This window comes from Clarias gariepinus, chromosome 21, assembly GCF_024256425.1.
Source record: "Clarias gariepinus isolate MV-2021 ecotype Netherlands chromosome 21, CGAR_prim_01v2, whole genome shotgun sequence".
Lineage (NCBI taxonomy): Eukaryota > Metazoa > Chordata > Actinopteri > Siluriformes > Clariidae > Clarias > Clarias gariepinus.
The window spans coordinates 27,229,208-27,301,296 of NC_071120.1; the positions used below are offsets into that span (position 1 = coordinate 27,229,208).

The window sequence follows — 72,089 nt, forward strand, 5'->3', positions numbered from 1 at the left end:
ACATTTAATTATTCTTAAAGAAAAACTGACTTTCACATCCAGCGAATGTTTTGTAATGAAACTGGAATCGTTATACTGTATAACCAACATTAAATCTAAAAAACACAGAACATATGGATTTCATCACAATGTGTCATTTCCAAATGTACACACACTAACAATAAGAATTCATGCTAATGTATGTATATACTCAACTTAACTCAACTTTATTTGTATAGCACTTATAACAACAGGAATGCCCCAAAGTGCATCACATAAATAATAAAATAATATAAATACACACCCTATGAGGCAGTGGAGGCTTAAAGGGCTAAGGCTGTGGGTTAAGACTGATTGGAAGGTCGGGGGTTCAAGCTTCACCACCGAAAGGCTTCCACTGTTGAGCCCTTGAGCAAGGCTCTTAACCCTTTCAGCTCCAGGGGTGCTGTATCCTGGCTGACCCTGCGCTCTGACCCCAGCTTCCTAACTGGGATATGTGGAAAAATTATTTCACTGTGCTGCAAGGGACATTAAACGTTAAATTATTTTTATTATCATATTTATTTAATGCTACTGAGTAGTTGTTATTGTTTTTGTGATTATAAATACTTAATTTAGCTGTAGTTGGGTGAATTTAATGAAGGTATTTTCCTTATTATGGTGTTTTACACTGGACTTGTGTGCAAGTTTAAATGATTAGAAATAGAGACATCTATTAAAATCAAATGCATTAAATCTGCCAACCAAACTCTTATAGTTTCTTGAGTTTATCATTATTTAAATATTTCTAACATTAAACCATTACACAACTGCACATTAACTTCTTACGGAAGGATTCGGGTGGATTTTTGTGACCGTATACAAGCTAGAAATTGAAACGTACCTTTGAGAAACACTACTAGTTTGGTAGCTCAAGCCTCCAGCGTGTGCAAATTTAGTAAGTGTAAAGTTGTCCTGCTGGTGTTTAAGGTTGTTGCTTTCTAATTCAGGTTAGTAGTAGCCCAGGTATTTGTGGCATGTCAATGGTCTGACTAATTTTAAACAGCCACTTCACCACAAACTGAAACACGACTCCAGGTTTCCAAGGAGCACCAGGATGCAGGATGTTGCCTATTATTAGACAAGAAAGAGTCCATGCAGAAGTATTTTAAAAACTAACAATTTGCACAAATGTCTCATTTTAATAATCATAATCGTGATAATATTTTTAATACTCACATGCAAGTTTTTTTTTTAGCTGTGATTTAAAAAAAAAATTATTAATTAAAAACCCTTAAAACTCGAGTGGCACAGATCCGTGCCGGCAACACAGCATAAGTTAATGATGTGTTTATATGGAAGCCTTGCTGATGTGTGTGTGTGAACGGTGAGGCTTCAGACATCAAACTATGTATTTGGGTTTTCAGATATGTCAGGTAGAACAAAAGTTATCATTAGTTTTATAAAGGGTAAGTTAAACCTCTACTGGAATATGGGAATGAATTAATGAATTAATTTTTCATAGATGAAGTGCACATGCACACACTCAAATACTATTTTCCTATTGCACATTACCATATATGAAATGCATGAGAATTAAATGGTGCTATTACATTGCAATTTTTTTTTTACTTTTAAAAATAGTACACCTGTTTATTTATGTATTAAAAATGGTAAGATTAAAAAAATATATTTAAAGCTATTGGGATTTAACATTTATTTGATTCATATGGGATACATTTCTAGTTTCTTTTTCTGATGCTCCTCTACAGTCCCCCCCCCTCCTGTTTTTTATTTTGTTTTTTATCTAATGCCCGTTTTATCCTTCTGGCTTTGTTGTTTAGGTTGTATGTTGTTGTTTTTAACAAAATAATATTAAAAATATGTAGATGTAGAAATATGTACATGCACTAGGATATGAAATAATAGGGGCAGGATATGTAGTGCACTAAGTGTCCAGTAGGGAGGCGTGTGAATTACTGCACACTAGTGCAGAGGGAATAATTTGATACCCTTTGTAGTGCACTGTACGTCCAATTAGAACCGAACCTCGGGTTTTCTTCCTTCATCTTTTTTTAATAACATTTATTTTTTTTTATATATACATATTTCATCATCGAGATTAAATAGGTTCGTGTGAGACGCGCGTGGTTTTATTGCGCGCGGGGTGCGCGGTCTGCGTGACTGCAGACAAAGGAGCGCGCGCGCGGGCAGAGAGCGCGCCATTACGAGCGCGCGGTTTGTCACACGTCTCACGGACGAGTGTGTGTGTGTGTGTGTGTGTGTGCATCGGGTTGGGTGTGGTGTGTGAGCATATATATGTGTGTGTGTGTGTGTGTGTGCACTCGTTACAGAAGCTGTTGAGTTGTTGCCGATGCTGATTAATCACGAGCCCCCGCCCTCCCTCGAGTTCCGTTATTTAGCCTTGCGCACGCGCGCACGTACGCACGCCGCCTCCACCAGCACCCGTGCGCGCGCCTGAACGCGCGCAAAGCCATGGTGTGTGTGTGTGCTCATGCGTTCAATGCTCACGCGCTGCACACACCTCGACCCCGGTTCTTCAGTCTGCTGTAATGTGCATAAATCAGCTGCAACAATAATCACTCGGAGGGAGGAGCGTCTGAACATCAGCCTGTTAGGGCTGAGACAAGTGTAATTACTTATTAATAATAATAATAATAATAACTAACCACTAGCAGTGCTCTGTGCAAATAAACATTAACAATAATCTCAGTGCTCCAGGTATGTCTGCAGTAGCTCTTCTACTTGTTTCAGGGTTCTTTCTTATTAATTAACCTATTAATTAATTTGTTTCTTAATTAATTTCAATTTTTTACACAGTGAACCCTCGCCATAGAAATTGAATCCACTCCCAAGGCGCATTTGTAACTCCACATTTACGCATAGCGTATCACATTTTCACATACATAAATAATGTAAATGCGGGCGATGCGTTCCAGCCACCCAAAAATATTACTGGAAAGTCCAAATTTCCAACGCTTTAATCGCTTTTTTGCAATCAAAACAAGACATATTAATTAAGTTAAATAAAAAATAAACGTTACTTAAACCTATTATTATGATTATGATTCTTTCTTGCCATATGGAAACAGTACCATTAAAATCATGACACGTTTCAGACATTGTACAGAACACTGAAGGTGGCTCCGGTTTTTTTTTTTTTTTTTTTTTCCTTGGTACCATCCTTGTTAATTTTCTTTGGACTTGTGGTGTTATATCCTCAATAAATCTTCCACAAAAACACTTATCTCCACTCACGCAAACTACCACAGATGCAGAAACGCAAAATGTAGAAAATATTACAAATAAAAGAAAAAAACATTTAATAAGTTTGGGTATCCAAACTTATTGACCAATCTGTAAGTAATTTAGAGTGCACAAAATGTAGTACTTTAGAGGAACTGCAACATGGCACTATTTCAAATGCAATCATATATTAATAAAAAAAAAAAATCGATTTCAGAGTCAGCGTGGTGATAGAAACTGTCACACAAAATAATTTTTCCCTATTTTTGAAACCTTTCATGGGTGCCATTACAGTACTGAACATGAACATGTTATTCAGTGTTATATCACTGAATGCACTGAGCAGTTATTATGATATTATAGAATTAATAATGAGCCTTGATTACAATTCCATGATTACAGATGCTTTAGTATGTTTCTTAAATTGAATGGGCTTCCAGCTACTAGGGTGAGAAACAGGATTAACCAATCAGGATGTAGTTTTAGATTGGATGAAGAAAAAAGAAAAGAGGGACTTTTATTTAACAGCGGTTCTATAAAATCCTGTCATATATGAACTCACATTAAATGCACATAGGCATTTAGGACATGAATAAAGTTTGGAAGGAAGTAGAAGAGATTGTGTAGCGAGAAAGTGCTGCACATTCACAGGAGACAACTACAAGTGTAATGTGTGTGCCTTGACACTTTTTTTGTATGAACACTGGGTTATCTATTAAGCATAATTTGATTAATGTTTCTTTTAATATTTCTATTTATTCTTTTCTGCAGTCAATTGCTGGCTGGAGGAACTCTGAACAGAAATGGCTCCTGTAAAGCTGCGGAGGTTGGACCAGACCTTCACTCGATCGTATGGAGAAATGATCTCCATGTCCTGCATTCATTCAACCCCTGGACATACAACCGGAGAATAAGAATGAGCATCACATTTCTCTCACAGTAGCAACATCTGTCCCAGTGCTGTTGCTTTCTCAGCCGCTCTGACTTGCACCCTCACCACTGACTGTATGGACTGCTCTGTGCTGTGGTGACCTTCCTGTATTATTTAAAAAATCCTTATACACCACCGACCGCAAGTCCTAGGCTGGAGAACAGAAGATTTCCCAGCATGCACAAGGCTCAGAATGGGCTTGCTGCCTCTCCGGCAGCGGAAATATATGACTTCTCCGTGGATGAAGAGGACGCCAAAGTGTTCCTCAGACCCGGGCAAGTGAGCATGGTGTCTCCTTTGAGCCACTACATCCAAAGCGAACACCAGCATGCAGGACTCTTCTCCATGCCCCAAGATCCTGTGAGGAAGAAGAGGAAAAGGTGCGGCGTATGCGGGCCCTGCATGCGTACAGAGAACTGCGGCGCCTGCAACAGCTGCATCAACAGGAAGGTCGCACATCAGATCTGCAAGCTCAGGAAGTGTGAGGAACTCAAGAAGAGGAGAGTCACCTTGCAGGTAAGAGGCTGAAATGAAAAGCTGGGAGGCAACACTAACAAGCGTCACGTGTCCCTTACAACTTTCATTAACCTTATGAAGTGTCACAATCCAGAGATTTAACCAATTGTAATCTGACATGCAGATTATTCCAGATCAACAACATATTTTTGCTATCTATATGCTAAATGTTAGCTAACCTAGACATGGTTCTCGGAGCCTGTTATGTGGAGTCAGGTTTAACAACTTTTACATAAATAGTGAAGTATTAAAGACTCCAAGCTAGTGATGATGATGCTTTAACTGTAGTTCTTAAATCCCTAAATTCATTCATCAAATTTTAAGCTAAAATTTAAATAACGTGTTGCACTGAAACTTATGTCCTCAATAAATTAATAATTGTTGTAGTGTGTTAAAAAGCTAATTAATTATTAATTATGCGTCAGGACAAAGTCACTCATGTCTTTCTGAACTGGTTTGTTTTCAGCCTTGGAAAATGATACAAAGAGTCTTTTAAATAAATTGTGTGTGTAACGATACAAGCCATATTGAAATTAGAATTCAATAACTGATCCCGTAGTTTCGAATTTCACTACTGTCAGAACATTTCTGAGTGAAAACACATGTGAGCTACATGTTTCCTTTCGCACTTCAGGAAGCCAGATTTCACCCAGGTGTTATAACGTTTTTAGTATGTGCGAGAGCTTCTTTTGGAATTTATATGAGTGAAAGTTGCAAGCCGCAAACGTAAATCTCTGCCCTCACACTAACCTTAATCATTCATAACTTTAAACGATAGCTGGGTCATGTGGGGTTTTAAGACTACGTCACTTCGGGTCTTTTTAATTTTTTTTTCTCTTCTCTTTAATGACTTTAAGTTTCACAAGGCTACAGGAAGGAAGCCCTCTTAAACCGAGACCACAACTTGTCATAGATCCTCCTTGCTTTTGATCTTTTTTGGAGACATTCCTCATCTGTCCCGTCCGTCCTCCACACGTCCTGTCTGTCTTGACCTACTTTACATACTGAGACCCTGCTCACTTCACAGCTTCGGTCTGGATCAGTCACACCACCATATCTACCACTATGACTAACTGCTTTGTCAATTTATGATAAGGTTACATGTTTTGTTCCTATTTTCCTTTTATTGTCTCTGCACTCATGTTTCAAAGCCTGGGCTTTTAGCTATAGACTGAACTGAGTTTGCTGCAGGGGGAAAACCGTAAAACAGTGCAGTTGAGAGTCAGCCTGTTTAACTGACCAGGTTGACGTTGTTGAAGAGTTTTGCTAAACTTAGGTTTAGGCTCTGTTTAAACCTGATAACACACAGAGTAAACCTGTGAACCGTACAAATTGACCTCAACAGTTCATCCTGTAAATAAACTACAGATACATTTTCTCTCATTTGTGTCACTGTATGGCGTTATATTTGGGCCCATTCCTGGGTGAAAAACTCAATTTTGTGCAAGTGCACAAATTATATTTTTACTTGCTCAAGCACTTTTGTTTTCTCGCTAACTAAATATGACCTCAAACTCTCTCTCTTTTTCATGGCAGGGTTGCCAGAACACACTGGCAACATCCTCCTTGGCAGTGCTGAAAACCGCACTCACTCTTTTTATAAACCGCTTATCCTGTATAGCAGGTATGTCTAACTGGATGCAGAAAGGGCTGGTGTGTGTGTATGCAGGCTTTCATTCCAACCAAGCAAAAGCCACACCTGATTCCACCTGTTTAATTAGTCATTCTTGGCTTTCAGTTGGATATCAGGTGTGGCATCTACTTGTTTGGAATGAAAGCCTAAACCCACATCTGCCTTTTCTGGATCCAGTTTGATGTACAGGGTTGTGGGATGGTGGTAGCTTATGACTGTGGGATCAAGGTACTCGGCAGGGCACACCCTGGACAAGGTGCCAAGCCATCGGAGGGCACAAACATGCGCTCACTCACCCACTATAGGCAATTTGGAAACACCAATTAGCCTACAGGGCATGTCTTTGAACTGTAGGTAGGACCCGGAAAAAAAAAAACAAGCACAGAGTGAACGTGCACAGAGTCAAAGACGAGTACAGAAAGACTGCCCACTTCAATAAAAACAAGTCTAAATTACTTGTATTACTATAAATTACTTGACTTACTATCTTATAATACAGCCCAATTATACATACACAAAGCTTTTTCCACTAAAATTAACCTAGTTTTTTATTACCAAAGTTGATTTTTTTAACAAACAATTGTTGAAAGGAATAAAGCACTGCTCATGCTCATTTGAAATACTAAATAATAAAAAGGCCTGTTTTCTACATCGTGAAATAAAGACTAATATACTGAGTTTATTTTTTAAAGATTTTATTTAAACATTGAACATCTGGATAATGGAAAATAGTTCTCTGTTCATTAACTCTATAAAATGTTTGATCTAAAATATGTTTTGATTTGTGACTAAACACTGTGACATGATCTGAACCATGAGCTTCGTGATCTATTTCACTTCTAATACTTATCCTGTCATGCTCTCAGCGCTCCGCGCTGATCTAAGACCACTCTTGTCAATTGACATTTCCTTTCCCACGCTGTCAAGCTCCTCATCACGCGCCCTTGTTTTCCCACGCTGTCATGTCACTTCCACGCCCCCGCTCCGCCCCGCCTGCACACCGGTTTCTCATTCAGCGCTGATTTATCTGTGCTTATAAGGAAGCGCAGCGCACTGGATCGTCGCCAGATTATTGTGTCCCATTGTACCAGTGTTCTCGCGTTTAATTTGATAGCCCTCACGTTGCCAAGTTTGTTTCCGATTCTCGTTTTCCCCTCCTCCGCCTTTCGATTCTGATTTGATTGCTACGCTGACGGATTACACGGCTCCCGACTCTACGCACGCTCTCTTGACTACGGCTTATCTTCGCGTCTCGGCACAGACACCACGCTGACGGACTTCACGGCTCCCGACCCAACGCGCGCCTTCACGACCACGGCTTATCTTCACGTCTCGGCACAGACACCACGCTGACGGATTACACGGCTTCCGACTCAACGCGCGCTCTCTTGACTACGGCTTATCTTCACGTCTCGGCACAGGCACCACGCTGACAGATTTCTCTGCTCTGCTCGCTTTCACTCAGTCTCGCCCATACAACGCCTCGCTCCTGCACCTGCGTTTGGATCCGCCTCTACGCACCGACGGACATCACGCCTTTCCGTGATCAGCGTCCTGACAGAATAATCTGGCCATACGATGGATCCAGCAGGATTAGACAGGATGAGGCAGGCGCTGGAGAGTCAAGGCACTCTCCTTGGTAAACATCAGGAGGAACTGGTCACTACCAGACAGACGCTCGCTGACGTCACCGCTCAAATGCAACGTCTCCAGATGCCCGTAGCACGGTCCACGGACCCTCCACGAGAGCCACGCCTGCCAGCCCCTCCCACTTATGGCGGAGAGCCAGGTACATGCAGATCCTTCCTGTCACAATGTTCTCTAATTTTTGAACTGCAGTCCTCCACCTTCTCTTCAGAGAGATCCAGGGTCGCCTACGTGATCACTCTTCTCACAGGTAGGGCCCGGGAATGGAGCACCGCCCTCTGGGACGCGCACGACCCATGCTGTGACACTTTTGCTGACTTTTCCGCAGAGATGAAAAGGGTTTTTGACCGATCTCACTTCGGCAGAGAGGCCGGCACCAAGCTACTACGCCTCCGCCAGGGGTCGCGTTCCGCTTATGACTATGCCATCGAGTTTCGGACCTTAGCTGCCTCAAGCGGATGGAACGCCAGAGCACTCTCCGACGTCTTTCTGGAAGGTCTGTCGGAGGCACTCAAGGATGAGTTAGTTTCTCGTGAACTTCCTTCTGACCTCCACGAGCTCATGGATCTCGCTGGGAGGATTGACTCGCGTCTTCGCTCAAGGCAGCCAACCCGGAGGTCGCCACCAACCAGAAGACCTTCGCCCCCCAGGGCGCCCCGCCCCTCCTCTCCTCGCGCGCAGATTGATCAGGAGGAACCTATGCAGCTGGGCAGAACCCACATCTCCGATGAGGAGAGACGCCGCCGCCGCCTAGAAAGAGCCTGCTTTTACTGCGGGGGCTCAGGTCACATGCTGAGGGACTGTCCGTTAAAAGGAGGCGCCCTCTAGTCAGACTGGGAGCCCTAGAGGGCGCTCCTCCCGATAAACTCCCAGAACCACGCCCACTGCTCTCGGTAACCCTAGTCATCAGCGGCCAGACTCATCCCATTCAGGCGCTCATCGACTCCGGCTCTGATCGGAACCTGATCAGCTCTGCGACGACCAGGGCGTTACGGATCCCCTGCACGCCGCTGGATCATCCCCTGTCCGTCCAAGCTCTAGATGGAAGCCCCCTTCCAGCCATCACTCACAGAACCCTTCCACTCACCCTAAGAACATCTGGGAACCACTCTGAGGAGATCTCCTTCTTTGTTATTAACAAATCCCACGCCGCCTTAGTTCTCGGTCTCCCGTGGCTAGCTCTTCACAGCCCCCAGATTGACTGGATCAAGCATGTGATCACGGGTTGGAGCCCCTCTTGCGCCACGTCATGTCTTCACTCTGCACTCCCTACACTTCCAACCACCGCCAGGGCCGAGTACACCCCAGATATCACCAACGTCCCTGCTCATTATCACGACCTCCAGCAGGTCTTCAGCAAGACCCGAGCCATGTCGCTTCCTCCTCATCGCCCGTACGACTGCCCCATCGACCTTCTCCCCGGCACCTCTCCGCCCAAAGGCCGACTATACTCCTTGTCTCGCCAAGAGAGAGAATCCATGAACACCTACATCACAGAGTCCCTGGCTGCCGGTATCATCCGCCCATCCTCCTCTCCTGCGGGGGCAGGCTTTTTCTTCGTAAAAAAAAAAGACGGGTCCCTTCGTCCATGCATAGATTACAGGGGCCTCAACGAAATTACCGTCAGGAACCGCTATCCACTCCCACTCATGGCAACTGCCTTCGAACTGCTCCAGGGGGCCGACACGTTTACGAAGCTCGACCTAAGAAATGCTTACCACCTTGTCCGTATCCGTGAGGGAGACGAGTGGAGGACAGCCTTTAACACCCCTACGGGACATTATGAATATCTGGTGGTCCCCTTCGGCCTCACTAACGCTCCCGCCGTCTTCCAATCTCTCATTAATGATGTTCTCCGCGACTTCCTCAACTCCTTTGTATTTGTCTACCTGGATGACATTTTAATTTTCTCCCAGGGATTGGAGAAACATCGTCACCACGTTCGCCAGGTCCTCCAGAGACTCTTAGAGAATAACCTCTATGTCAAAGCGGAGAAGTGTGAGTTCCACACATCCTCCACTACCTTCCTGGGGTTCGTCATCTCCCCGTCCATGTTGGAGATGGAGCCAGCCAAGGTCCAGGCTGTCACTAGCTGGCCCACACCAACCTCACGGCGAGACCTCCTACGGTTCCTGGGGTTTGCCAACTTCTACCGCCGTTTCATACGAGGTTTCAGCACCATCGCCGCTCCCCTGACATCGCTCACTTCCACAAAGACCCGGTTCTGCTGGGATAAGGAAGCTGATCAAGCCTTTGCTAGGCTCAAGCAAAGATTCACCTCTGCCCCCATCCTCACCATCCCTGACCCTTCTCTTCAGTTTGTGGTGGAGGTTGACGCCTCCAATACTGGGGTTGGTGGGATTCTCTCCCAAAGGTCCACCCAGGATAACAAGATGCACCCATGCGCATTCTACTCCCGTCGGCTAACCCCAGCTGAGAAGAACTACGACGTGGGAGACCGAGAACTCTTGGCCATCAAGCTAGCCCTGGAGGAGTGGAGACACTGGCTAGAGGGGACTGAGCTCCCATTTCTAGTGTGGACCGACCATAAAAACCTGGAGTATCTACGTACGGCCAAGAGACTCAATGCACGCCAAGCCAGATGGTCACTATTTTTCTCCAGGTTTAATTTCACCCTGTCCTACCGGCCAGGCTCAAGGAATTCCAAGCCAGACGCCCTCTCACGCCAGTTTTCACCCTCTCCGGAACCCACATCCGAGGATACCATCCTCCCGTCCCACTGCCTCGTCGCCGCCATGGAACTGGACATAGAAAGCAAGGTTCGGCAGGCCCTGACCCAGGAGCCCGGACCTAGTGATGTCCCACCCAACCGTCTCTTCGTTCCCTCTAGCCTGCGCTCACAGGTTCTGGAGTGGGCCCATGGATCCAAGCTATCGTGTCACCCAGGTGCTGCTCGAACTCTCTACATCGTCCAGCAACGATTCTGGTGGTCCACGTTGAGGAGGGACGTGCCCAGATTCGTGGCAGCCTGTGACATCTGCGCCCGCTGTAAGAAAGAGAACCGGCCGACTGCTGGCCTTCTCAGACCTCTACCGGCCCCCCGGCGCCCTTGGTCCCACATTGCGGTGGATTTTGTCACCGGCTTACCCTCTTCCGATGGGCACAACTGCATCATGACCATCGTGGATCGCTTCTCCAAATCGGTGCACCTCGTGCCCCTTCCGAAGTTGCCATCCGCAAAGGAGACCGCAGAACTACTCGTCCTCCATGTATTTCGGCTTCATGGCCTTCCCACAGACATCGTGTCAGACCGGGGTCCTCAGTTCACCTCGCGGTTTTGGGGTGCGTTCTGCAGGCTCGTCGGAGCTACTCCCAGCCTCTCGTCAGGTTTCCATCCCCAGTCCAACGGACAGACTGAGCGCATGAACCAAGCGTTAGAGGTCTCCCTCCGCTGCATGACAACCAGGGACTCTACCACCTGGAGCAAGTTTCTCCCTTGGGTCGAATACGCCCACAACTCTCTGCCTTCCGCTTCGACAGGCTTGTCCCCGTTCCAGTGCTGCTTAGGCTACCAACCCCCACTCTTCCCAGTCCAAGAAATAGAGGTGGAGACCCCGTCTGCCCAACACTTCGTCCGCCGCTGCAGGCAGACGTGGCTACGCGCCAGACGAACCTTACTACGTGCCATCTCCTCTTACAAGAAACAGGCGGACCGCCACCGCATCAAGGCCCCCAAGTACCGTGTGGGAGACCGAGTCATGCTCGCCACAAGGGACATCCCCTTGAAGACTCTCTCACGCAAACTCTCCCCCCGTTTCGTCGGTCCTTTCACGATAACCAGGATAATCAACCCATGCGCGGTCCGACTTCTTCTCCCCTCGTCCATGCGACGGATTCACCCCACTTTCCACGTATCCCAGCTGCGACGCGTCATCAATTGTCCATTAAGTCCACCCACCCACCCTCATCCTCCTCCCCGGATCATTGATGGCAGCGAGGCCTACACCGTTCGAAGACTTCTGAAAGCCCGCCGACGGGGCAGAGGAGTCCAGTTTCTGGTGGATTGGGAGGGCTATGGCCCTGAGGAGAGAAGCTGGATCCCGGCTAGACTCATCCTCGACCGAACCCTGATCACAGACTTCTACAGACGCTGTCCCGACGCACCCCGCGCAACGCCCAGAGGCGTTCGTTAGGGGGGGGGTACTGTCATGCTCTCAGCGCTCCGCGCTGATCTAAGACCACTCTTGTCAATTGACATTTCCTTTCCCACGCTGTCAAGCTCCTCATCACGCGCCCTTGTTTTCCCACGCTGTCATGTCACTTCCACGCCCCCGCTCCGCCCCGCCTGCACACCGGTTTCTCATTCAGCGCTGATTTATCTGTGCTTATAAGGAGGCGCAGCGCACTGGATCGTCGCCAGATTATTGTGTCCCATTGTACCAGTTTTCTCGCGTTTAATTTGATAGCCCTCACGTTGCCAAGTTTGTTTCCGATTCTCGTTTTCCCCTCCTCCGCCTTTCGATTCTGATTTGATTGCTACGCTGACGGATTACACGGCTCCCGACTCTACGCACGCTCTCTTGACTACGGCTTATCTTCGCGTCTCGGCACAGACACCACGCTGACGGACTTCACGGCTCCCGACCCAACGCGCGCCTTCACGACCACGGCTTATCTTCACGTCTCGGCACAGACACCACGCTGACGGATTACACGGCTTCCGACTCAACGCGCGCTCTCTTGACTACGGCTTATCTTCACGTCTCGGCACAGGCACCACGCTGACAGATTTCTCTGCTCTGCTCGCTTTCACTCAGTCTCGCCCATACAACGCCTCGCTCCTGCACCTGCGTTTGGATCCGCCTCTACGCACCGACGGACATCACGCCTTTCCGTGATCAGCGTCCTGACATATCCACTCCTACAAAGTCGGGAATTTAGGCTTTCAAAGCGACATGATGTTTTGATTGAAGTAAAGTTAAAAGAATTGCTTACTCATATTACATCACAGGACAGCTTTAAACTTTGGTGGGAACTGCACTTTTTTGCGGTTCTGCACATCACTTGCAGATAGGGTTGGTTCTTGTTTTTTTTTTTTTTGATACCGGTGCCAAAGTGATACTTTTAAAACGGTAACAGTGCCAAAACGGTGCCTGAACCGATACTTTACAAAAGCCACAAAATAATGGTGAATACCTCAAGAATACATTTTTATTGAACAAAAAATTGAATGCTTAAAATTTAAAGTTTAAAGTATATATGAATATAAAAGTACTGTTGTAGTACTACTAGTACTAGCTGGAAAGCCATAATTATAAACAGAATCCATGTTACATTAGTATTTTACAAATCGTTTGACCGTTTGTTAGCATGAATGCAAGATTTGCGATTTGCAATTAACATGACATTAGCTTACTACTAACCTGCGGAAAGGCTGCTGTCTTCATCATAATCTGCGGACTCCTTGTTGCTACGGTTGGTAAGACTGGGGCTGGGGTCATCCACACCGCTAGTGCCAGCTGTTGTCCGCAAGCTGTCAAACACGGTCGCATCCCTCTGCTTTTAAGCTTATTTCGTGTGCCCTCAAATGTTTCGTTGAATTTGACTTGTTTCCCCCTTTACACGCCAACTGCTGTAAAACATTTGCTGCACGTCGCGGTGTCGGAATCCTTTCTTGTGAAATAAAGCCACACTTTCGACCGCTTAGTTTTAGGCATTTTAACGAAAGTTGTTTAATTTAGCAAGCTAAGATAGCGGTAGACCACCTGCTCGGATGATCCTGATGATTTGTGCTTTAATTTTTTTTATCTAATCTAATAAACTTTTAATCTAAAAAAATGAAATGGACAGTAACATTACTGCAACAATGTTTCGGACTTGTATTATCAAAGCGTTCCGAAGTTCTCAAGACATTTCTGACACCCCATGAATGCAGTATTAAAATTTTACTAGCGATCATGTGTGTTGATGAATCTGATGCTTATTACAACTGTGTCATTGAATCGACAGTTCAGGCATTTATGTGGCACCGAAATGAGGCACCGAAATTCGCGTTCTGTTTCGGTCCGGTAAATACCGGTTATATAGGTACTGGTGCCGTATTGGCACCGGTTTTCGGTACTCAACCCTACTTGCAGATGGATGTGATTAGCTAAATTTGCCCTGATTGACAGGGGTGAAGTCCTCTCCAGGTTATCTTCCATGGTTTTCAAAGTTAAAATCTGCGATTCTGCTTTTCCTCTGGAATACTTTTATGGAGTTCAGCAGCAATAAAAGAAAATCATCTACTAAAGTTGATTCTAAGAAATGACAATAAACTTCATTCAGCTGAACAAAGCTTTGGATGTTTAGTATGAAATGCCAGAGTTGAAGCTTTTGAAAACTATGTACACATCATTAAAAAGCTTTTAGTCAGTATGTAAAATTAAAAGTAAAATTTGAGTAACGTTATAAGACTGTCTTCCTGGTAAGGACATGAGCGAAATGAGTTGATTCAGATTTTAAATAAACAACGGTTCACAAAGCCAGCAACACATAGCAAGGTGACAGTGGAAACGAGACAAAAATCAAACTTCGATCACTGTTTCCACTTTCCAAAGTCAAACTACTTATTGAAGTTTTGTTTTCACTGTCTCTGTGCTTCGAAAAATTGCATGTTATCAAGAAGTCTATGGCAGTTGTGTTGGTTTGACTTATTCTTGTGCTTCCTTGAAACTCCTCTTCTCTCAAAGCCACCAAACCAGATGGTGCAGCCTTTGTTTATCTGTTTGCTTTAACCTGTTTGTTGAGTGTCGGTTGTTAGCAGTGTCTGGACCAAGCGGTTACTGTGTTAGAATCAGGTAACACAAAGTACCCACATAAAGACAAGTGATCTTAACACAATTTTCCAAACCTTGAGTGAGAAACTCCTGCAGGATTAGCTCAGTTTGCTAACACACAGTGTGCTTTTAGATGGCCGTTCTTATTTTTGTTTCCGCATCGCTTAGCACGTGCATGCTAACTGTTGATTCTTGGCTTTAAAGGTCGTGTTTATTAAACACAGATTAAGTCCTGTTTTGGAGAATTCAGTCCAGGGTTTAGTTCTGCGTTTGAGAAACAAACCAGATGTGATTTCGTGTTTTGAAAGCAAAGCCAGCAGCGGAGTTCCTCCTGTTTATGTGTTTGAGAGTTGAATTTAAAAAAAGAACTTCTAAAGAGTTTAAAAGTAACAATCCCCAGGGTGAACTAAAGTACCACAGTTACACTCTGCACAGTCACACACAGTTCAATGACGTCACTCTTACTGTAACACTGACAATCTGGCAACCCTGACTCAAATCATATGGTGAAATATTCTCCATTTTGGAAAAGTTTTTAAAAACACAAAAGAGAAACAAATCTGGACGATAAATGATGATACATTTCTTCTGTCTTTTGTTCACATTCTTATTCTTATTCGTTTAGACTCATCTTTCTTTCTTTCATTCTTTTCTTCTTGTTTCTAGCTTTTTTCTATTTTCTTTTTTGTTCTTTATTCTTTCAGTCTCTTATGCACGTTCTATGAATTTCTTTTCCTCTTGCATTTGTCCACCTTTAAAAACAAACCTTTTCTTGATTTTGTTAGATTTTTTTTTTTTACCTTGTTACTTTTTTATTCTCTTGATTGCTTTTTTTTAATCTGCCTTTCTTAATCTTTTACATTCTTTCTTTTGCTCAGTCTCTTCCTCTCATATTGTTCCTATCTGTCGTTTCAACTTTTATCTTATCGTTTTTTTTTCTTTTAGTCTTTTACCTTTAGATTTTTTTTTTTGTGTTTAGTCTCTACTCAACTTTCTTTTTCCTTGTCTTGTTTTCATTCTTTCTTTCCTTCAGTAATTTAGCTTGTTTCTTTTTTACTCACATTTTGTCTTGTTTTCCTATGATCTTAGAATCTTTTTATTTTGTTTAGACTTTGTTCTTTCTCCTTCTTGTTTATTTCATTGTTATATATTTTTTACTTTCTGCCCCCCCCCCCATTCTCCCTCTGCAATCACTGCTGTAACTTAACACTAAGATTTGGAGTTACATTTCCACATGAGCTACTGGAAACCAATTTCCTTTTGTTTTACTGCTTTCATTTTCCAGGTGGATTTGGATTAAATTGCTGATATGACTTTTTAAAACATTTTATTTACTAGCTACTGGAAGATTAGAAATAATTAATAAAACTTAAGTTACTATTTTTAATTCATTCAGACGTTTGCTATTATTCTTTGCCTTTCTCAGGGCAGATTAGCTGTTTTTAAGGTATTTCTTTCTGTTTGTTTCCAGAGATGTTGTTTATCTCTGAGCTGAGCTTTAGCTCTAATTAGCTTCATCTTGAACAGCTTAGTGTCGAAGGTCTGTGCTCAGCAGTGCCGAATTCCTCCCACCTGCTCTGTGTGCACTGCTGCCTGACCTCTGACCTCTGGAGGCGCTCCCGTGACTCGTATGGGAGTCGACCTGAGACAAAGAGCTCTCCTCTTTGTCTCTTCCCTTTATTGTAAAGCTTCTCAGTTCTCCATTCATTCATCTGCTCAGTTATTTATTCATCGATTTACACCAGCGCTTCTCTATGCTTTACAGTCCTGGAGCTTTCTCTTTTTAATTTTTATTCCTTCCGTTCTATTTTTCCATGGACCACTTTCTACTTCCTCCTGTTTATTCTTATTCTTTCTATTTTAACATTATTTTTTCTTTGTATTTTTTTGTTTATTTCATTTCTATTTTCCATTTCTTCCTTCCTTTCTTTCTTTCTGGACATGCACTTAGATATCTGCAGTTTCTATACTTTTTTTTTTTAAGTTAATTAAAGTGTTTGTGGAATGCAGGGAATGAGGATGGAGCGTGGGCGAGATGAGTAAACACTCAGAGAGAAACAGGACAGAAAGTGTAAATACAAACAGGACTGATGGGGTTCAGGAAAGCTGCCTCGGTGTCGGGTGGAGGAGGAAGGAACCCATCCTTCTACACGTGTCTCCTGTTTTTGTACGTGTGTGTGTGTGTGTGTGTGTGTGTGTGTGTGTGTGTGTGAGAGAGAGAGAGCCCTCCCACCCTAAGTCACAGAGGAACTGTACTTCTCTGTATCCTTTAACTCAATATCTGCTGAGGAACAAATCTAGTTTTAAATGAACATCTAGATATTGAAAATAGATGAATAAAGTCCACTTTTGACACAGTTCTGAGTATTTCTAGTGCAGTTATTACTAATAACTAGTCTAGACATCTTAAATATCACACATTAGTAAAATATTTGTGTGCGTTTGTATGTGAGACAGAGATAAGGATATGAAGCTCTGCCCTTCCCCCACTCACACCTCCTCGCTCCATTGACCAGAAAGGGCCAAAAACAAACACACGTGCACACACACACACACACACACACACCTACCTTCCTAAGAGTTGTGTCCTAGGGCTCTTACTTGGAAAATTCTCCGTAAAAATAGTTTTAGATACTATTTAAATTTGTACGTACATCGCACTTCTCTTCACAAACGGTGTATCAATAATAAAAAAAACAACAACAACAACAAAAACCCCTAAGTTTTTTAAACTTAATAAAACTAAGTTATAAAATGCAGATGGGTCACAATTAGAACGTAACAATGTATTTGTTTTATAGAAAGATTCTGAAATTTGGATGGAGACGAAAGGTGACAAGTGAAAAAAATCCAAAAAGATCTCAGATGAGAAAAAAAATATATATTGGCAAAGTTATGAAGGAATGTTAATTAGGCCTGTTTAAGCACATCTGCGGGATGGGAGAGGAAATGTTAATCAGGGTGATGATGGGGGAAACAGAAATTGGAAACAATGAGTAGGAAGAACAGCGAGGAGATGGATTGATGACATAAAAGAATGGCTGGGAGTAGAAGAAGGGACAACAATAAAGATGGCTAAGGCAAGAAAAGGATTCAGGAAGATATCAGGATAGGAATAAACAAACCACCACTGGCATCCCAGTCGTATTTGAAATCCATAGATAGAAGTGTTATTTTAGTGTTTTTGTCTTTTTTGAATATATTCAACATATCTGAATTTTATTGAGACTCTTAATCCTTTAATCCGATATCTAGTGCAGTGAAATGTTAATCTTTATAACACTTTTGCTCTTAATGCCTTTATTTCTTCTTTAGCGTGCCATTTTCTGTAATCCACTTTAAAGAAATAAAACTCAAATGATATAATCTTAACCAAAAGACACATTTGTTCTTTTTTTTCTTTCTAATTATTCCATCATAAAACTGTGATTTGCCTTACTGAATTTTAAAAGTGTCTGATCTCGGATCAGGTTTAGTCATCCTTTTCTTTTCAAGCTGAACAGCATTGCCCATTAGTGGCGAGTGCGCTGGTCAGAAAAGGCCGTATTTCATTGTCCCCTTCTCCTGACCCCTGCAATCCCCTGCTGCCTGACTCCCTGTCGCCTAGCAACCACATCTCGTTATATCCGTAAACTCACCAACCAGGGCTCAGCAAAGCATACTGCTCTCGTGCTGTGCACTCAATAATGCTAATGATGCTAAAATCAGTTACCGTGCGTCACTCAAGGCATCGATTACACACACACTGCAAATGTGTGACGCTCTCAATGGCTGGTTTACAGATGAGGTTTAATTTGAATTTTAAAGACATATTGTTTTATTAAGCTGAGTTTAGCCTGTGCATGAAAGTCGTGTGCGATTACAGAGATAACAAGTCCACTTCTGTGTGACTAGACACACTCAGAGCTCGGGTTCTTCATAACGATGAAGGGGCCAAGCACTTAGTACTAGAAACCTTTTTGTTCTCATTGTAATTGATATAATAATTTAGCTTCTTATAATAATATATAAATAATAAAAGCGTCGTTTATTGTAAAACCATCTTCGCATACACTTGCCTAGTGAAGGAACCTCACAGGGCATTGGAGCAATACAGTGCTTTCACTCGACATTCATCAGAACTTCCACCCAAATGAAGATCCATTTTGAGTCTGCTTCTTGTCACGGTTTCTCCTTTACATTGTTTTTTTCTCGCCACCATTGCCTCTACATTTCTTACATTTTAAATATGAACCTGCCTTTTGACAATGTCCATTTTAGCTTTGTTAGGAAAGAAATTTCTGAGGCTGATGGTGAAGGAGGATTTCAGTGGTGGATGAGTGAGATAAGAGACCTCCTAAACAATTGGGGTGGTGTGTTGATGTACAAGCAAAATTAGAAGGTGCAAATATCTCAACAGCTCATGTCCGGCGCCAAAGGAAAGCTACAGGGCTAAACGCAAATTTGAAAGCAACTGGGCGTGAACTGACGAAGTGGATGACCAGCGTGCTCTTTTTTTAGCGAGGTCACTAAAAATTGTTCATTTGTACATGTTGGGTCACTTTTAGAGTGTAACCTGTGGAGTAAACAGATATTAGATTCAGGGCACAATGAAAATGTGGTATGAAAAAAACAGACATGGGCACTTTTTCCTTGGGTGTGAATGCAGTCCATGAGCCATACCATAAGCATGTGACCATGAGCTAAGTGTGAACAGGAGCTAGACAGAGCAGAGAAGACTAATTGGTAGAGTACAGCGGTTCATTAGGGTTTTTTTGCCTTTTGTAACACAATTTGTCCTCAACTTTCAGACCTTCCAGAATTACTTTCATTGTCTTACTGTTACACAATGAGGACAAGCGATTTGTACTGTGTTTGGAGCTTCTACCATACCATGCCGTTCACTACTTCGATTAAGTTTTATATTTAAGAAGTTATTAAAAGGTATTGATCTAATGCAGGTTAACACCTTAGACTGTCCATAGTGCACAGTGCGTGGGGGTGGCAGTGAGACTGCGAATACGCATGACTGTGTATGGGACATCTGTTTTGTCTGTGTGGGAGAGTGAAGTACCAAGTCTTGGGGGAGAGAGCGTGTGAGTGTCTGTGTGTGTGAGAGAGAGAGAGAGAGACTGAATAGGTGTCTGGATGTAGAGGTTTTAGTCAGGCCATTGTTGGGCTAGTGGGAGGCGGAGAGGGTTAATTAGGATCGTTAATTCAGCTGTTATTAGAGCAATGCTCAATCACGCACGCACACACACACACACGCAGGTGCAAGTTCTCACAACTCTTTAGCAATGCAGCCTTAATGATCCCTCTGTTGGGGTTGTGTGTGTGTGTGTGTTTGAGAATATGTGTGTGATTACTGTATTCAGACTGCCTGATGGAGGTTTACTGATTCGTTTGTTTGAGCCCGTCAGTAGACACCAGGTGTCCTCATGGTCTTTATGTCTTAAGCGCACATAAAAGTCCATATACATTCTGACGTTCCTGAGCATCAGCAGAGGCGGCAACCAGGAAACAGAGTGCCACATGTAAAAATAAATAAATGTGGTGTTACCACAGTATGAATACCTTTATCTAATCATCTTGTCTCCTTTTCTATAAGAACCAAGTGTGTGTTTTGCAGCATAGTGTCAATAAACAAGAACATGGGCAAAGTGATCTGTCCATGAATCTAAATGATGGCGGTCACAATTTCTTATTCAAAACAAGAAGCTCTGAAAAATGATGGTGAGGTGTTTGTCATAGCAGATCGTCAAAGGCTGTTTTTTCCCCGACATTTTAAAACATTTTACTATTTCTTTAGTTAACACAGGTCTTTGTGCAGCAGCTTAAAGAATTTTTTTTTTCATAAACAGGGTCTTGACTTTTGAACTTATGAACAGTCCTACTATTATGTTTGTTTTTCTTATGACAGACCCTGTTCCTTTTAATCATGTTTCTTTTACAGTGGATGAAGAGGCTATATTTTTATCATGGGTTTATTGTAAATAATAGAGACAGAATATCAACAACAAATCAAAAACAAAACAGAATAATCCAGAAAAACATTTTATGAATTGATTTGCATTCCAAAGAAGAAAACAAGTATTTGATCCGCAAGCAAAACATGACTTAGTACTTGGTGGAGAAAGCTTTCTTGGCAAGCACCGAGTTAAGATGTTTCTTGTAGTGTGTTACCACGTTTGTAACTAACATACCCAATCTCGGGAGGGATTTTGGTCCACCATTTTTTCACGGATCTTCTCTAAATCCTTAAAGTTTCTTGTCTGTCGCCTGGCAACACAAAGTTCCAACTAAATTTTCCATAGGATTAGGGTGTGGAGACTGGCTAGGCCTCACTTTTTTCATGATTATCTGTACACCAGGAGGTAAAATCCTACATGGAGCTCCATACCGAGAGTGATTGATGGTTATTTTGTACTTGCTCTATTTGAGGATAATAACTCCAACAGTTGTCTCCTTCTCACCAAGCTTCTTTCTGATAGTCTTGTTGTCCATTCCAACCTTGTACAGGACTACAATCATGTCCCTGACATCCTCTGACAGCTCTTTGGTCTTGCCCATAGTGGTACGGTTTGAATGGAAGATAGAGATTCTGTGGACAGGTAGCTTTTATACACATAACGAGTTGTTGTTAGGAGCACCTTCTTATATTAATATGCGTACCACATGAGCACATACCCAGTCTGTGTGAGCCAGAATTATTGTTGGTTGGAGGGGGATCAAACACTTTTACTCACTGAAATGCAAATAATTTTTTTTTCTGGATTTGCGATTGATATTCTGTCTGTCCTTCACAATAAAAATTATAGACCCTTGACTTCTTTTTAACTAGGCAAACTTACATAATCTACAGGGGATCGAATAAATATTCATCCCACTGTATATAAAGACCTCCGTTCCCTCTTCACCATGTTGTCTTTGGTAGGAAGACTCCTGTACAAACACTTTAAACATTTTTTGTCTCTCATAGAGACTTGTGTCCTTTTAAACACCAAATTCTAAATGTTGTCCTTCAAATGAATAGTTTTTATTCTTTTAGTTCCATGTTTGAGACACACTTTTTTTTTATTTGTCCATCTCTTTCACATCAGGTCTTAAACCTCATTTCTTTATGTTTTTTGATATTGATAATTCTTTATCCTTGCTTATTATTACCGTTTCAAGAATCAAAGTTATTGTTACAATCCTCAAGCTCTGCATGTTGCCTTTTAATGACCAATAAGCTTACAGCTACTTCATCACTCTGATTAATTTAATTTAGTGTTTCTTCTGTCGTCTACACCAGCTTTAGTCAGTGCACTCAGTCGGTCCGACCACTTTTTTGGCAGCAGGATCCCTGGTCTGAGGGAAACTCCAGAGCACAGAGATCCGTTTTTCTCCAGATCACACGCACAAGCATGCGTTAACGTTAGCGTTGTACATTAGGTTTATTTTCTAGCATCGTACAAAGCGAGAGCGAGAGAATAGGTTCAGTGCTAGACAGTGCAACCTCCCAACACCTCGTGGTTCCTGCAAGCTCAACCACGTGCGCGCACACACACGCGCACGCACACACGCTGACTCGTATGACGTTTCTGGAGTTCCCACGCTGCGTAACAACTGCTGCGTCACCAAACCGCTCTTTTTTTCCCTCTCTCCAAGGCTGCCTACTCATAGTGCTCATAGTGCGCCATCTTCAACGTCTCTCTCTCTTTCTTCTTCTTCCTGTTTCTTTGTGACTTTTATCTCCTGTGTTGGTTTTTTTTTTTTGCTTCTCTCTCCTGCTTCGCTGTGGTCATGACTGAAGTGTAATTTAAGATTTAGCGAATGAGCGTATCTGTTGGGCTGTTGCGTTTTCTGCATACTCTTCTCTCGCTCCTCTGCTGTGTAAAGAACGTTTTTTAAAATTGCTCCTTCCTTGGATTTAGATGTTTGTTTCACTGTTTGCATTTGCGCGTGAGCTTTGGCATCCGCTCGATTGTCGCTTGGAACTTGTACCCAGTGACTCTTTGTTTTTTTTTTATAATGGTGTCTGTTCTCTGAGTTATATAATTACTCTGTTGATTACTCGAGGCTGAGCAAACCTTGCCCTGGATTTAGACCCAAACATGCAGCTTGAGGTCATGTGACAGGCTGTTTTAGTAGATGATTAACAAAAATAATCCAAACGGGAATGACTCGGCTGTGTTATTCATCTATAGATCAGCATGTGTGGCTCTTATAAGTGGTAAAGGTAACACAAAATTTAAGTGTATGTAAATCGAATCATATTTGCTGTGTGTTTGGCGACTGCTTTGGTGCAATGAAGTATGTCAGCCGCATTGAGCTGTGTGTTTCGCTGTCACAGAATTTTAGTGGTTATCCTGCATTCCAGGCCAACTGTACACACACGCACACCAGGGCTCAGTGCAGTGCAGTCCAGTCCGGCTGTTGGAAACCGCCGAGACACAGATGGTCGCTGGTGATAGCACATACCAGAGGCATTGTTTAGGACAGGCAAGCCGGAGTAGATAATTGACAGCCTGAGACAGAGAGAGAGAGAGAGAGAGAGAGACCCATCCCCCAGCATAGGCTCACAACCGCACACTATGTGCACACTCACATACACACTGTGCAGAGCACGTGCCCCCCCTTTTCCTTTCTGTTCACCCAACCCCCTTCTTCTTGTCCATCCTTCTTTCGCTCTCTTATTCTCTCTCTATGTCTCTCAACCTCTTCCCCTCCTCCATGTTTGCGGTTCACCCTAGCAGCAGAGTCGACACCAGGCTCCGATTGGTGGCTAGACTCTTTCGTGCATGACGTAGTCAAGCGTGTATGCGTGTAGGAGCGTATGAGTGCTCTTGTGTGTGTGTGTGTGTGTGCGTGTGTAGGTGGGGAAGGGGGGCATTCACATCAGTTAGCTAAAGAGAGACAGAAGGAAAATAGAGAGAGAGAGAGGGAGGGGGTTCTGTGGGTATATCTGTGTGTATTACTGTGTCTGTATATATGTGTGTGTGTGTGTATGTGTGTGCGTGTAGAGTGCAGTGCCGATAGTGATCACATGGGCTTTAAATAAAACCCTCCCGTGTGTATGTGCTCGACCCGCAAAGGAGAGGAAGTAAGAGAGAGAGAGAGAGAGAGAAAGAGACTGAAAAAAAGAAAGAAAGAAAGAAAGAACGAGGAAAGGAGAGAGAAGGAACGGGTGAACACACGAACAGGATAAAAAAAACACTCAAGATGGCTTCCTGAATGGACAGAAAAAGAGTGAGAGAGGAATAATAAGAAAGAGATAAAAGAGAGAGAGAGAGCTGAGAGGCTTTTGATGGGGCTACGACTAGCTGGTGGTGAGAAGAAAGCAGCAGCAGGACTGAGAGGGTAAATATTTGTCAGATTTGAGACACTGCCCGGTTGTACGTGTGTATATGGTGATGGTGGGGGTTGGTTATGGGGGGTGGTCATTTAATTTGTCGGGGGGTGGAAGAGCAAAGCAGGAGAACAGCCAGATGGTATGTGTTGGGGGTTAAAAACTATTGTTCATCATACTAATAGATGGAAATGTATTTATTAACATATATACTGCACAATTCTGTTTATATATATATATATATATATATATACACCTATAAAGTATTTGTATATGGATCTAACCCCCCCCCCCCTCCAAAAAAAAAAAAAAAGAAACAAAGATTCATGTGTATTGATCAAAAGAAGATAAAAGCTGAGGTGGCTTACATAATTATCAGAGGCTCTTTCTGAGTCATGTCATGGCAGCTGTGCTTCTCTGTAGGTCAAATGATGATTCACATGCTATTTTTTTTTTTATCTTTAAAAGAGAGCCTTATTAAGATTGCACATAGAGCTTTGTTTTACTTATCTAAGCTTACTTCATCGTACTGGTTGTTGATTTATCCTTTTTTTCTGTCTCCCTCCTTCCTTTCTAACTAACTGGACTAGAAGGTGAACCATTTTGACGACGGTGTAAGAGCACACACCTTAATCCCCAACCTGGCCACAGAGGTGAGTGTACCTTGTACTTTTGTGTCTTATTATCATGTCATGGCATGATGAGGTTCAGCATTGACCTATTTCAAGTGTGATTTAATCTTACTTCACCGATGAACAGCTGTAGACAGACACCTGTGAATCGCAGGTGCTGCAATGTTTCAGCTTCTCTGGGATTCATGACAGACAAAAGCTGAATTATCTCCAAAGTGCCGCGCAGGGTACTGAAGCTGAATGCCCGCTCAGTTGGCACGATGTTGGGAAAAGCGCGAGTGCCGGTGCTGTTTTGATTGGGCTCTAGCAGGCCCTGGTTTAAAGAGCCCCGCGCTCTGTGCTTATTGGAGGACAGAGTGAGCGAGGGAAAGAGGAAGAGCGAAAGAGAGGCGTGAGCGTACCCTGGCCAAAAGAGAACAGCACAAAGCCTCACGCTATTCCTCTTTCAAATTTTTCTCCCTCTCTGTCTTTTACTTTTATACATCTTTCTTTTAGACACACACACACACGGGGAAGGCGGGGTCACCAAACTTTCCCAGTCATTTTGAGGTAACGGGAGTACAGATGCCTGCGCATGCGCGGTGATAAACACGTGGTAGATTGTTTATGAACTTGAGTAACCTGTAGCATGGCTATTCCAGGCCATGACAGCTCACACCGCGATGTCCCGCTAACATTCAGTCTCACGCTTTCCGTCGCTCTGCTATCACTTTTTGTCCAGAGGCACAGACATTAGGCAATTTATATATATATTAGGGATACTTGGAAGTTATTTGTCTCCAAGGCCTCTGCCGTTTTCGTGTTTATAACGTTAGCTAAAGGTATTTTTTCTGAAGCAGTCATGCAACAGAATGTGTGACTCATCTACTAATCATTTTCCTGGCCACCACTGAAGAATCACTGGGTTTAAATCCGAGTTGTTTTTTAAACTAACCGACCTTGTTAATATTTAATATTGAATAGTTTCCCTCCTCCCATCTTAGAGGTGACCTCGTAATGTTTGTAAAAAGGCTCTGTTATAGTAAAGGCTTATATGGTTTAATAGGTAACACTTAAAGTGGAGTACAGTAGTTGTCTCACATATGTATGCAAGCTTCTAGTTTTCTAGTGTTGATATACTGTGATTTGTGGCTTTTAATTAAGCCATATGCCCTTTTATTAACCTAGAGCTGTTTATAGGCTTTGCAAATTCCTAATTAATTAGGGCAAAAGAGACTCAAGAACAAAGAAGTAACTGCTGTTTATGTTGGCCTTTGTGCATTTTTTGGTCTTGTGTAGATCTAATAGTAATTTCTAATGGAAATAAACTATATATATATATATATATATATATATATATATATATCTTTCTATGGGTCTTCTCCAAGTACAGAGAATGGAATAATTTGTCCTCTATGAGAAATATGTGAGAATTTTATACACAGATGATCGATGGTCATTATCTTGCTCCTTGAACCAGAGAATTGAAGTTGAAGAGAATTTCTTGTTTGCTGTCCCTCCTGTTAGGGTTCATGGTTTAATCCCAAATGAGTCCAGGGTCCATTTCAATCATAGATACAGTACACCTACCGTAAATATGAGTTTCCGACCACATGATAATAAATAAAAAACATGTTTATAGGGACAACAAGGAAAGGAAAGCTAGTGAAAAACATGAAGGCTGCAGGTAGCATTAATTCTCAGCACTGTCAGCTTTTAGTCATAAGTTGTTTAGATAGTTGTTCCACTCAGTCAACAGTTCATAAAAATAAACACAAAAGCACGATTCAAGATTAAAATCCCCCTTTAGCCTGGCGTTTACAAGAACGTCAAGGTGTTTGGACTCGCATCAGCACAAACATCAATTCAGAGTGTGAGAAGCGTGTACAATAAAAACTGTGTATTTTCATTAAAAACGAAAGATGATGTACCACATTAAAAGAACCCAGTGGAAAGTGTTTCGTAATGCTTTTTTCTCTCGTTTGCATGGCGCGGAATCCCCGCGGCATTATGGGAAAGGGTTAACACTGACCTAGTTTCTGTGGCAACAGTGAGTGGTGCATGACATCACGGCTACAATTATAGCACAAGACCGCCTTCGAAGCTGCGGTCATGTGACACAGCAGCGTGTGTGTAGAAAGTAGAGGAAATTTTAAGCATGTGTGTGAAAGATTGTTTAAAGGTAAAGGATCGTACAGGAAGTTGTCAGTTTTTATGTTCAAAAGGCTGTCGAAGGTCCGCGTGCTGTTTCAGGGTCTTATTGTTTGCCATTTTACAGCCTGACGAATGCTTTAAACCTCAGCTATTCGTTGATAAAGCAACCATAAGCTCTATTTATAATTATTCTTTAGTATTATGCAACACATAATTTATATAATGACAGTAAGAGCAGCCAGTGAAAGTGAGGTTTATTCCCGAGGCTGTCTGGCTGACTAACCGTTCTCTCTCCCTAGCTTTTATTGACTGAACCTGAACATGGATTTATACCAATGTGTGTTGTCTTTATCTCCATCACTGTTGGGATGCTTGATCCAAATCTGTTTTTTTTTTTCTACAGTCTTACTATTCTCTGAATTCTTAGAAGTGGCATTTCTTCTGAGATTTTAGGGCCCCCTGCTTCCTGTTTCCACTGTGTGTGTAAATGCTGTGTGTATCTGTGTAAGCACCTTGGTGACTCTGAAAGCAGTATGTCCCATTAGACATGTCGATGTCAATATATATTTTTTTACAGATATTTTTAACACCTTTTTTGTTGCTGTACACTGGGATTTACACCATAATAAAAGGGTTTTTACATGTTGGACCTTGTAACATGTTCCAAGACTGAGGTCCAACATGTTATTGCATTGCTGTTTTCTGTAATATGGATTTTAATGACCTGCTTGACAGCTTTGTATAAGAAAACAAATTTCACTCATATTGTCAACAAATAAAAAATTGGTCACTCCAATGCCAGTTCCACATTTCATCATGGATGAGGAAATTTTGGGAAAGGGTATTTTAACCAAAGTATACAACCATGTTCGAATCCTCCCATGTGGACGATGCCTTTAAAGGGCAGTGGTGGCTCAGGTAGTTGAGGTTCTTGGTTCAGGCCCACCACTATTGACGTCAGTTGTTCTTGTGCGTCCTTGGGCAAGACCCATAACCCTATGCCCCATACAATCTGGCCACTTTATGCAGCGCCAATCCCAAGACTAGTTAGAAAATGGAAGTGTTGTCACAGAAAGGGCATAAAGCCTGTGGCAGATCTTGCTGATCAAATGTTCCAGTGTGGTGACTACTAGGATAAAAAGGGACAAAACAATGAAAAGAGAGTATAGCCCCACACTCCCTGCTTAATTGTCCTAAAGAAGTATACGACTGTCATGCAGTCTCATTTTTTATAACACCAGACAGATAATTTACACTGTGCTAGACATCAGGTACATGTTGATCTTTGAGTTTACCTGATACATTCAGTAGCAGTACCTGGTTCACCCTGATTATCACAGAGACAAAGGGGTGGGCCATTATCACTACCTTCTACATCTGGTGCAGACAAACTGCAGAACTCTCAATAACTAGAGTTCAATTAAATGAATAAATATTGCACAAGGTGAACCAGTGATCATGTTTAATTCAGGTTATAAATTGCATTTATCATACGGTGTTTTATTGTCTTGTTTAGGCCCTAGAGATAATGTGATTGGATGTCTAGGGTTGTGACGTGATGTAGTGCTGTACAAGCAGCACACGCAATACTGCAGTCCACACTGCAACAGGATCCATAAAGAGTTGCTGGCCCTTTAAATGCGGCTACGTCTGCCTCGAACATATGGGGAGCTAATCTTAGCCTGACTCCTGCGAGGAGAAAAGAAAGAAAACCCTGGCACCACGCCACCATTCAGAGCTGGAACAAGATCATTTTCTCCCCCTCTTTTCTTTATTTGGGAATATTACAATAGTCTACCGCAATGGCGTTGTTTAAGCCATAATGTATCTTTTATTATCCTGCTCTTTTCTGTGCTCATGTATTGACCCTTCTATTTTGTTTTGCAAATTCCCTCTTGTCCTTAGATTTAAATCATCAACAGCCTGTTTCATTTACAAAGCACATCAGTAGCATCAACCAATTCTGCTGCATGTTTGGTTCTTTCAGTAAATCCTTCTTATTTCTCTCCCAGCATTATTCCTCATCAAGGTTGTTCTAGTGCTGGTTTATTCTCTGCATTCCCACTCGTGTCCCCTCTTCTCAAATTTCGCCTGGTTTTTTTTTTTTTTTTTTTTGCTCTTTGTACAAAGAGCACTCTCTTTAGCCTTTTATTCTTTGCCTGTTTCCCCCCTTGTGTCCCACTGCCTTAGTGAGAGATGAGAATGGCTCCACCCTTCCCCCATCTTTTTTTTTTCTTTCTCCATATGAGTGGTAGGAATATATGTGTGTGGAGGGGGGTGCGCGGGCTGAGTGTTGCGTGCCGGCTTACACGTGCCAAGCATCAGACAAGGCAAGAAGGCAACACACACACAGACAAATGCAGCAGGTTTTAAGAAATGGTGCATCAGTGCAAATGTAGAAACAGAAATGATGGGCAGAGGGTGTGATGACTATAAATGTACATACAAACGAAAATGAGAGAGACAATGTTAAATAAATGGAAATGGTAGAAAAAGTAAAACAATAAACAAAAAGAATGAGGCAAAAAGAATGAGAGAATTAAAAATATTGTAATTAACATTGGTGTAAAAAGGGTCACTCATGACCTCACTGACTAATCTTTTTGTCCTTCTATAGCCATTTGCCTTTTCCCTACCCACTGATAATCAACTGCTAAAATTGTTGGATATTATGTTTTGTTTTGTCAGTAGCCATGTGCTGATAATCTGTTATCCCAGACAGAATGTCTACTCTTAATTCACTTCCTCGGTGGTGTTTTGGGAGGGGGGGGGGGGTACTAGATTTTTAAAAAGACAAAAAAAAAACTGGGAAACTTTCATGATCTGTTGTGTTTTTCTAAATAGAAGACTTCAAAAGTCTTTACTAAATAAATACCACTTACCACCTCAATATAGTAACCACTTCATTCAGTTCAGGGTCGAGCTGATACTAAGGCTATCCCAGGAGTACAAGGCATGAGAATTTACTGAAGATAAGATCAGCCAGTCTGTCCCAGGGACCAGTCCACTCCCATATTCACAAATAAGGCTAATCAACATAGCCAATGCTCATAACCACACATGTTTGTGAATTTTGAGCAAAGCCTTGTGAAGTTTCACACTGTCAGGAGCTTGAGGCCAGCATTAAACTTGGAACCCTGAAGCTATGAGCCTGCAATGATACCCATTGCATTGCAGTGTCACCTATAGAACATTCTGTTCCTGAACAGCCTACTTTTTTTTTTTTTTTTTTTGAGGTATATCTTGGCCATCTGAATTTTCTTTAAGGTTTTCTCTAGTGACATTACTACGTGAAGGATTGTGATAGTTACAGAATTTGAGTCGAACCGTCATTACACTCATGGTGTATCTCCAGTACAACACTAAAGAACTGACTCACTAAAGCATGGATTAGCAATCTGTATTAAATAACAAATTACATTTATGACATACAGACGCTGTTATATTTGTTAAGACATTAGTAGTGTGTGTTTTTGTAAGAGAGACTTTGTGTTTGTGTAAGTGTAGGTTGGCCTGGGGGGTGGATGTCAGGGTTTGCTGTGTAAGTATGTGTGTGTTTGTGTGTGTGGGAGAGATGGAGAGATGAGTGAGGTTGATGACTCAGGCATGACTGTTTAACTGAAAGAGAAAGGCAGGACGTCTTTAAGCTAACATTCATCATCGTGCTTCAAAGAAGTGACTGGACAACTTAGAATGCTACTACTTAAAGAAGGTCAGTCACTTTTAGATCATAAAAACACCTGTACTGTAGCTAGGGCTCTTCAGTAGATCAGGGTTGGTTATGTTTATATGATAGGAATATCGGTGTGGGAGAAAGAAACAATAAGTAATGGGAATGTTGTGGATTTAGATTCTCCTAAAATGGTCAGAGATAACTCCCAAAAAATGTGCACTGATCTTCATCTAGGTCTTAATAATAAACAAAGGAAGTCTATTTAATTAAGAACATGTATAACATTTCCAAATATAGTACGGAACAATTGTTAAATCAGCACAATTTAAGGTCATGAATAAAAAAAATATGTAAACACTTAAATGCACTGACTTGAAGACATTTTCTTAAGGGATAACATAAGCTGAATGTAAAATGTTTTGTAGAAAGTTTTTACTAAGCACTAAAATTTTTTCAAGTCAGTATTTTTTGGAGATGCTTGGAGATACATGTCTGAACTTCTTAACCGCTGTTATTTAAGATAAATAAAAATTACGTGCCTCCGTGTGGCGCAGTGGTAAAGTGCTCGCACTATCATTCGGAGATCGCTGGTTCGAACCAGCGGTGATGCTGTTTTCCTCTCACAGCCGGAGGTCTAGAGAGAGCTGATTGGCCGAGCTCTCTCAGGGGGGAGGGACGAGAGGTTCTCGCGCTCCCACATTAATTACGGCTTTACAGCCAATCAGGGGCATCTGTGAGCTCGCGCACGCGGAAGGAGTGGCTAGCGCGTTCCTTTGAGTGTGTTACTCCGCCCCTAATGGTGCGTCAGCAAGCAGTTCGAAAAGATGCGGTCGGCTGACGTCATACGGTTCGGAGGAAACACGTGATAGTCTTCGGCCCTCCCGGCTGAGTGGTAGTAGTAGCCTTTATGTGGGAGCCCCCTAGTGACGGGGAGGAATTGGCTACGACGAGGGGAGAAAATTGGACAAAATCCCCCCCAAAAAATATAAATAAATAAATAAAAATTACACTTTAACTTTAACCTATAGCATAAAGATTTTTCAGTAAACACAAACCACTGATTAATTTGTAATTAGGTTAGTCTTGTCATGTTGGCACATATATGCAACACGTTTAAATAATAATGTCTACAAATATGTAGATCACCAGCAGGTACCCATAGGTAGGATTTGCCCTCAGCAGTCAGAATGTTGATGGCACTAGTCTCATACAACTTTTATCAGTACTGTTCAGTACTGTCATTAATGGTCTGTTTTAGTATGAAAAAGCTATGTTTACATTTCTTGACATTAAACACACAAGCAATGACCATAGATCCCATACGGCGTATTTTACATATTCTACTGACTATGCACTATTAGGTAATGGCGTAAATATGCTGATTATAAAACACCCCCACACACACATGTTTTAAAGCTATTAGCCAGAAAACCAGACAATAATGACAATTATATGGAGGTGGGAGCCAATGAAGGCAAAGCAAAGTGAATCAGGATTTTAACGATTTAATGTTATTTTAAGATTGAACCATAAATTATAAAATTTTAGGAATTTGCATTATCGCAGTGGTCTTACTGCTGTTTGACATCCATCTAAAATACACAAGCATGTCAAAATACTTTTAGCATTAGTTTAGTTCCCTGAGGTTAGGCAGAGAAGAATGCTACTTCAACATGTAAGTATTTAACATAATTATTTATTTTAATAATGAAATAAAGTAATTTAGTCACAATATTACGCTGTATTTCTTAATAAAATTTATTTACAGTAAAAAAAATCTGTATTACTTTCATTTGTTTTTGTGTACGCGGGGCGCCGGACAAACGAGTGTCTACGTAGGCACGAAATTTTAGAAAAGCATGTGATTTGAGGCTGTGCTCTAATAAGATTTTTTCAAATCATCCTTGGGGCGCAGCACAGTGCACCCTGAACCCTCCCACTTTTGTTCTTAGCGAATCAATAATGTTTTTAAATATTTGGGCTCATGTGATTGGACCATTCTCAACGAGTCTTATTAACGGTCAGCAGATTGTTAGTTAATGTTTTGAATAGTGATTGACGTGGAAGCCACATAAATATGAGAGGAAATTCTGTAATTTCTGTGCTAAAATACCCCTTCGCTTTTCCAGCACTTCCTATGGTAAGCAGAGCTGGCTGACTGGATGCGATGTGAGTCATGCCTTTATTTTATACTAGTAGTAATGGTGCTTAATCACCTGATAAATGGCTATTTATAGGTGATTATTTATAGCTTGGTTTTTTATTTTGTTAGCGCCCCCCAAAAAAGTTTGCACTAGCCGCCATTGGGTTTACATCAAATAAAACTAGGCTACGAACTGGATTTGACTGTATATTTTTAAGCAAAGTCTTTTAAAAATGACCCAAATTTGTATGACTGCACATATGTATTTGGCTGCATGTAAATACATATAAGTACATATGAGTATAAAGTCTCAGTTTCACATCCTTAATGATGTAACATTTAACGGTGTCTTGTGACCTGAGGTTTATGACTAGATTGTTGCCGTCTTGATTTAAAGGGAAATTCTCTCATTTATCCATGCAAACTTATTTTTTGACTTGTTGACAACATTCTGTAGTTCAGGTAAAACTTCTAGGTAAGATGTGTTAATTTAGACCTTCTCCTTTTTCTGTGGGCATTAAAAACACATTTTAACTGTTGGTAACTACATAGTCTAAAACCTTTATCAAATAGGCAATTTCATTCCTTAAACAGTTTAGATAGATTCTTTTAGTGTTATTCCTTAGTTCAACTTCACCCATGCTTACTCAAATCTATTAAGTGGCACAGTGCCACTTGTTTAGAGGAAATGGCAAATGTCACTTCTAAGTTTCTTTTTCCTTTTTTCATTTTTGGAGGAAGTGACAGGACTTTCTGTGTTCTGTTGACACAGAGGACATTTTGTTCCAAAAACTATAGGGTATTTTGTTCCATAGACTATTATTTATATATATAATATATTTTATAATATACTTTTAAATGCATCCACCAATATTAGCCCATCATCACTGATTATTCTGGAGGTTTCGCTTGTCTTATTTGACAGACTCAGCAAGTTAGGACAGTTATACATACATGCTTGTATTTATGTCAGAAAAATGCCATCTACTCAAGCTTGTTTATAATGCTTTTACTATTTACGCATATATTATTCTGAAAAAGTGTCTGATCTTTTAAATAAAGCATTTGATAATCTGGCCAATGGATTTGGAAAAAGGTATTTATAACTGATAGGGAAATCAGAAAATGTATTTAGCTTAAAAGCTTTAGGTTAAAACTGTGTGACAAAACAGGGGGATCCGTTCCTTTTTTTAGTGTGATAGTCATAATGTATGATACCTTGGCCTTAAACAACATATAGGCCCCCTGGGGCTCAGGCTCTTTTCCCACTGTAAAGCTACTGTCCCATATGTAGACCTTATCTTGTTAAACTGTACGAGGTCTGGTAATTCTATAGCCACAGGGCCTAATATCTTATGCTGTTACTGAAGTAACAGGTGATACTATGGCTCTTTGTTAATGTTCAGTGGATGATATTCTGTGTAAGTTCCTTTAACAGGTGGCCTTGGATTTGGTGTATTTATTTTGGTTACAACTGGGGAGGTTTGTCGAAGTACTCACTTATTGAGATTATTGGTTGGAGTATTACATTGCATGTGGTTAATGTATTGCATTGGTAGACTGTGTTAAAATACTGAATTGCATTCTGTTATGGTTTTGGGTTTACAACTTTTGGGTTATGTTCCACTAAAATGTCAGATTGTGTTTGGCTAGGACACTTGATTGAAGCTTTGTGTTAGAGTACTGACTCGGTATTGAAGGATAGGGTTGAATCACTAAATACGGTATATATGTATGGAATGAGGACCTTTCAACTTTGCATATTTTCTAACCACAAGCTTCAGAAAGAAAAACACTGCAATCTGGTTCTCCACACTCCTTTTTTATGTACTCATTACTTTTGTGGCCTTTGTGACAGTGAATATCAGATGTATCTGCAAAGATCCAGTTAATGAATGACAAAGTATTTGTGGCCATTCCGTCATGTACTACAGGATGAAATCTTGTTTGAATGCGAAGTATAATTATACTTTCCTGTTATTTGTGAGCGATCTTCTACCTTGGCTTAGCTGCTAGCTGCAGAAACCCACTTGTAGAAAAAGTGCTATGTCACTCAAGGAGAGATTAAAAGGGCAAAGGATCAAATAATCATACTGGTGGGTGAGTGAATGAATGTTCTCGTTTGTGTATAAAGTGGGATAGAGACCTTTATGTTGTGCGGTTTGACACATCTGTCTACCCCACTCGAACCCACTTTGTCAGGGGGGAGCGGCGGAGGAATTCTGATGATGTAACAGTGATGTCATGCTCTCTCTCTCTCCTTACCCACTTACCCATTACCAGTGACTGAGCAGTTTTACCTCTGCTCTTTGGCTTCCGCCCATGTGTGTGTGCATGTTTTGCGTTGCCTTGCCTCTGCTGTTTTCCTGCCAGTTTCAACTGTGTTGATAGGAGTGACGGGACTGAGAAGTGAAAGAGCAAGATGAAGACTTTCCATCTGTCTAATTTGGCACCATGAAGACCAAAAATGCAAGTGGTTGTTTAGGAAAGAGAAGAGAAAAGCAAGAGGTTAAGTCCAATCCGGTTCATGCAATTTGCTATCATCTGCGATAGCTAAGCAAGTGAGCGAAATCGCAAGCTGTTTTTTTTTTTTTGAAGCTACTGGGTTTTAGACACTGAGACTCGGGGAGCGATGGAGGAAACAATCTAATGTAAATGTTATTTTTAAAGAGATGAAAGAATCAACAAAAGAGGAAACAGATAAGCAGCGTTGGGAAGGCAGTTGGCAAGGTGGAAAAACAAGACAGGAAGATTTTACTCTAAAAGGGATAGAAGGAACTGGCTAGGCACTAAGCAAGGAAGAAGATTTTTAAGGCATGATAGGTAGAGCATTGTAATTTGAAGCGACAAGGCACACTTCCCAATGTTTCTCACACAGTTTACTGCTATTCTCTTCTCCGGAGTCCCGCTCTCTTCTGTCATATTTCTGATACTTCTCCCATTTTCTTTTTATGGTAAAAGAAACAAAACTCAGCAACCAATGTGACCAGTCTGTTTTGTATATGAGTGGGATTGTTGTTCATTCTCCAGGTTTTTTTTCCCTCCATTTCTGCCTCTGTTTCCAGAACTGTCTTATGTTTTCTTGTGGTTCCTGTTTGATCAATACTTAGTTTTGCCACCCCTGTGCTTCTTGTGTATCTCTGCTTTGGGCCATTAAGAAAGATCTTCATCCACGATTCCCCAAAGTAATTATGTACAATGACACAAAAGCTTTGGTCATCTCTTCCAGGTTTGCATCGGCAACAACCTTTAAATGAAATCCTTAAAGCACCCATACAATTATTATGCTTATGCTAGTCTAATTCAGTTGGAGACCAAAAAAATAATTGTGATAAGATACAATGATAAAATAAGCGATGACTGGCGCGTTTGAGAGCAAAGGGTATTATTGAAGCACAACTACCGAAAGCTGTTCTATAGAAAGCAGCAGAATATAAAAATATGCATCAACATTGACTGTGAAATGAAGGGAAAGGTTTGAGCCGCTCGATTATGTTAGGCGTTATTCTGTATTATTATTAGCAGATGACAGCTGCCTAGGTTTGGAGAAAGCCCGCGTGAAGATTAAACAGCTGCATCCTCCATGTTGTTGAGCAGTTTGAGATTCAGGCAAATCAGCTGCAAAACAAACTTCAAACAACAAATATCATCGCACAGCTCGTTCTTTTAGTTTCCTGTCCTCTTTCAGAAAAAGCAAGTCTAAATTGATGTAAAATGGTGCTGTGTTCATCTCAGCATCTCGTTCTCTCTTTTTCTATCCTCTGCGGCTGCTGCTAGCATTCATCCACCCGTTCACGGCGCTCTCCTCCATTCCATAGTACGTGCCCAGTGTGAGTCAGATAATGGCCTCTCTCGCACTGCGCAAGCTGAAAAGAGGAGGGGGGAGGAGAAACAGGAGAGAGAGAGCGAGGGAGAAGAGAGAGGGAGGGAGAGTAGAACGATAGAGTAACGCGGTAAGAGAGAGAGAAAGAGAGAGGAGGGGTTTAAGACGAAGCAGACCGTGAACGTGAAAAAGGGACTATAGAGAAAGGGACGAGAGGAGCAGAGAGACATAATGTGAGAAGGAAAAGAAGAGAGAGAGCGATTGCAGAAGCAGAGGTGGTGGCTGGAGGAAGAGAGATTGAGAGCAAGTGTTTGTGGGGGAGGTGTATGTACGGGTGTGTGCGTGTGTGTGCGTGTCTGCACTTGCGTGTGCGTGTATGCCGCACTGAGACAGAGAGGGAAGCGGGAGACCGAGAAAGGAAGAATAGATTCTCTACCAGCTCCTTTCCATGCGCTTTTCAGTCCAGTCCACCATCCATTGTCTCTGTGTCTGGATAGAACCACATACACACACAGTGTAAGTAAACATTTGTATTTTTAATCAGTTGTCTTTTCTGAAATTTCCCTTGTATTCTTGTTGTGATGGCACAAGTGTGAGGGGGTTCTGTATTCGTGTTTGCGTATTTATCTGTGTGGAAATGTGTCCAGCTGTCTGCTCTCAGGCGTCCCCCTCTGCCCCCCCATCTCCATGCCGGTCTCCTTTCTGCTTTGTGCTGTCATTCTCTCTGGGCATCGAGTGTGTGTTTGCGTGCATGCGTATAAGTGTGTGTGTGTGTGTGTGTGTGTGTGTAGAGACCAATGATATGGCTCTGTGCCAGAGTTCGTCTTTGGCACGTAGTATTTAAAGGGCTCTCTATGTACAAACACGTGTGTCAGATAAAACTAGTCAGGCAGCCCATTCAGGTTGGGCGTGTTAATGTTTTTGGCAGCATAACATTGTCATAGAGGAAGAACTACAAGGTTTTGTGTGTGCATATGCAGGTGTATTATTTGGGATATGAATGGAAAGCAGTTGCACATTTATGATAGCTACTTACCTTTCTTAATTATCCTCCCGGCTGATGGTGTGTTTTTTACATTGCTTTACTAAAAAGAGGAAAAACTCTATTGTAAGAGAAGTGTGGTTTGGCTGTTTCAACAGCACCATGCACTCGTGACCAGTAGGGTTTTAGCCTATGAACTATGCTTTCCGTCTGTCACGCTTAAAATAAAAAAATAAAAATAAAAAGTTTACACAAACTCATACACAGACATTGGCAACCTAGTGGTCACATGCCCCTGTGGGAATCTGTGTAGGCTCCAATGGCAGAGAGGAAAAATAAATACATATTGATGAGAGGTATCCTTTATAGCAATATAGTGAACATATAGTGTTTGCACTCTCATAATTATTGAGACTCTAATTCATTCATCTTGTATTATGTCAGAATTTCAATAGTTAATATTTTCCAGTATTTTCCATGGTATAAATGTTTAGTTGTTAAACAGGTGTAAATATGAGAAGTGAGGTAAATATGTATATTTCCTTTTACTTTTTAATAGAACTGACATTATTTTGCATGCAGTTGATGGTATTATATTTGATCCAATTTTTTTTTACCATCTAAGCTGTTTCACTGAATGTTTTGAACCTGTCAAAGCATAGCTACAAGATTATCCTTACTTAAGTAAAATAGCAACAACAAAACAATGTGAATTAGTAATGTCTTAAAATAGGAGAAAATATAATTGGGCCTCTATGTGGTGTTCGTTGTGGTTACTTGAAGTATACTGTGTAAAAGTTTATAATATCAGAGCAAAGTTTTGGTAAATTAAATTAGCAAATTACCAATGATTTTCAAAACTATATACACACTAACAATTTTCTAATGTTTTGATTTTATTTCTTAACAGACCATTTCAGTGGTGGGTTCAGTGGATGGCCCCAGTAGAAGTGGCCAGATGGAAATTGACCATGGATGCCTGGAGAAAGGCGTGTTGAACCAGGAGTTGTCCAATGGGCTGAGTCAACATGAAGAAGAAACTAATGATCTTGAAGGTGGAGCTTTGTCAAAGCTTAGCCACCAGCAGCAGGAGACATTAACATGTCTTTCCCAGACACAGGGATGGGGGCCCGGGGATCTGAAAGGAGCCTCTACCCCTCAGCAGCAGGAGACAAACTGGAGTGACCAGAGCACAACTAGTGTGGGAAACAGTGTGGACATGGAGAATGCTAGAACTCTGGTGGCCTTCTCAGCTAGTGCAGGTTCCCTACCCCCTTGCAGTGTTCCTCAACCTTCTCATAACCCTAATACAGAGCTGTATGAGAAATTCAACCAGGAAATGGCTAATCGTGGTAATGGCGATAAGCAAAAAACATGGAGTGGTGATGATCAGCACTGCACTTCAGAGGATCTGAAAACCCTACAGATTGCTTTAAATCAAGCCCGTCATGGTCAGAAGCCACCAAGTTGTGACTGCGATGGACCTGACTGTCCTGATTACCTTGAGTGGCTGGAGAAAAAGATTAAAATGGCAGGCAATTGCCAGGAAAAGGGTCCTTGCAAGTTATCAGGCACTTCTCAGACAGAGCAACAACACTATCAGTCTCAGCCTCAACCCAATAGTGCAAACACCTCTTGTGGATCAGAACCACAGTCACAGAATCCTGTTAACCAGTCTCCAGTTCCAAAACTTTATGGCCCCCTCCCACCCATTCCCTGTTCTCCCAGTGTGCTATCTATCGCTAAGGAGCGGAATGTCAGTCTACAGACAGCTATTGCCATTGAGGCGCTGACCCAACTATCTGGCACTGGTGGGCCTGCAGGTGATTCAGCACTGGGAAATTCCCACCATCATGCATCGCCTCAGCCCCCCTGTCAAACCCAAGATGATCTGCAATTGATTTCTTCTGTACCCAGGTCCCTTTCATCATTACCTGCATCCACTATTCCCCAATCATTGTCCTCTAGGCATTTCCCTCAACAAAATTCTGCTTTATGGGAGCAACACAGGCCTGAGTCACAGGGTCCTGCTCAGCACCCCCCCCAATGCCAATCTACAAACTCCCCCTTTTCATCCTCACATCCATCTACCCCTAATCCATCACCTCACCAGTGGCAACAGAGCACTGGAGCAAGCTGTGAGAAAAACTCTCCTAGGACTCCATGGATGTTGAATCCTGAAACTCAGGCTTGTTTTCTACACCCATCTCGTAGCAGCAGTGACCCAATGTCTGAACTAAAACAGCTTCTCGGAGACAGCAGTGGAAAGTACACTAGTTCTACATTCAAGTTTCCAGCCCCACCTCAAAATCTGAAGGACAACCACCCAATGATGCCTCATGTCAAACAAGAGGTCAACAATGGGGAATACCCAGGAGAGATGGGTGCAGCAATGGGCCAGTATAGGATTGTAAGTAATCAACAGCAGTTTCAAGGCCAACAGATTCCTCAGTCAATTAGGTACTCAACTCAGGCAGCACTGCAACAACACCTTCACCATAAACGTAACCTCTTTTCTGGTCCTCAATCTTTTGCTCAGCACACACCATGCCAGACTCTCCGCAAATGGTGGCCACAGTCTACTCCAGAGAGCGCTCTAACCATCAAACAGGAACCTAGGGAACCCAAAAAGAAAAAGAACACACAGAGTTCTCCTCTCCTTAAGCAGTCTCTGGGCGGACTGCTTGGTTCATTGGGGCCACCTCTTCCTAAACCTAAACAAATCGTCATCAAAAAGCATAAGCAAAAGGCCTCCCAGCCTCTCTTTCTCCCACAAAATCAAATCACAGTACAAAAATCCCTATCCCAAAACATGCCACCTCTACCTGTCATGGAGGCTGCAGTTCCTCCGTGTCCACCCCTACATAACTCCTCTCAGGTGGTAGTGAGCCAAGCAGCTCCAGCCCAATCTCAGGAATCAGTTTTGAACAGCAGTCATACCATTATCTCTGAAAACCTCACCTTAGCTTCCAACCCTCCTAATGTTCCAGTGCCCCCTGCCCGGGATGAACTGACTAGCTCAAACCCCACCACAGCTAACGATCCTCTGGCCACCACTTCCACAAGCCAGACAACCACATCTGAGTCTACTCCACCTCTATGTGGCCTCAATTCCCTTGATCCAAAATTTGAAGAGATTCTTCGTCAGTTTGAGGAAGAATTCGGGGACACACCTGCACCTGTCACGGATGCTCCAGAGCAGGACTTCGCATCTTATATGGAAACGGAATCACACCAAAATTCTAACTCAGGACAATCCAGACCCCAGTCACCATCCACAAAAAAAATCAACAACATTTCTGCCCCAACAACTGAGCCTGAACCTAGTCTGAAGCAGGCTGAGGGGGAGAATGAGGAGATGTCTGTGTCCTCCAACCAGCTTTCTGTTATCAAACAAGAAGCTGCAGAGTGTGAAGTAGATGTCAAGCCCCCAGATGAGCTATTGGCTCTGGCAACAGAGGCTTATCTGCAGCAGCAACATCACAAAATTCTTGTGGACCCCTTTACTGCAACCTGCTCTCCACCAAACAAACGGATGAAGATTGAGTCATCAGGAGGTGTAACAGTGCTTTCCACAGCTGGAAATTTCTCCACTGCTGAGGAAAATTTGGATACACCCACAAAAGAGAATTTTCCTTCATCCCCTTCACTAAAAGGTTTTCTGGAATCCCCCCTACGTTACTTAGATACTCCAACCAAGAGTCTTCTGGACACACCTGTAAAGAATGCTCAAGCAGAGTTTCCCCTCTGCGACTGTGTGGGTGAGTATCCTAGATCCCACGTTTCTACGTTTATCTCAACTGTTCCACATTATGGTTTGGTCCCATTTTGTAATGCAGCTGAAACAGTTGTAAGCAGGTCTGCAGGTCCTGATTAGCTTCTCAAGTGTACTTAAAACTAGAATACTACAAGAAGTGTTCAAATCAAATCAGGACTTCTTAGTACACTGGAGCCATAAACTTCTGAATTTGCCCAAACATGCAGCAATTACTAGGAGTGAGGTCAGGACGGATGTGGCAATAACTGCCAGCCATGCAAGTGGTGTTCATGAATGATTGTGAGTACAGTTCCCAGGGACATCTGTCTTTCCACCACATAATTCAGGATGAAACGTTCTACTTGCTTCCATTTTCAGTTGGTTTTATGCCTTTATCCAGAAGACATATCAAAAGATCTGGGTTGACTTAAACAACCCTTTTAGAAAAAACTTCCTTAGATTAACATGATTCCTAACTGGGAATCAATATGAAATCATTCAGACTCCACACTTCTTGCTTTACTTCCATAAATGCAGTGTAGATTCATGCATGTTCAGATAATTGTAATAGACTTAAGCAATTCTTTCTCTTTTAATGTCCTTCATAAATTTTGCTTTGGCACACTTACCCAGGCAGTGCTGGTCCATGTCTGAGAATGCATAATTCTTTAGTGTCCCACTCTCATCTTTCAATGTTCTGGCTGCAGTGCCTCTCTTTGGGGGTAGGCAGCAGGAACAATAACCCTTACAGAAGGGGTCTATTGTGTCATATAAGACCAGGGGTAGCCAGACAGTCCTGCGCTCAAGCAGTTTTGTTAAAGGGGCAAACACAGAATCTGACTAGGCCCTTATGGGATCTGTGGACATAAAAGATAAAGAAACAGTGCTCGTATATCATGTGGTACTGTGTGTTCAGTGGTTAGACATTAAAATAGAGAGATCAGGAAGTAGACTGTATTCATCTTACATGCATTTTATATATGCTCTCTTCTATGTAGGGTTAAACAAAAGATTTTAGACTGTAGATTTTTTATTTATTTATAAACATGTCTTATTGTGTTTACGCATGCAGACTTTAATAAAAATGAAATGTGTGAGACCAGCTGTAGCTGAACACTTGTTGACTTATTACTGTCACCTGGAACTAAGGTCACCCAGCAACCATTCTCCCTAGTAAAACCATCACCACACACACACACTCACTCAGAGTGTAATCAGATATGGTATGCTCAAACACACACAGCCTGATGTCATATTCCAAGTTTATTTATTTTATATATATATACAACAATAATAATTATTAAACTTATCAAATAAATCCATCCTACAGAATTACACATCTTACACACTTCTCTTTTACTTCTCTACATCACTTCCTTTAGCCGGCCCCACCTCTATTACTATGAACTCCCAAAGTGGAATGTGACCTTAAATTCCCCCTGCTCCAGACAAGTGTGCTCACACACACACACACACACACACACACAATGACTCACTCCTTGAGTGCTCCACCAAACCACCACATTAAAATCTCTTTTTTCAACACAAAGATACATTGACATTAGGATGTGTTTAGCACATTATTCACGCTCATATTCGCGCTTTTTACTCTCATCTGTTATAGAGTTGGTTGATTTTACAGACATATTTTGTAAGTTTGAAAGCAATTCTTTTTTCATGTTTTTACTGCCCCTTGTCACCTAGTTTCTCTTCAACTATCTCTATTTCCCCAGAGAATATCATAGAAAAAGATGAAGGCCCATACTACAATCATTTGGGATCTGGGCCAACTGTGGCTTCAATAAGAGAGCTTATGGAGAACAGGTAAGACTCTTATGTAGCCCTGGTAACACTGATATGTCCTTCATACTGCCCCTTTTGTCTCCATCAGTGGGAGAACATGATATCAGAGATTCAACCGGCATTAATGTTTATGTATTATGTATGAAGTGTCATATCCATGAAACGGATCCTGAGAAAAGATATTAAGAGCTCTGCTCTAATGCTAGATTAGGCTAGATTTACTTTTTGTTCCATTAAAAGAAGAACTTGTTGCAGTTTAATGAACTTTTATTTTAACAAAATGCCATTGGCATCTCGCTAAGACATTCCTCTATTTATAAATTGTCTATAATTATTAGAAGTAATAATACAAAACCTTTGCTAGATGAGATCCAATTAATTGCATATATTTTATTTTCTATCGTTCTAACTTTTTGCCTTCGGACAATGGCATTTTTTGATATAGAAACCTTGCTAATCGAAGAAGCTGTCTAGAAAATGCATTATAACTGAACAGAACCACAAAAATCGTGCACATGTGAAAACAGAGATAGGACTGCAAGCTTTGCTGTTTAATCTATTGTATACTAAGCTTTAAACACAAGAAAAACTGTTCCTTGCTGCATATAATTTCCTATAATTGTTTCCCTTGTGCTTGTTTCTACACCAAGCATTATAAGAGAGCTGTATCTAGAAAATCCTGGCACAAGACTCTTGCACAGCTGTGGATAAAAATCTCTCCTCTCCATTTCTATTTGCTCTGCTTCATTTCTTGTCCTCGCTTCCTCCCCCTGGTCTCTGTTGCCCTTCCCTCCTCCCTTCTGCAGCTTCTCTGTGATCCTATCCCTAGGGAATCCCTGACCCATAATGCAATAGGAGTAAAGAGGAAATAATCACCGTCAGCAGATCTAGACAAGAGAAAAAGAGAGTAGGAGAAATGCTGGTATTTATTTGGTAAAACAAGACAGAAGTGTGTGTCTACATTGTGGATGAATAATAATCTTAATACAGAGCTGACTCAAACTACCCCACAAGGCCAAAGAATAGTAAGTGTAGAAGGAGTTGGAATTGGGGGTTGCATCTGTTGGTGCATTCAGGATAACTGTAAGAACCTTTGGAAATTTTTGGACCCTAAGCTGATTCTGACGTGACCTCTGCCCCAGCTAGGACCACCCCAGGGATCTTGATCTTTCTTCGCTGAAGTGTGTGATTGTTGATGAATGCATGATGGGTGTGTGTGAGTGTCTGTCTTAAACCTCATTGATGCTGTCATTGTGCTCAACTTAAAAAAGACTATGCTGGGGGTTGGGAAGGGATACTCTGCAAGGACCCTATATTGAGTATAATGCTATCAGTGTATGCACATCCATTATCCTGGTAATATAAAATGAATACATGGGTACAGACGTGTGTAACTCACTAATGAATGTACAAAATCTTGTTACAAAATTAGGATCATATGCACACATTCACATGGAAATATTAGCAAAAGCTTGTAAACAGTGCCTGGGGACTAGAGAGGTAAAAAAAAATACACGTGTAATTTAATTTGTAGCTGTAGTTCAAAAGATATTAAGTCCTGATGCGAATGAAATTAACCGTTTTGTATTTGCCACTTGCCACAGGTATGGAGAGAAGGGTGAGGCTGTCCGTATAGAGAAAGTAGTGTTCACGGGGAGAGAAGGCAAGAGCTCCCAGGGATGCCCTATCGCGAAATGGGTAAGTCTATAATGTCACACACAAGAACTTGCACACCATTGTCTAATAGATATAACCGCAAACAGCTGATCTTTAGGGACGATTGGTATAATAGAGGTTAATCATTCATCAGTCAACAGTGGCAATGGGACGATTCACTGAGTGGCAACCTGTTCTTATTAGCCAAAGGCTATAAAGCAGCAGGGAACTGTACTGTGTCTTAGTACACACACAGGCAGCTCAACCTCTTTCTATACTAATGGGTTTATGGTTCAACAGGGCAGATGGTAAATAATTCTTATCTTAAGAACTTGAAACATAATTTCAGCCATAGGTATTCCTCTGCTATATGCAGGTGATCAGCCAAAACATTAACACCACAACCAGGCAACATGAATAACATGGATTATAAATTATATGCCAGTAATCTGGCAACAGGATTATTGACACCCAAGGCCTACATTACATATGCCTGAAGGGACCAAAGGCAGTCCAATCTCACAGAAAAGCCAATGCTTGGCCTCCATTTCCCCAGATCCCAATCTGATCAAGCATCCATGAGATGTGCCAGTCAAACAGCGCAATCCACTGATGCCTTAAGGGGCGAGAGTTGTACCAGTGGCACATGGAAAACCTGAAACCCCAGGTGGTTTTAATGTTATTGCTGATCAGTGTATGTACTAAAACAGTGTATAACTGTCTTTTTGGGGTTGCCACAGCAAATTGTTAGATCGAAACATTATTTTTTTTGGCACGGGCGTTTATGCCAGATGCCGTTCCTGATGCAACCCTCCCATTCTTCTCAGGGCTTGGGATCAGCACTAAGGGTGCCCTGCAACCCCAGTGGCTGGGTACAGGGCACTGCCCAGGACTCCAACACAGGCCTTCGGCATGGCGGGCGAGTAGCCTACAGTGAGCCACCAATGCATCCTATATAATTACCATAAGTTAAATAACAATAAAGCAATAAAAACACAAACAACCCCGTCCTCCCCAACCAATACAAAAAAAAAAAACATGGGAGGGTTTTTCCTCATATGTGGGAGGATATTTCTTTGCTAGTGTTTATTTCCATATTAGTATTTGCATTAAGTTGTTTGCATAGGTGAGCCACACACTCCTGCAGGTGAAGGCCATTTTATTTTAGCTGTTGGTTGCATACAATAGTTTGCTAGAACTATGTAGATATCTGGACAGACACACCCATTTTAATGTTAAAATAACAACATCCACTCTTCTGGAAAGCTTTTAATTAGATTTAAAAATGTTACTGTGGGGATTTGTGCACATTCAGCTACAAGAGCATTAGTGAGGTCATGCACTAATGTCAGACAAGATGGGCTGGCGTGCAATCAGAATCTCAATTTATCCCAAAGGTGTTCACTGAGGATGAGGATGAGGTTCTGTTAGCACTTAACTTTTCCACACCAGCCTTGTGGACAGGGGCATTGCCATGCTAGAACAGGTCAGGCCTCTTATAGTGGATACGTAATAGAATAAAATAATGTATATGTAATGTCTTTTATGATGAAAGATGTGCTTCAAACTTTGTGACCACAGTTTTTTTTTGGAAGGCCTCTGTATATGTGGGTCAGGTGTTCATACTTTTAGCTAATTGATTCTATAGTAATAACTTTCACAGGGACTTGTGTGGTGCTTTTGTAAATATAAATGTTATTATAGTGAAATTTTATTAGATCTTTATTTAGCATTGTTGGAAAGACACAAAGTTAAGTAAAGGAAAACTGTGGTCGATGCACAATGTAGTGCCTCAATGTTGTTTATTTGTATAGTATTTAATACAGAGGTAAGGATTCATAAGCAGCTTTAAAGAAATGTATAAATATATAAAGTTCCCAAAATTTTTTTACATTTTTAATTTTTTTTGTTATTTAAAATTATTAGTTGTTCTCTAATTTATTAAAAAATAGTGTGGGTTTAAATGCTAAAATAATATAGTGCATGCACTAATAATTTTGTCTCTTTGTTCACTCCCTGTCTGCCCCCTGCAGGTAATACGACGTAGCGGCGAAAAAGAGAAGTTGTTGTGCCTGGTGCGGCAACGGGCTGGGCACCACTGTGCCAACGCTGTCATCATTGTCGTCATCTTGGCATGGGAGGGCATCCCAAGGGCTCTTGGTGATAAATTATATCAAGAGGTCACAGAGACGATCACTAAATACGGCAATGCCACCAGCCGCCGTTGTGGCCTCAATGACGAGTGAGTGAGATAAAATATCTTTCAGCCTGCAGATTTCTACACTGCTTATTTAATGAAATTTGCTAGATATACAAATAATTTTAGTTAACTACGGTTTCTTGAATTTGTTAACATAAAATGCACCTTAAATACCTAAATGGGTTCCCATCTACAGGGCAAAATAATGTTGCTTATCCCATCATCAAGGGATGTTTATGGACATAAGTTTTTGTATTTGGCAACATGCATGATGTGCTTGCCATGTTTCCTGTTAAAGACCATCATAAACGTGTGACAGCTTCGCAATATCCTCCTCTCCCAGCAAAGACTTTCTTGAAGGCACACTGGAATGTCACATGTAGCTTGGTTTTAATGTCACAGTTTGGTGAGAAAAAAAAGAATTTTTTAAATTTATTTTGGATTTAAATTGTAGACATAAAAAAAAGAAATTAAATAAAAATGTCTACGTATCTAGATGCAACAAGAGAAACAACACAAAATCTATAGCAAATAACGCAAAGAATACTTCTTTTAAATAAGGAATATGTTATAGGTATTTTCAAACACATTATTTTAGGAAATAGTTATAGCTGTATTATTACTTGCAAAGAAAGTAAATGGGGAGCATGTCCTTCATGACATGTAACCCTAGCAGAACTAAGAAATCAATTCAGACTATTCTTTTCACATTCCTTCCCAGTATAAAGACTGACATCAAATCAACATGGGTGTGCACTGCAATAATAAGCAAAAGTAAAAGTTAAATTTCTACTATACGAGTTATACTAAATATACAAGTATTAGCTTTGGATTAAATCAACACAGACATATTCATTTGTTAAATCTATGACAAATGAACTGACTACACAGTGTGCCGTTTATGAAAGAAAGTATACAATATGCACTTAGCCGCGTAGCTTGTTGATAACAAGAAGGCAGGGCGTCCCGGTTTCCCACTTCATCTAATGAACTATTTAAATTTAAAACAGGAGCTACATCTTTGGGCACTCTCTGATGTCCTGAGTCCTAGAACATGCCCATACAATCAGGGAAGTACATTCAGTACATTCAGGTCGCCAGCTGATTCCATTTTATTACCACATAAAATTGCTAGATCTGAGCAATTGAAGCAACCCTAGATCATAAAACTGCCTCAAGAGGCTTGGGCAATATGCATGATTGGTGCATCACTCAATGTGCTTCCCTTCCTACCCTTACGTGCCCATGACTTGGGAATAGGGTATAGCTAAACTCATTAAACCATGTGAACATATTCCATTCCAAATCCAGCCTGTATTGCTCTCTATCAAATCACATTTTGCCCTTACCCAAAATGACTTACATTTATTTTATTCTACAAATGAGGAGTTGAGCATTGCTCAAGCTGTGTTTTCCATAGAAAGTTTTTTAGCCACAGGGGCAAGAGGACGATCGAGATTTCGAGTGCACGCGCAAAAACTTTCGGTTGTTTGTTTCCTGCACAACACAAGACTATTGGTTGGTAATTGCAGAGTAGTGCAGATTTGGAGAGGAAAAGCTGTTTGGAAGTTTTGCATTCAATTTATTTCCACAACTACATAGTGTGTGGATCAGATGGTCCGCTGTGATGACCCCTTAATGGGAGAAGCTGAAAGACTAACAACAACATAGCAGGTTTCAGAACTGTAAGGGTCAATATATATATTTTCTATGAGTCTTTTACAGAATAGTGCTGATATGTAATGCTAAAAAAAAGTTACCTATAGCAAAATATATTTTTAACTTATGATTAATTTAGTGATTTATTTTTAAGGAACCTAACTGGCTTTTGTTTTGGAATGCCGACAGGCTGAATGTCGCTACACTTCTCTGGTGCAAGACTGCACATATTCTAATAATAATAATAAAAAAGGATTTCTGTAGTTTTCTCTGTACTCTTTTAAAAGACACAGTAATAGTACTTTTTTTTTTTTACATTGCATATTTAAAATATGAATGTGGTTTCTTAGGTCACTTTACTATTTGATACCAAGGTAAGCAGCTTTGAATTTTAAGCAAATATTGAATGTCAATGCACAAGGAAGAGCCACCACGTGGCATTATTTGGTACTACCATGCAGCCACTTTACTACAGCTTATAAAATAGAATTAGATTAGAGAAAATAAGGCCTGTCATCTATTCATGGTGGGAGGGCTCTCACTGGCATGCCTGTACTATTATAGGGAAAACACTGATCAAGTGCCGACAGCGTCAGCTTGGAGGTGCTGGAGTCTAAGCCCTGAACTTTCCAACCATCCAGCATTTTAAGCACTGAGATATCCCTGCTCAGAAACCCTTCTTTCTGACTAGGTTACTAACAAGTTTTTTGCTTATGGCCACACAGCTGTTTAGTCCCAACCGTTTAATTTCTCACAACACAATGTGAAAATGCTTTTTGTTAATTAATTAATTACATTTTTTTTTTTTACACAATTAAACACAGCTGTGACTTACCATTCATGTATTAATGATTCAAGTCATTTATAGTTCTTTTCTGACCACATTTCACTTGTGAAGTTGACGGTTCACCACTATTCTTACAGGTTTTAATAATGTGTCTGACATTCCCCTACCAAATTCTTGTCTCCTTAGTTGTTTTCTCTGCTTGATGGAGGCCAGTAATTTAAGCCTCTTGAAACACTGTAACATCTTGTCTACAATCATTGGATACGGCTTCCAACAAGGTTGTTTGAAAACTGAGAAGTGACTCACTTCACTAGTTAGAATTAACAGAACTGTTGCCAGCTAAAACATTGAATACGGAATATTATCCAATTAAAGGCTTGTAATTATTGGGTTATTTGAATCCAAATGGCATTAATTTTAGGTAGCAAAGTAGTTGTGTTGTATGAATTGATTATTTTAGCACAATATTCTATTTTAAAGTTTGCTGTGGCACAATGGTCACTCTGAGCCCTCACCCTTGTGTTAAAAGCAGGTTATGAATTGAATAATGTATATGTAAATCAAGGCATTAAACTCTGGTGTTTAGTAGCCTTCAATCAATTTGCCTTTTGTGCAGTGATTGTGTTCTAAAATGCAGCTTTGTTTTGTGCAGCCGTACTTGTGCGTGCCAGGGAAAAGACATCGAGACCTGTGGTGCTTCATTCTCTTTTGGGTGTTCCTGGAGCATGTACTTCAATGGGTGTAAATATGCCCGCAGCAAGGCCCCTCGCAAATTCAGACTGCAGGGAGAACACCCCAAAGAGGTTAGTGACTGCATCTAAAATCATTGTGTATGATCGATCATTTGAGGCTTATTACTTCGATCCTACAGTGCATCCGGAAAGTATTCACAACGCATCACTTTTTTCACATTTTGTTATGTCACAGCCTTATTCTAAAATGAATTAAATTATTTTTTTCTCCTTTAGAATTCTACACACAACACCCCATAATGACAACATGAAAAATTTTACTTGAGATTTTTGCAAATTTACTTAAAAAAAAAAAAATATTGAGAAAGCACATGTACATAAGTATTCACAGCTTTTGCCATGAAGCTCAAAATTTAACTCAGGCGCATACCGTTTCCCCTGATCATCCTGTATGTTTCTACAGCATAATTGGAGTCCACCTGTGGTAAATTCAGTTGATTGGACATGATTTGAAAAGGCACACACCTGTCTATATAAGGTTCCACAGTTGACAGTTCATGTCAGAGCACAAACCAAGCATGAAGTCAAAGGAATTGTCTGTAGACCTCCGAGACCAAGAACCCGAGAGTCTTCCAGAAGGACAACCATCTCTGCAGCAATCTGCAGCAATCCAGCAATACTCGGCTTATATGGTAGAGTGGCCAGAGAGAGTCTCATCAGACTTGATAGAGTGGCTTTCGTCTGGCCACTCTACCATATAGGCCTGATTGGTGGATTGCTGCAGAGAGGACCTCTGGAGCTCTGACAGAGTGACCATTGGGTTCTTGGTCAACTCCCTGACTAAGGCCCTTTTCCCCCCCGATTGCTCAGTTTAGATGGCCGGCCAGCTCTAGGAAGAGTTCTGCTGGTTTCTAACTTTTTCCACTTACGGATGATGGAGGCCTCTGTGTTCATTGGGACCTTCAAAGCAGCAGAAATTTTTCAGTAACCTTCCCCAGATTTGTGCCTCAAGACAATCCTGTCTCGGGGGGTCTACAGACAATTCCTTTGACTTCATGCTTGGTTTGTGTTTCTGACATGAACTGTCACCTGTGGGACCTTATATAGACAGGTGTGTGCCTTACCAAATTATGTCCAATCAACTGAATTTACCACAGGTGGACTTCAATTATGCTGCAGAAACATCTCAAGGATGACCAGGGAAAACAGGATGCACCTGAGCTGAATTTTGAGCGCGTGAATACTTCTGTGCATGTGCTTTCTCAATTATTATTATTTTTTAGAAATTTGTAAAAATCTGAAGTAATTTTTTTCATGTTGTCATCATGGGATGTTGGGTGTATAATTCTGAAGAAAAAAATTTATTGAATCCATTTTTCGAATAAGTCTGTGACATAACAATATGTGGAAAATGTGATGCGCTGTGAATACTTTCCAGGAGCACTGTATGTCAGCACTTGGGGGTGAACTAAATGTATAGCATGCATTGAAATCTTAAATAATAAACAATAGTAAGATGTTTGTTTACTAATGTCTTATTTAAGATATTTTAACAAAACTGCACTGTATCCCACTTAATAAATAAATAAATAAATATATAAATCTGAAAATAACTTATGGTATTTTCACTTCACAGGAGGAACTTCTCAGGGATAACTTCCAGGAATTGGCCACTAAAGTGGCACCTGTATATAAGCAGCTGGCCCCTCAGGGTTACCAAAACCAGGTAAGAGCAGCCTCTAAGAAATAATAATCTGCCCAGGATAAGTTCACCATCTCATGCCCTTTCTAACTTAACCAAGAGTATGTACAAAGTATACACATACCTGTTCTACTGCATGAAATATTATATGCTATAATACATATCAAATATTACGTGCCATGTTTAAAAGGATACTACTCAAAAAGCCAGAGCACCACATAACTAAATCTATGCTTCTTGCAAGTGATCAAAATAAAAATCTTCTTTTGAAATGACATGAGACAAAGGCATTAAAACACAACTAAACCAGAAAGTTATCTGGAATACAAAGTTTGTGCAAGTTAGTTTTTAAACAACTGCATATTTTTTCCCCTATAGTGTGCAACTGAGAAAATAGCACCAGATTGTCGGCTGGGTCTCAAAGAAGGGCGGCCTTTTTCTGGCATCACTGCATGCATGGACTTCTGTGCCCATGCCCACAAAGACCAGCATAACCTCCATAATGGCTGCACTGTGGTAAGTGGTTGTGTGTATGGACTTTTGTGTATTATAAGATGTGACATGATGTTCATTTTATGTTTATTGGATCTGTGAGCATTTAACCTCAAGTTCTGATGTACTTTGTTATTTTTGGTAGCAAACAAATACATTAAAAACAAAAACAAATCACCATATTTTTTTTAAGAAAATCTTGCCAAGCTCTAAGGCATATTTTAACACAAATAATATTTTGATACAAAACTGGCTAAAATTCAAACTAGTGTTAACTAGTAACTAGTAATAATTGTTTTTAAACTAAATTCTTGTTTTTAGGTTTGCACGCTTACAAAAGAGGACAATCGGAAATTGGGTGTAATCCCTGAAGATGAACAGCTTCATGTGCTTCCGCTTTATAAGATATCTTTGACTGATGAGTTTGGCAGTGAAGAAAACCAACGCCTAAAGATGCAGAATGGTGCAATCCAGGTACTCAGCAAGTTCCGCCGAGAGGTCCGGAAACTTCCAGAGCCTGCCAAGTCTTGCCGACAGCGGCGGTTAGAAGCCAAAAAAGCTGCATCTGAGAAAAAGAACAAGAAACAGCAGCTGCCAGAAACACCCGATAAGACGATTACAAAAGATGTTTCTTTGCAAGGCAATAAAGGTAAGACTGTCAAGTATGCAGATACAAAGTAATCATCTGGGAGTTTAACCACGGCCTGTGATACGTAGTTATCAATTTACCAGGATAGAATAGCAAAAAAACTTGTACTTTTTATACAAAAGTATATTTACTCACAATATTGTGTGCCCAATTTTTATTCCTTTATCACTTTTAACAAAATTAGTAACAAATGGGTCTTCATAAAGTCATTTTTATTCTTGACATATTTCAGCAATTCCAAAACAAGAGGTGAAGCCCATCATCATCAAAAAAGAATCATTTGACCACTTTCAGGCTGTCAATGGAGCCTTGGATGGCTACCCACCCCTTGGCAATGCCAAAATGTGTCCTGATCCCTACAGTATGAATGGTGCCTACCCTTCCTATCCTGGTCCCTATGCAAGAGGTAGTCTGCCTTCCAATAGCCAGTCTTCTACACATAGCCCCATCAATGGCTTTCATCCGAATCTCCAAGGGATGCCCTACAATTACTACAACTATGCTCCAAAAGGCCTTTTGTCCCCTGGAGTCTTGGGTTATGTGGGTCATAATGGGACCTGTTCCAAGGCTGCTGGAGAAAAAGAGAAAACCACTATCCAGAGTCTTCAGGCCAGGCTGGTACAAAACCATGCTGCTAATCAGCATCGCCAACAAGGAGTTGACATGACCAACCACAGCTACCTACACCAGTCTGAGGCTTTAGCGTCTCCGGCACCACCTAAACATACTCCATCTGCACCTCCAGATCAGATGCACCGTGTCGCACCAATCATCAAGCAGGAACCTATGGAGCTGCCTCTCTATGACAGCAGAACTGACGGGCAAGTCCGAAGTTGCCCTGTCACGCCCAGTGTCACCCCACAACCCAACACCTGGCCAGGGCACACACCCAATGGCAGCTTAGCTTCCAAGGACTGGGATGGAAGTCTCAGACCAGGTCAAATTCATGCACCCTTCACTCCTGAAAAGCAGCGGCTTCACCAGCAGCATCATAGCCAACTTCAGCATTCTAAATATGTCCAAAAGCAGCAGCAATGGCGCTCATACCCTGGTACTCCAGTAGCATCCCCTGGCCTCTCTTTAGGCCATAAGACAGGCCCAACTTCAGCTCCTTCCCCTCACCCAGCTACCCCACAGCACTGGGGCAACCCCGCCCCAAGTCCACAACCCAAGGCTTGGGGTCAACCAGGGGCATTGGATTATAGTCTTGGGGGACTTAGACAGGGAACCCCTGTTGGGGCTTGTCCAGACAAGATGATGGCTGAGGCAGCAGACATCCGGGGCTCCACTCCTTTGGGCCTCCAGGAGAAAGCATGGAAATCTGGAGGTGCCTCTGCAGCAGGAAGCAATCCATCACCTGCACCAGAAGGTCGTCTGTTTCCAGATGCACTGCAGAATGTGACAGGGCAGGCATGCTGGGATAGTGAGGTGGAAAGTGAACGAGAGCCTGAAGAGGAGGAGGTGTGGTCAGACAGTGAGCACAATTTCCTGGATCCTAACATTGGAGGAGTAGCAGTGGCTCCGGCACATTGCTCCATTCTTATTGAATGCGCCAGAAGGGAGCTGCATGCCACCACACCCTTGAAAAAGCCTGACCGCACTCACCCGACCCGTATCTCCCTTGTGTTCTACCAGCATAAGAATTTAAATCAGCCCTGTCATGGACTGGCACTATGGGAAGCCAAAATGAAGCTCCTGGCTGAAAGAGCAAGACAGAGGCAACAGGAGGCTGCCCTCCTTGGCCTTTCACAAGAAGACATCAAAGCTTATGCAAAGAAACGCAAGTGGGCTGATGGAATAGTAAATTCCACCTCTGAGCCAATCAAGGACAAGCGGGACGGGGTGACACGGCTGGCCCCCACACAGCACACCACCACCATAGTCACAGCGTCACCCTACGCCTTCACTCGGGTCACAGGGCCCTATAGTTGCTTTATGTGATCTCTGTAAGAATGAGGGGCAGGAAATGGAGGTACAAAAGAAATCTCTCTCTTTACTACCTTGTATCTCTCCCTTCTCTGTATTCTCTCCCAGAGAAATGGTGGATAAAGAGACACATTTTTTAAATTATTTTTTTTTTACCTCATGTTTTGGTGGCAGTTTGGGAGTCCCCCAAATGAACATGCTGCCCATGGTGCTCTTGTTCTCTCCAAAATGGAAGGGATTCCATAGTTTACCCTCCCTAAGTGAATTTAATGATTCTAATATTATTTCTATTATCACTATTATGATTGCAATTGTTACTGTTGGATGTTATTACAGGTATTGTTATTATATAATGAAAATGACTTTTTTTTATTTTAATTGTATTGTTTTTTTCCCAGTGTCATTATTATGATTGTTTTAAGATTTCCCCCCTTTCTCTTGTCTTTGTCACACTTACTTGTTTGATATGATTGTCTGAACAAGTTGAATGAATTTTGTTTTTTTTAATGCCTTTTTACCCATCAACGTCTTCATAAAACAGCACCTTCACATCACTGCAAGCCAAGCGTCTACACACCAACACAAGATACTCTGAAAAAGGACACTGTTTCTAAGTTAGCTGGGTCTATTCTGCAGTCACAAAGTGTGTGACCAAAACAAGTATCAGAAGCTGTGGTACCAGTGCTACGCGAATACTAGGCTTTTCGGTCAACTGGTGCTTTTTTCTGTCTTAGCTGTCATCATAATGGCAGCCGGCACTGGATCAAGGTGCTCCACAGAAAAGGTCCAGTTGTGCATCCAGCTGACCTGATCAGATGTCATTGTCTGAGGCATCCTCATCATCAACCAGATGGTGCTGACTAATTTCTTTATGGTGCAGTATCTAGTTCCTATCCATGAGACAGCAGTAGGTCAAATGTTCTCTGAGGTGCTATTGCAGTTTGGCCTACCCTACCAATGCCCTAAAGATGACCTAGAGTAGGACCTGTGCTCTGCAGCACAAATTAGCTATTTTAACCTGTAAACTGCTAGAGCTGTAGAATTCTCCTTCAAATGTGAGGTTGTTAGCTAACAGGCTAAAGCTTCAGTGGAAGAGAGACCATTCAAGGGTATTGGTGCTACTCACTAGTCTTTCCATGCCTCTTTGTCTGCTTTTGCCCTTACAGCTGATCTCCCCATAACCTGGAATTTAGGTGCTTCTGTTCAACACTTCTGTTCATGTGTAAATGTGGGGAAAGCTGAAGGGCTGCAGTTGGTTTACAAAAGGCAGTAGGCTTCTTGGTGCTTACAGATCACAGATAGTCTGGTGCTTTTGAAGCTGTCCTCTAGCTCTTTACCTCATGTTGAGACGTTGTACCCGGTCACAACATGTTACTAATACATGGGCTATAGAGACCGTAGGTCTTTGTCCTACATCCACATACTTATATACTTTTTTATTATTATTTATTACATTATAATGACTATGATGATTATTGTTATTGTGCTTGTTGTATTTTTGTTTCATTTTAAACAAATTGTAAATAGAAGAAAAGATTTTATAAAAGCACTTTTAATCTTGATTTTAAGGAGGAAAATGATGATAATGGAATATTGACAACTTGAAGCATAATTTTTTTTTAAATGGAATTTTATTGGGAGAGATAGAAATGTAAATAATTAAATATTTAGGTAAGATTATTTAACTGGTGAGGAATAAATCATAAATGATTCCTTTAATTTTTAGTTGTCAGCATGTTAAGCCCTCAATACTAGATGAAAGCTGGTCCTGATCAGTACTCTTTCTCTGACACTTATGGGCCCTGCTGTGTATCCTCTGTACTTAGTATACTGCTGTTCTTTTTAATAAGTACTGTACTTAGACCGATACCTCTGAAAAAGCACCTATAGCAGCTTCCTCTTTCAACACATGACCCAGACAGACTTGAGAACAAAACCTACAGCAACACGCAGTTGAAAGTTTTCACAGGATAATATCATGTGACATGATATAATCCTGCATACTCTTTGTCACAGATATGTTGTTTGAGCTTGGAAAAAAAATTCTAATGAATTTACTATTTAAAATCCCTTGTTTAAGTGAAAGGCTGTGCATGTGTCTTGCACTGTAACAGATCTTCAATAGAATATGTGATTTTTATACCTTAGCAAAGTTTCATAGACCTTATAAAATGTAATTTCTTCTTAAAGGTCTGAAACTCTTTGTAGATCATTGTGTTTCAGGTTTGTGTTTCCTTGAAGCCACTTGAATTCATATTTGACAGAAGTTAAATTTTTAACCATGGTGCTACCTGTAGAGGTCACTGTAGAAATGCAGAACATAGCAAAAGCTATGTTACTTTCAAAATCTTTATATGAGCCATTGTCTTGGTTTTAAGTGTATAGGAAATGTCTATGGTGCTGACTGCTTTTTTTTTTTTTTTTTTTCAAATTTTCCTCAGTCATGTTGAAAAATGCTGATAATGATCATGATTTCAAAGCACTCAGATGTTTTGGCATTTTTTCCTTTTTTTTTTAAATCCCTAATCCCAAACAACAAAAAATGGTACTTGAAGCAGATCATTTAGACTCAATGATATACAGGTAGAAAAAATTAAACTCATATGCTATGGAGATGAATAGACTGTTAACCTTTTTCCATTCTCGTAATTATATCCAGGCATTCCTTTCTTACTGTCTCATGCAAACACTCAAGTTCAAATGATTTTTGTCCCCATCTCTCAGCACTCAATCATGATCATGCCCAGTTTTACTTATTATATAATAACAAAAAACAACAAATAACTGGCAGCTACATTCCTATTAGTTAAAGATTGTTATTGGTTTTATTGTTTCATGTCAAGTATGCAGTATGTTTTTTTTTTTTTTAAGTTTTTTCTTTTGTTTGGTCTCTCCTGTAGCTGTTTGGTGTATTATGTGAATACATAGTGTATGTGGTAAATCCCACGATACTGTTTTATGTTCTTTAAAAGATGAAAAAATGAAATAAAAATACATTTGCCTTCTCAGACTGGTTCAGAGTCCCATTCATTCATTCATTCATTCATCACACAACAGTAAATATATAACACAAGCTATCAGTTGCTAACATTACCACTGGCAAATATTGTGGCCACAGTAGGCGATGTTCATGTTTTTTACTTTGTTAAAAAAAAAAAAAAAAAAAAAGGCAATCCACAGATAAAACACATTATAAAAATTTATTTAATAGTTGAATTGTCTGGCTCTAATGGTCTGTTTTCTAGATCAATAAAAAAAAAACATTATGGTGCAGATACATACAAAAGGCAAGGTTATAAAGGATGCATGTAGATTATGGAGAACATCAAAGCGTAAATATGAAATTTAAATACCTTTAAAATAAAAAATGCAGAACCAAAAAAACAAAACAAACAGAAGCTGATGTATAGTCATGGAACTGTAAGAAATTGGCAGAATGTAATGGGATTTACAAACAAAAACCTAATGCCTGAACAAAAGTAAAAAAGGTTCTAGTTGGCTTAAGAGATGTAATCATTGTGTACGGTTAATTAGATGAAATTGAAACAGTCTAAATATTCTTTAAATGTTGTGATTCCATAATTGTTGCCAGAGGCAGTATGTCCTGGGTTCACCTTTGACAGGTGTACACCCAATGCTGAGTAACTGCTCACAGCATCTGCTTCTATTTTATGCTATTATTATTATTATTAATTAGAAAACTCCATGCATATGCTCATAAGGCAGGACAGTGGCTTAGTAGTTGGAACTGTCACACCTTCAGGTCCCATGTCAAAGTTCTCTATTTTTCTCCCACAGTCGTAGACAGATTAGGCTAATTTGAGTTCCCAAATTGGCCGTAGTGTGTGACTGTGTGTGTGTGTGTGTTGACCAGAAGTCTTACTACAATCATACAGAGGTCAGAGGTAACCTTAAATGCTCAATGAGCCATTTGGATACGTTTCCCACAGAAAAGAAAACCCTTTTCTAAACACAAAATCTAAAATGATGATAACACTGCATATATTTTTTACCTTTATGCTTTGTATACTGTATAACAAAAACATGCAACAAAAACATTTTGAACTCGCCGGGCTGAAGGTTACTTTTAAATAAGATACTCAATGTCTATTTGAGTCCTTCCCGTATTGATGAAATAAAAAGCAGAACTTAAATTATCTACCTGCAGCAAACCAAAAATGCTGTCTGCTTCTATGTGTCGTCAACCTTTTATTGCATTTACTAAAGCATGCAGTCAGCTTTCAATCTAAATAAAATTGTTCTTTAGCGAAAAGCTAAAAAAATCGCATGCCAGCGGGTGTTGTCAGCGGTTGTGACGCATAATATGAGCGACAACAAATAAAACACGTTTTGTTTTAATGTTACAAGATCACCCTAATTTTCGAATGCAGAATTAAGTAAAAAAAAAAACAAATTTAAAATTAAACTTGTAGTTCAGGAGCTGCAAGGTGCCGACTGTCACGTGTGCTGTGTGTGGGCTGTAGGCAAGGCATAAACGCAAGGGTGAAGCTTTGAAGTTTTTATTAAAGGAAACAGAAGATAACTAAACAAACTCTCACTATGTAACTTTAAAGAAGCAAACTAGGAAACTAGGAAAAAAACAAAACAGTAATACGACTGCCTAGAAAAAACTGGAACTGAGGAAATTGGCTTGACGCAGAAACACAATTTTAAACACAACATCGAACATACAAAAACAGAACAGAGGAAATTGGCATGACACAGAAACACGGTTAAAAACACCATCAATTTACAAACACAGATGCAAGACCCAGACCAACTAAACAAACGACTATTTATGATGAAACTACTAAGCTACCTCAGTTTAGGTGAGCGCTCATCACCTGAGTAAGCTGCATTCTGGGAATGGCAGTTCAACCTAACCAAAAGTACAAAAAACACAAAAGTCTCTGGGCACACGGCACCCTCTAGGGGTTATCCCTGACACCGACCCCTGCCCTAGTTGGACTCATAAAAGGAACAATATCTTACACCACAACTTCAAAAAAAAGCAGCCAGTTTTACAATTAGGACACCATCCTAAATTCAAGACTTTCAGGTGGAACCCAATTAGTAGGCGATCCTAACTAGTCAACCATAATGTAGCACTAAATAATTTATCATCCCATACGATCCAACATAAACATCCACAATTGTCAGAAAGCAAATGCAAACTCAATCTACATTTGGGCAACAATAAAATACAGTATTTCATAAAAAAATTGTTCCTTTGATCCTTGATGCTTTGATCTATCCAGAGAGAGAGTGTGTTTTTTTACAATTATTTTATTTATCTTATACCGAAAATAAATGTTTTATCTTTTAAGTTTAAATTTAATGCAAATGTGCCAACAGAAACAGTAGTTTTGTTTAGAGCTTAACTGGCTGAAAAGTCCCTAAGGAACTTAGATTTCTAGAAGATGCAGTATTGTGTGTCTGTCCGCTAATCTACTCGTATTCAAAACTGTTTCCGATACTACCACACCTTCTTGTATGTGTGCTATGTGTCAATGAATTAAAATACGTTTAACTTTCATATGGATCTATTGTTTGTTGTATGTAGTAGACCACTTTTGTGCTGGTGGGTAATGCCGGCCCATTCCGGCATGGGTACCACCGTACCTATATTTCAGACCTGTGGGAAACACTGGCACTAATTCCACTTTAAATCAGAGCTGGTGCGTGCTATACACATTATGTTGGTGTGCTAGTTTACAGTGCATGTGTCTAGTCAGTCTGTCTGGCCAGTAAGTAGCACATCTTTTTGCTTCCAGAGCCCTGTTCTGTACTGAAGTGACAGTAAAATACAAAAAGAAAAAAAAAAACATTAATTAACAAATTCAATATTTTTATAAACAGAAACACACAACAGTGTTAAACTCAGAAAAATTAACTGACACATTGACAGTTGTGGCAAATGGTTGTCTTCCTTTAGAAATGTATAGATCTTTTTAAATATATGATATTTTTACATTGTAATAAAACTTATTTATGAGCAGTTGCCATGGTATTGAGGGCCATCTATGAAGAGAAAGCAGGCAATACCCTATTTAATGTCCCACATTCCAACAAGATAAATGTTACAGTATATTCACAATAGTTAGAAGACTAAATAGACCTTAAACATAAAACAAATCAAACTCAATCACCAAAAACAATTCTTTAAATTTACAACAAACAAGAAGGGCACACACTCATTTACACACTACGGGCAATTCATATACGTATGTAAGGGACTGCCCCTAGAGGGCACTGTGGCTGTGTGTTATGTTTTTTTTAGTTTTGTTGGAAGACCCAGTTTCCCAGAAGGCACCTCGCTCAGGTGAGGAAGTAGCTCACCTGCGCCGTGGCAGACAATTAGAGACATTATAAAAAGCTGTTAGTTCTGGGAAACTGGCCCGAGCATTGTTATTGTCTAGTGGGCTATTGTTTTGTTTTGTTTTGTTTGAAAACCGAATTATGTTAGTACTGGCTCTGAGGGTTTGTTTTCTGTGTTTGGTGGGATTAAGTTTATCTTTGGTTATAACTTTATGTGTGAGCATGTAGTGTGTGACTATTGTCTTTCTGTTTCTTGTCACTTCTGTTAATGTCTTCAGTATGTATCTCCCTGTGTTTGACCAAAACTCTAGACCTGGGTGTGCTCTACGAGGAGCGTGTGTGCGTATGCGAGGTTCGCTCCTAGGAGCGCGCGCGTGCGAGGTTCGCTCCTAGGAGCGTGTAGGTGAGTATGCCGCTCCTAGGAGCGTGTAGGTGAGTATGCCGCTCCTAGGAGCGTGTAGGTGAGTATGCTGCTCCTAGGAGCGTGTAGGTGAGCCATTACAGATCAGCCATTACACCAGCCATCATGACAGTATACACCAGTTTACCTGCATGTCTTTGGATGTGGAGGAAACCGGAGTACCCAGAGGAAACCCACCAAGCACAGGGATAACATGCAAACTCCATGTTTGCATGGCCTGGCCAGGATTCAAACCCGGACCCTGGAGGTGCAAGGTGACAGTGCTAATCACTATACCACCGTGCCGCCTACATTATTCACATTTCATATTAATTTTCATTTGATTGTATAAAGCTTCATTGCGACAATGAGAATTGTTAAAAGTGCTCTTACTCACTCATCTTCTATTCCGCTTTATCCTGTAATCAGGGTCGCAGGGACCTTGAGCTTATCCCAGGAGGCTTATGGCAAGGCAGGGTACACCCCGGACAGGGTGCCAATCCATCGCAGGGCACACACACATACTACGGGCGATTTGGGAACGCCAATCACTTTGGACTGTGGGAGGAAACCGGAGTACCCGAAGAAAACCCTCCAAGCACGGGGAGAACATGCAAACTCCATGCACACAGAGACGGAAATCGAGCCTGGCTGGGAATCGAACCTGGACCCTGGAGGTGCAAGGCACAGTGCTAACCACTACACCACTGTGCTGCCTACATTATTTACAATTCATACAAATTTTTAAATTGAAGCTGCATTGCGACAATGAGAATTGTTAAAAGTGCTATACAAATTGAAGTGTATTAAAATTGAATTTAATTAATATTTGAATACATTTAACAGAGTATCTAAAAATATTTTATCTATGCTTTTAGTAAACTCTTACTTCTCTAAATTTTCTAGCATTCCAGTATTTGGCTTGTATTTTGACCCTTTTTGCATAAACAGTATGTGAAATAAAACACAGAATAATTTTTGGGTGCAGACATATAGAAGTGATTGTTAATGCTAATTAAAGATAAGATGTGCATAACTTGTGAAATTCCCGCCAAAACACAAGTGTTACTAGAATATATCTTTACATATACTCTAATAAAACTGTAAAGTTTGTGTGTATGTACATTGAAGATCTTCAATGGGGTGGAGGTGTTATGGATGGCATAAGATAAGTAATAGAACACATCAATAGTGCACATCCGTACACACAATATATATAGGGGTTGGACAATGATACTGAAATGCCTGGTTTTAGACAACAATAATTTGTTAGTATGGTGTAGGGCCTCCTTTTGCAGCCAGTACAGCATCAATTCGTCTTGGGAATGACAGATACAAGTCCTGCACAGTGGACAGAGGGATTTTGATCCATTCTTCTTGCAGAATAGTCGCTAAGTCACTATGTGATGCTGGTGGAGAAAAACGTTTCCTGTCTTGTCCCTCCAAAACACCCCAAAGTGGCTCAATAATATTTAGATCTGGTGATTGTGCAGGCCATGGGAGATGTTCAACTTGATTTTCATGTTCATCAAACCACTTTGTCAGCAGTCTTGATGTGTGTATTGGTGCATTATCATCCTGATACACGGCACCGCCTACAGAATACAATGTTTGAACCATTGAGTGCACATGATCCTCCAAAATGGTTCGGCAGTCCTTGGCAGTGACGTATTGGGCCCAGGGAATGCCATGATATTGCAGCCCAAACCATCACTGATCCACCCCCATGCTTCACTCTAGGCATGCAATAGTCTGGGTGGTACGCTTCTTTGGGGCGTCTCCACACCGTAACTCTCCTGGATGTGGAAAAGACAGTGAAGGTGAACTCATCAGAAAACAATACATGTTTCACATTGTCCACAGCACAAGATTTTCGCTGCTGGTATCATCGAAACCGAAATTTGGCATTCGCACAAGTGATAGACAAGGTTTGGCTATAGCAGCCCGGCCATGTACAGACATGGCCAAAAGTTTTGAGAATCACACAAATATTAGTTTTCGCAAAGTTTGCTGCTAAACTGCTTTTTGATATTTGTTTCAGTCTGTGATGTACTAAAATATAATTACAAGCAATCCATACATTTCAACGGCTTTTATCGACAATTACATGGCATTTATGCAAAGAGTCAGTATTTGCAGTGTTGGCCCTTCTTTTTCAGGACCTCTGCAATTCGACTGAGCATGCTCTCAATCAACTTCTGGGCCAAATGCTGACTGATAGCAACCCATTCTTTCATAATCACTTCTTGGAGTTTGTTAGAATTAGTGGGTTTTTGTTTGTCCACCCGCCTCTTGAGGATTGACCACAAGTTCTCAATGGGATTAAGATCTGGGGAGTTTCCAGGCCATGGACCCAAAATTTCAACATTTTGGTCCCCGAGCCACTTAGTTATCACTTTTGCCTTATGGCACGGAGCTCCATCATGCTGGAAAATGCATTGTTCTTCACCAGACTGTTGTTGGATTGTTGGAAAGAGTTGCTGTTAGAGGGTTTTTTGGTACCATTCTTTATTCATGGCCCCAAACAATCGGAAAGAGGCTTCATCGAAGACTATGACTTTTGCCCCAATCATCAGCAGTCCATTCACCATACTTTCTGCAGAAGATCAATCTGTCCCTGTTGTTTTTTTTTGGAGAGAAGTGGCTTCTTTGCTGCCCTTCTTGATACCAGGCCATCTTCCAAAAATCTTCGCCTCACTGTGCGTGCAGATGCGCTCACACCTGCCTGCTGCCATACCTGAGTAAGCTCTGCACTGGTGGCACTCCGATCCCGCAGCTGAATCCTCTTTAGAAGACTTTCTTGGATGCCCTGAAGCCTTCTTATTAAGAATTGAACCTCTTTCCTTGAAGTTCTTGATGATCCTATAAATTGTTGATTTAGGTGCAATCTTAGTAGCCACAATATCCTTGCCTGTGAAGCCATTTTTATGCAATGCAATGATGGCTGCACGCGTTTCTTTGCAGGTCACCATGGTTAACAATGGAAGAACAATGATTTCAAGCATCACCCTCCTTTTAACATGTCAAGTCTGCCATTCTAATCCAATCAGCCTGACATACTGTAATGATCTCCAGCCTTGTGCTCATCAACATTCTCACCTGAGTTAACAAGACGATTACTGAAATGATCTCAGCAGGTCCTTTAATGACAGCAATGAAATGCAGTGGAAAGGTTTTTTTGGGATTAAGTTAATTTTCATGGCAAAGAAGAACTATGCAATTCATCTGATCACCCTTCATAACATTCTGGAGCATATGCAAATTGCTATTATAAAAACTTAAGCAGCAACTTTTCCAATTTCCAATATTTATGTATTTCTCCAAACTTTTGGCCACAAATATACATTGACCCTGTGGAGCTCCCGACGACCAATTTTGGTGGAAACAGAAGAGTTAAAATGCACGCACATTTAATTTTGCAGTGAGTTGTGCAGCTGTTGTTTATGTTTTTTAGATACAATCCGGGTTAGTACCCGGACATCCCTTTCAGGCAGCTTCCTCTTGCGTCCACAATTACTCCTCTTGAATGTGGTTTATCCTTCTTGGTGGTACGCTCACATTACCCTGGATACCGTGGATCTTGATACATCACAAAGACTTGATGTCTCGGTCACAGATGCGCCAGTGAGATGCGCACCAAGAATTTGTCCTATAAATATACAGTATATATATATATATATATATATATATATATATATATATATATATATATATATATTTTTTTTTTTTTTTTGCAAATTTATGCAACGTATATAAAATCACGTAATTACTGTCCTAAACCCAATTGAGAATTGTTCAGTGCCGGTTTACATCTCTTGTTATGCCATGTTCATCACAATTTGTTTGTGCCTCTTTCTTTTCAATTCTATGTCACTATGTGTATTTCATAACTATTATAATAATCACTAATCATGTAATTAAGCCTTTAGGAAACATTTGGTAATGTTTACCTTTCAGTCTTAATGGGTTATTTGTGAAGTTGTACAAATTGTTCCAACTAAAATATTTAAAAAATCATTTACATATGCGGTCAATAAAATTACTATACATTTATTAGGATTCTTTTAAATAAAATAATCAAAAGTACTTCTTTAAACTCTCATAATTATAGCAGAAACATAATCAACTAATAAAACTATTATTCTTAAATCCTAATTAGTTTTTCAATAGAATTTCCTGTTATAAACTTTTCACAGCTGTATTAGAGCTAACTAAGCATTAGGTTTAGGTGTACTACCCTGGGCACCCATGTGATGGCAACAAAGTCATTACTCTGTGAGGGTCCAAAAAATAATAAGTAAGCATAGTTACAGATTCATTTATACCCAATCACACCCCATTTACATGCCATTTTGGCTTAGCATATAATGATCTATAATTCTGACCCTACAGAACACAATCGAGGGGACTCTGCTATACTTTATATAAAATAAATAATTTAAAAAAGGCACCCGTACTAATATTGTCAAAGGTGGAAAGAGTACCAAAATATTCTACTTAATTACATTTTGGCAGACGCTCTTATCCAGAGCGACTTACATTTTTATCTCATTATACGTCTGAGCAGTTGAGGGCCTTGCTCAAGGGCCCAACAGTGGCAACTTGGTGGTTGTGGGGTTTGAACCGGGGATCTTCCGAACCGTAGTCCAATGCCTTAACCACTGAGCTACCCCTGGCCCAATTAAAAGTAGGACTTGAATGAGATTTTACCTAACTACAAGTAAAATTACTAGTCTAAAAATATATTTAAATAAAAAGTAGCTCCTTTAGCATTTACTCAGAGTGGAAATGGGGTCTTTCCTTTGTATTGCAAAAAGGACAACCAGATCTAAATCTCAAATGTGTTGATTGAGAAAAAAAGTTACTGATCTTTAACTAAATAAGAAAATAAATTATAATGATAAATAAATAAGCTGGCTGACAAAAGCAACTATGTGATATCTATCAGCATTAATACAATCTAAAAATTCAGCTACATAAATTAGCTGTATGACTACTATATACAGAAATAACATGGCTTCATGAACCTTTTTATACTGTATACGGCACAAAACGTTTAATAGGCAAAAAATAGATCTTTTATTCACAGCTAGAAATCTTGATAACTAATAATGTAAACAACAGTGTAAAAACTTCTGTTGGGCACACTGTCTTATCAACTTTCAAGTCTCCTGTCTCCCCAGTCACTGCTGTGTAGAACCTGCAAACATGTTACATCAGTTCATTTGTAACTGCGGTGCGAGCAAAAATAAACTGTTTATAAGTCTTAGGCACCTTATTATATGCTGTACCAATTTTGTTATATATGTTTAACATGTCTGCATAATTAGGTACAAAATAATTTCCATATATAACTTAAAAATGAATAAATGAATAACATTACAGGAGAATATATGCATGGCTGTAAAGAGAAAAAATATAGTACAAGCAAGCTCAGTGAAACCTACTGTAACAACTATTTTACTTATAATACTGTGCAAAACATTTAGGCAAGCTGCTATGACAATGGGTAAGTTATTATGTCTTAGATAACTCTTATTCTGTTAACATTAAACTACTTGTAGTAAATTTTTTCCTCACTTTAGCTAGCTATTGTCTGCATAGTGTTGCATATAGATTACACTGATAACATGCATACAGTAGCAAACATGTTATTTCCCAGTGGCTAAGCTAATGCCTTATGGAGTTTACAGATGTTTGTAAATGTTCTAATGTATTTCACCTCATTTTGGATAGCTTTTTGTTTGGTTTCTTATATATATTTGGCTCTTTCTGGTTAGATTATATCGCTGCTATCTGTAATGTTATTTAGCACAAACAAGCTCGCTCTAGTTGGCTAAAATACTACCTTATGTAGCTAAGGTAAATGCTTAGGTGTAAATGTTTAAAATGTGTTATGTATGGTTCTATGGCCCATCAACAGATATTTGTCCAACCCATTGCCCATCAACAGACACAGAGGCGCACAAAAATGTTATACACACTTTCACAATTGTTATCTATGGCCTTCTTTAAAACCAAAATTGAATTATGGCAGCAGTGTGTAGTATTATCTTTTCTCTAAAAATGTCAGTTGTATCACCACTGATGCTGTCATGTGACCTACAGAAGAGAGGTGTATATTTTTCATGTTGAAGTGTAGATACATTATTTGGGCCTCTCTGTATATATTGTGCATCCATACCTATTAATTGCACATCCATTTACTTTGAACAGTATAGGCTAACATTTTTTATTTATTTGTTTTTAGGAATGTGTCTGCATCATCCTTGCCTTCACCAGCACCTCACACCGGGATACGCAAGCGCCATTCTATTTTAAGTGCAATTGAGAATCATACTGATTAAGTGCACATATACACTCACCCAAAGGATTATTAGGAACACCTGTTCAATTTCTCATTAATGCAATGATCTAATCAACCAATCACATGGCAGTTGCTTTAATACATTTAGGGGTGTAGTCCTGGTCAGGACAATTTTCTGAACTCCAAACTGAATGTCAGAATGGGAAAGAAAAGTGATTTAAGCAATTTTGAGCGTGGCATGGTTGTTGGTGCCAGACGGGCCGGTCTGAGTATTTCACAATCTGCTCAGTTACTGGGATTTTCACGCACAACCATTTCTAGGGTTTACAAAGAATGGTGTGAAAAGGGAAAAACATCCACTATGTGGCAGTCCTGTGGGCGAAAATGTCTTGTTGATGCTAGAGGTCAGAGGAGAATGGGCCGACTCATTCAAGCTGATAGAAGAGCAACTTTGACTGAAATAATCACTTGTTACAACCGAGGTATGGAGAAAAGCATTTGTGAAGCCACAACACGCACAACCTTGAGGCGGATGGGCTACAACAGCAGAAGATAGCACCCGGTACCACTCATCTCCACTACAAATAGGAAAAAGAGGCTACAATTTGCAAGAGCTCACCAAAATTGGACAGTTAAAGACTGAAAAAATGTTGCCTGGTCTGATGAGTCTCGATTTCTGTTGAGACATTCAAATGGTAGAGTCAGAATTTGGCGTAAACAGAATGAGAGCATGGATCCATTATGCCTTGTTACCCTTGTGCAAGCTGGTAGTGGTGGTGGTGTAATGGTGTGGGGGATGTTTTCCTGGCACACTTTAGGCCTCTTAGTGCCAATTGGGCATCGTTTAAATGCCACGGGCTACCTGAGCATTGTTTCTGACCATGTCCATCCCTTTATGACCACCATGTACCCATCCTTTGATGGCTACTTTCAGCAGGATAATGCACCATGTCACAAAGCTCGAATCATTTCAAATTGGTTTCTTAAACATGACAATGAGTTCACTGTACTAAAATGGCCCCCACAGTCACCAGATCTCAACCCAATAAAGCATCTTTGGGATGTGGTGGAACGGGAGCTTCGTGCCCTGGATGTGCATCCCACAAATCTCCATCAACTGCAAGATGCTATTCTATCAATATGGGCCAACATTTCTAAAGAATGCTTTCAGCACCTTGTTGAATCAATACCACGGAGAATTAAGGCAGTTCTGAAGGCGAAAGGGGGTCAAACACCGTATTAGTATGGTGTTCCTAATAATCCTTTAGGTGAGTGTGATTATATCTATATAATAAATGTACATTAGTTTATTTTATTGTGTTATCAGCATGCTCATAATTTTTTTTCTTTGCTTTTTTTTTAAATAGTGGAAATGATCAGCCACCTGTCCCCCAAAAAAGGAAAAAGCAAACAAGATGCAGGCAATGTCATGGAAAAACGCAGGCTGATAATGACAAGGTTGTATTTGTGAAGTGTATGTAGACAGAAGTATCTATCTGTTATACCATCAATTCTGCTCTTATACAGGAGACACAGTAAAGAAGAGACAGAATTACAAGGTACATGGACTACAAAGACATTTCCATGTCCTGCACCTGTGACTGTGTACAACCAGCACATGGGGGGGGGGGGGGGATTTTATTTATAAATAAAATTTTATAATTTATTTATAAATAAAATCTTTGTTTTGTTGAGCTTGTTCGTTTCCTTCTTTTCACATAAATAAACAAGAGTGATAAAACAACCTGCATTTGCGTCCGTCTTCTACATGCAGGATCATGACATACAGACTTTTCACTCTATGAACACACACCTGTGGCGCAATTAAGCAGTAGCACATCATCGTTTTTTTTGTAAATTTAATAAACATATCAAAACAGTTGTTTTCGCCGCATTGCCTTATGCCAACAATATGAAAATCTCTAAAGCATTGGTTAAATCTTTGATTATTTTTTTAACATTTACTTTGCTCAAATCAGCACTGTTGCTGAGCTCATCCTGAGCCTTGCCAATTTCTATAAGTAAACTGTGAATCTGTGTGCAACTATTTACCTAGATTTAAGCAGTAAAGTATTTATGGTATGTTATACATATAACATATGTATTTCTACTGATCTTTATGTCTCTTTTCCCCAATGCCTCCCTACATCATCTCAACCTGCTCCCTACACTCGCTGCTGATCACCCACAATATTATTCACAAACATCATAGTCAATGGGGACTCGTGTCTAACTTCATCTATTAACCTGTCCATTATTACTGCAAACAGAAAGGGACTAAGAGCAGATCTCTGGTGCAGTCCCCCTCCCCCTTAAACCAGTCCATCGTACCCACTGTATGGCACACCTCAATGAATGCTGCAGCCTCTCGCTCTTTTCCTCCCTAAGGTTGTGTGCGTAAGTGCATTCAGATGTGTGAGAGAGTGAGATCCTCTTGCCTGTAACATACTGTGTAAATGTATTACTACATGAAATAAGCACGATGTATGCATTATAATATACTTGAGTTCTCGCAAAGCAGTTGCGCCAAGACACAAACCAGGAATCTCCTACTTTCAGTGCAGCTTCCTTAACAGTTTGCCATATAGGAAATTGTTGGACTTGTGAGCAAGATGATGCAATGAAAATTTGTAGACAATGCAGTAACTTCCAGTGGCACAATGTCTTATGCATGTAAGGCCTGACCATTAATGTATAATTAATAGCTGGTACACAGAAACTAACATTACTTTTAGCTGAAGCAAAAACATCACTGCTATCCCGGGCAAAAATATGTGGCATTGCAAGCAGCTTCCTAGCATAGCAAATATGTTATTTCCCTAGGGAGGTGTTCTTGTCCCAAAAGGAGACCAGGGCAGACAAAGGACCAGGTGGAGAGATTAAATTACCACACTGGCCTGGAAACGCCTCAAAATTCCCCAGTCGGAATTAGTTGAGGTGGAAGGGAAGTTTGGGAGGTCCCTGCTATAACTGCTACCCTGTGACCAAATTTTGTATAAGCAGAAGATGGATGAAACCAATTAAATAGCCTATGCCTGACTAAATCCCAAAATGTTTCTATTCCTTAACCAGCATCAAGGGCTCTCACAAACAGCGAAATGTGTATTTAAATTGTGACTGTCCTACTATACTCACTCGTTGTAACAGGCAGCATATGGAATAAGGCTGCATCAAAAAATAACAAATTGAAACTCTGCACTGAACGTTTTTAAATAAAAACAGACATTGGTCACTTTGTATTTTGACAGCCATTCATGTCTACTTAATATTAAGCGGCGCAGGCAGACATTTCTTTATAAATATCACAATTTCTGTATTTTTAAGATTCCTCTTATCATTCAGAATGTGTAGAGCCATGCTGAATAGTCGCTCACTGTCAGCCTGCATGCATGGATGGGTAAGGTAAAACCAGGCTGCCTCGACCAGATCTGGGAACAATCTTTATTTCTCTCTTATTTATTATCTCTTTTTATGGTATTAGCCTTTTTACTCTCTGCAGACATCTATGCATTTTACACCAAATGTAATTAATATTTACCCAGTGGAAAAGCCAATTTACTGAAAATCTAATTATGCTTTGTGGCATGTTGATTTTTAGAAGCATAAATTCACCAGCATAGGTCTTTTATAATCTAGACTGTAAGCATGGAGCTATTCTCCACACTGAAATACACTATATTTGACAAATCAATCTTTTCTCTACCACCTAGAATTTTCTTATACAACCATTTGTGACCTTTAAACTTTAAATCATCAAAAAATATATAATGTCAATAAATTAAATATAGAGAAGGCGGCACGGTGATGACTGTACAAATATGCAAAATATGGAAATATGCAAAAGTGTAAAAAAATTAAATGGATATAAATAGAAAGTATGCAGAAATTAAATGACCAGAAGTGTGCAAAATAAAATGAAGTATAAATTTCTATAAGTGTCCAAAAATGTCCAGGGTGAGTGGAAATGTGCAGGAGTGTACAATGTATAGTGTCCATAAATGGACTATATTGTCAGTTGTAAGTAATGTCCATAAAGTGCAGCGTGCAAAAGGTCGTTTTTTAGTCCTGTGTGATGTTTTGGTTGTAAGACCTTATTGCCTGCAGGAAGAAGCTCCTCCTCAGTCGCTCTGTGTTGGCCTTTAGGGAGCGGAATCGCTTTCCTGACTGCAACAGAGAAAACAGTCCGTTGTTGAGGTAACTAAGGTCTTTCGCGATTTTCCTGGCCTTGGTCCAGCATCGCTTGCCAAAGATTGAGTGCAGGTCAGGAAGCTTGGTGCGGATGGTGCGCTTGGCTGATCTTACCACCCTATGTAG

The 72,089-nt window shown here is 40.7% G+C and overlaps 1 protein-coding gene across 4 annotated transcripts; it reads left to right on the forward strand.

Annotated features, from left to right (window-relative positions):
- The first annotated feature begins 4,012 nt into the window (after positions 1-4,012).
- Positions 4,013-57,254, forward strand: tet3 (tet methylcytosine dioxygenase 3). 4 transcript variants are annotated; one of them, XM_053480599.1, is made up of 12 exons: positions 23,969-24,052; positions 24,632-24,694; positions 32,609-32,648; positions 38,338-41,188; positions 42,918-43,008; positions 44,592-44,685; positions 46,677-46,885; positions 49,942-50,092; positions 51,618-51,707; positions 52,062-52,199; positions 52,497-52,824; positions 53,057-57,254. In XM_053480599.1, the coding sequence occupies exons 4-12, from the start codon at positions 38,386-38,388 to the stop codon at positions 54,763-54,765; spliced, it is 5,613 nt and encodes a 1,870-aa protein (XP_053336574.1). In that variant the 5' UTR covers positions 23,969-24,052; positions 24,632-24,694; positions 32,609-32,648; positions 38,338-38,385; the 3' UTR covers positions 54,766-57,254. The 4 variants fall into 4 exon arrangements, with proteins under 4 accessions (XP_053336571.1, XP_053336574.1, XP_053336572.1 ...); XM_053480596.1 differs by lacking the exons at positions 23,969-24,052; positions 32,609-32,648 and adding an exon at positions 4,013-4,672; XM_053480597.1 differs by lacking the exon at positions 32,609-32,648.
- Positions 57,255-72,089: the final 14,835 nt, after the last annotated feature.

Excerpts from the sequence above, each read along its gene's own strand:
- tet3 (XM_053480596.1), top strand. The coding sequence starts at position 4,334 with ATGCACAAGGCTCAGAATGGGCTTGCTGCCTCTCCGGCAGCGGAAATA. Across the intron at positions 41,189-42,917 it reads TCCCCTCTGCGACTGTGTGG|AGAATATCATAGAAAAAGAT; the intron begins GTGAGTATCCTA and ends CTATTTCCCCAG. Across the intron at positions 52,825-53,056 it reads TTCTTTGCAAGGCAATAAAG|CAATTCCAAAACAAGAGGTG; the intron begins GTAAGACTGTCA and ends GACATATTTCAG.